The 72,089-nt window shown below is 35.1% G+C and overlaps 1 pseudogene, besides 2 other annotated features; it reads right to left on the bottom strand.

The window, feature by feature from the left end:
- Window positions 13,759–13,921: a silencer, noted in NCBI's record as "fragment chr1:105981156-105981318 (GRCh37/hg19 assembly coordinates)". NCBI's record gives its function as "represses an EF-1alpha promoter that drives an FKBP-Casp9 reporter gene in an ReSE screen in K562 erythroleukemia cells {active_cell/tissue: K562}" and the evidence as "EXISTENCE:reporter gene assay evidence [ECO:0000049][PMID:32094911]".
- CDK4P1 (cyclin dependent kinase 4 pseudogene 1) lies at window positions 17,634–18,461 on the bottom strand (annotated as a pseudogene).
- Window positions 60,341–60,541: a silencer, noted in NCBI's record as "peak346 fragment used in MPRA reporter construct". NCBI's record gives its function as "represses an SCP1 promoter by STARR-seq MPRAs in K562 erythroleukemia cells {active_cell/tissue: K562}" and the evidence as "EXISTENCE:reporter gene assay evidence [ECO:0000049][PMID:32103011]".

Raw genomic sequence — 72,089 nt, 5'->3', positions numbered from 1 at the left:
CTGCAACCTAAGCAGAAGCTGAAAGTTTATCAAGGTTAACTTTTTTTTTTCACATTCTGTGAGTAATTTTTCCAAGTATTGCACAAAACACATTTCACCTCTTCCCCATTCATTAGGCATTCTAAATTTACCAAACATCATGTCCTCATATATTCATATATCTCTGAGTCTTCTATTTTAATTTTGTGACATATGTCACATGTGTTCTTAAACAATACCAAAATATTTTTATTACTATAACTTCAGAGAATGCTTTTATACGTAACAGTGAAAATACCTTTCTTTGCTCTTAAATTTGACATAAATTGAAATAAAGATGAGATTTTCAAAATTCTGACCTCTTAATTTCTTGATCTATTTCCTTTCTGCATGCTTCCTGCTAATTCACCCCTATGGTCCTAATTCAGAAATTAGATGGTCTGGCAATGGTAACATTGCCAGTAAATATAACCCCTCAAATAACTTATTTCAAATATCCATCTCTGTGGCCATTACCTCTTACCTTTTCTTCTCACTTCTTCTAGTAACCCAGTTCTAACTACTCCTTGACCCCACTGAGATATATAATTAGCTAATACTACCAAACTGTCATTCTCATTCATTAAATGATTTATTCATCAACAAATATTTAGTATGCATTTACTTTGTGTGAGGTATTTTCTAGTCAGTGAAGATAAAATAGTAAACAAAACAGATACAAATATATACCACTCACAAGTAAGTTGAAATAATTGGATGTTTTATACAGTGAAAAAAATTAAAGTAAAAAATAAATAAAATAAAGAAGGGGAAATAGAAAAGTCAAGAAGATAAGTGAAATTTTATATATAGTGATATAAGAAGGCCTCACTGAAGAAAAAAACTGTTTAACAGCTTTACTGATATATAATTGCCACACAATAATCAACACATATTTAATATACACTATTTTTTGTCATATGAATATACCCATAAAATCACATGGGTATCACACTCTAGATAATAAGGACATTTCACATCCCTAATTATTTATTCATGACTCTTTGTAATTTATCCCTCCCATTTTCTACCCCTCATCCCCAATAACTCACTGAGCTCTTGATCTCCTTTCTTTCTGTATTTGTTTTCTATTTCTAGAATTTGTATAAATTGGTTTATGTGGTATTGATTGATTATCTGACATTTTAAACAGCATAATTATGTTGAAGTTGATTCATGTTATTGAATGTATCATCAGTTCATTTATATTTAAGGGTGAATAATATTCCATGGCATAGAATGGTGTATAGTTTGTTAAACTTTATCTTTTGAAGAGTACTTTTTTCCTCTCAGATTGTGGCTTCTAAAACTAAATCTACTATGAAAATTCATGGACAAGTCATGCACATACACTCTCATTTCCTTTTGGTAATTGCCCAGGAGTGTAATGGCTGGGTCATATGATAGATACGTATTTAACTTTTTGAAAAGTAATATTTTTCCAGAAACGATTATATCATGTGTTTCCAACAGCAGTTGTTTCTTATCAGTTGCAGAACTTGTATGGCCAGTCTCTAAAATTTAACCATTCTATTGGATGAGTAGTGGTATTTCACTGTGATTTCAATTTCATTTCCTCAAATATTAATAATGTTAAATGTATTCCCATGTGCTTATTTTCTATCTCTGTAAATGCCTTTGCAGAATGCCAGTTAAAAATCTTGGCAAATTTGGCTGGGCACAGTGGCTCATGCCTGTAATCCTAGCATTTTGGGAGGTCGAAGAGAGCAGATCTCTTGAGTTCAGGAGTTCGAAACCAGCCTGGGTAAAATAGCAAAACCTCACCTCTACAAAAATTACAAAATTTAGCTGGGCACTGAAGCACATGCTTGTCATCTCAGCTATTCAGGAGGCTGAGATGGGAGGATTGCTGGAACCTGAGAAGTAGAAGTTGCAGTGAGCCGAGATCTTACCACTGCACTCCAGCCTGGGTGACAGTGAAACTCTAAAAAAAAACTTGGCCAATTTTAAAACATTTTGTCTACTTATTAAATTATAGAAGTTATATATTCTAGGTATAAGTACATGTAAAGACATATGTGCTGTATATATTTTATCCCAGTACATAGCTTGAGTTTTATTTTTATACAAATATAAGAAATAAAACTGTCCTTTGAAAATACAAAATTAAAAAAAATTTAACTTATTGATGTTTTATAGATTGCATTTTTTGTGTATATTTAAGAAATCTTTTCTTATACTGAGGTCATTCAGATTTTTGTTTATGCTTTCTTCTTGTATAGGAATAGTCAAACATTTTATTAAAGGACTAGATAGTAAATACGTTAGGCCTGCAGGCCATATGATTTTTGCTCCAACTACTCAAATCTGTTGTGATAGAATAAGAACAATTATAAATAATACACCAATGAATGGAAATGATTATGTTAGAATAAATATGTAGAAAAGTAGGCAGCTAGACTATATATCATAATTTGCTGACCCTTGCTCTGAAAGGAGTTTTGTAATGTTAGCTCTTATACTTATGACTAATTTTGAATTAATTTTGTATTTGTTGTGAAGTAGGTCCAATTTTTTGTTGTGTTTGTGAATGTGTGTATTTTGGAATATTTGTATCCAATTTTTTCATTGCTATATTTGAAAAGATTATTCTTTTCCTGTTAAATTGACATATTTGTCAAAAATCAATTGACTATATATTTGGAACTATTTCTAGATTCTTTATTTTATTTCACTCGTGATATATCTGTCTCCATGTTAATAACACAATACAGAGCATAGATTTATATTGTTGAAATAAGGTGGTTATAAATTCTCTAACTTTTTAAGGAATTTTTTTCACATTGGTTTTGTTGTTCTAGATTGTTCATTTTTCATATGAAATTTAAAATTACCTTTTCTTTAATATGTTGTGAAAATTTTGACTTGTTAAGAATAGACATATTAACAATATTGAGATTTTTCTCACTTTAAGAGAAATGAGAAATATTTAAGAATAGATATACTAACAGTTGAATTTAAAAAGAATAGTTATATTTAAGAATAGATATATTAACAATATTAACTTTTTTCTCATTTCACTTTTGATTTTCTCTTTGATCAATCAATGACCTATTAGCAGTGTGTTGTTTTATTTCCAAATAGTAATTTTATGTATATGGCTGTTTATTTATATATCTTTTTATCTTTTAAAATATAAATTTGACTTTATATTCTTTTAAATAATGGGTGTGCTACTGTAGTTACATATTTAAACATTCACAATCTAGTTATATGTAAAATATAGAAATCTTGCAACCATATAGGTCTTTATAGGTACACACTCCCCATTTTTTGTTGTAGTTATCATATGAACTTTATTTATATACACTGAAACCTTCTTGAGACAATATTTTAATGTTTGCTTTACACCGCCATATGCCTATTGTAAAGAACTTAAGAGAAAAAAATGATTCTGTTAGATTTTCCCCAATATTTGTTATATTCAATGTTCTTCATTCATTACTGAACACCCAATTGTACCTTTGGTATTATTTCCATTTAACCTGAGGAAACCCTTTGTAACATTTATTTTAGTATTGGTCTGCTGGCCACACATTTCTTTTATGTAAAATAAGTTCTGATTTTGTTTTTCTTCTTTAAGATTATTTTTGCTAACTGTAGAAATTGGAGATTCTTATTTTTCCTTGTAATACTTTAAAGATCCTGCTTCACCCTTTTCTGGTCTTCATGTTTTTTATTAGAAATTTTCAGTCATTCAAATAATTGTCTTCATTTTCTCAATATGTTGATTTACTCTGGCTGATTGCAAGCTATTTTATTCATCTTTGGTGTTCAGCAATTTGATAATTTTGTAACAAGGTAAGGTTTCCATTATATTTATCCTGCCTTATTTTTCTGAAATTCTTGAGTGTGTAAATTTATATATTTCACCAAATGTGAAAAACTTTTGATGCATACACAAGTATCAATAGCCGAATCGACCAAACAGAAGAAAGGATATCAGAGTTTGACGACCACCTTGCTGAAATAAGGCGTGTAGTCAAGACTAAAGAAAAAAACAATTAAAAGGAATGAACAAAGCTTCCAAAAAAATACGGGACTTCGTAAAAAAAACCGAACCTACAACTGATTGGAGTACCAGAAGTAGATGGGGAGAATGGAAATGAGCTGGAAAACACGCTTCAGGATATTATCCAGAAGAACTTCCCCAACCTACAAAGACAGGCCAACATGCAAATTCAGGAAATACAGAGAACACCATGAAGATACTCCACAAGAAGATCAACCCCAAGACAAATAAAAATCACTTTCTCCAAGGTTGAAGTGAAGGAAAAACTGTTAAGTACAGCCAGAGACAAAGGCCGGGTCACCTACAAAGGGAAGCCCATCAGGCTAACAGCAGACTTTTCAGCAGAAACTCTACAAGCCAGAAGAGATTGGGGACCAATATTCAACATTCTTAAAGAAAACATTTTTCAACCTAGAATTTCATATACAGCCAAACTAAGCTTCATAAGCAAAAGAGAAATAAAATCTTTTTCAGACAAGCAAATGCTGAGGATTTTATTACCATCAGGCCTGCTCTGCAAGAGCTCCTGAAAGAAGCACTGAATATGGAAAGGAAAAGTGGGTACCACCCATTGCAAAAACACACCAAAATATAAAGACCAATGACACTGTGAAGAAACCGCATAAACTAGTGTGCAAAATAAACAAATAGCAGTATGATGAACATGATGACAGGATTAAATTCACACACAACAATACTAACCTTAAATGTAAATTGGCTAAATGCCCCAGTTAAAAGACACAGACTGGCAAATTGAATAAAGAGTCAAGACTCATTGGTGTGCTATATTTAGGAGACCCATTTCAGGTGCGAAGACACACATAAGCTCAAAATAAAGGGATGAAGAAAAATTTACCAATCAAATGGAAAGCAAAAAAAAGCAGGGGTTGCAATTCTAGTCTCTGACATACAGACTTTAAACCTACAGATATCGAAAAAGACAAAGAAGGGCATTACATAATGGTAAAGGGAACAATTCAACAAGAAGAGCTAGCTATTCTAAATATATATGCACCCAATACAGGAGCACCCAGATTCACAAAACAAGTTCTTAGAGACCTACGAAGAGACTTAGGCTCCAACACAATAATAGTGGGAGATTTTAACACCCCACTGTTAGTATTAGGCAGATCAATGAGACCAAAAATTAACAAGAATATTCAGGACTTGAACTCAGCTCTGGATCAAGTAGACCTAGTAGATGTCTACAAAACTCACTACCCCAAATCAACAGAATGTACATTCTTCTCAGTGCCATATGGCACTTATTCTAAAATCGACCACATAATTGGAAGTAAAACACTCCTCAGCAAATGCAAAAGAACTGAAATCATAACAAATAGTCTATCAGACTATGGTGCAATCAAATTAGAAATCAAGATTAAGAAACTCACTCAAAACCAAACAATTACATGGAAATTGAACAATGCTCCTGAATGACTCATGGATAAATAATGAAACTAAGGCAGGAATCAAGAAAGTTCTATGAAACCAATGAGAACAAAGAGACAATGTACCAGATTCTCTGGGACATAGCTAAAGCAGTGATAAGAGGGAAATTTATAGCAACTAATGGCCACGTCGGAAACTTTGAAAGAGCTCAAATCAACACCCTAACATCACAATTATAGGAACTAGAGAAGCAATAACAAACTAATCTAAAAGCTAGCAGAAGACAAGAAATAACTAAGATCAGAGAAGAACTGAAGAAGATAGAGACACACACACAAAAAATCCCAAAAATGTTAATGAATCCAAGAGCTGTGTTTTTGAAAAAATATCAACCAAATATATAGACTGCTAGCTAGATTAATAAAGAAGAAAAGAGAGAAGAATCAAATAGACACAATAAAACATGATAAAGGAGATATCACCACTGACCCCACAGAAATACAAACTGCCACCAGAAAACACTGTAAACACCTATATGCAAATAAACTAGAAAATCTAGAAGAAATGAATAAATTCCTGGAAATATACACCCTCCCAAACTAAACCAGGAAGAAGTCGAATCTCTGAATAGACCAATAACAAGTTCTGAAATTGAGGGAGTAATTAATAGCAAACCAACCAAAAAAAGCCCAAGACCGGATGGATTCACAGCTAAATTCTACTAGAAATACAAAGGATAGCTGGTACTATTTCTCTGAAACTATTCCAAAGAGTTGAAAAGAAGGGACTCCTGCCTAACTCATGTGATGAAGCCAGCATCGTCTTGACACCAAAACCAGGAAGAGACAGAACAAAGAAAAAAATTTCAGGCCAATATCCCTGATGAACATCGATGTGAAAATCTTCAGTAAAATACTGGCAAACCGAATCCAGAAGCACATCAAAAAACTTATACACCACGATCAAGTCAGCTTCATCCCTGGGATGCAAGTCTGGTTCAACATATGCAAATCAAGAAATGTAATCCATCACATAAACAGAATGAAAGACAAAAACCACATGATTACCTCAGTAGATGCAAAAAAGCCTTTTGACAATATTCAACATTCCTCATGTTAAAAACTCTCAATAAACTAGCAATTGATGGAACATATCTCAAAATAATAAGAGCTATTTATGACAAACTCACAGTCAATATCATATTGAATGAGCAAAAGTTGGAAGCGTTCCTTTTGAAAACCAGTACAAGATGAGGATGTCTTCTCTCACCACTTCAAATCGACACAGTATTGGAAGTTCTGGCCAGGGCAATTAGGCAAAAGAAAGAAATAAAGAGTATTCAGAGAGGAGGAGAGGAAGTCAAATTGTCTCTGTTTGCAGAAGACGTTACTGTATATTTAGGAAACCCCATCGTCTCAGCCCAAAAACTCCTTTAACTGATAAGCAACTTCAGCAAAGTCTCAGGATACAAAATCAATATGCAAAAATCACAAGCATTCCTTCACACCAACAATAGACAATAAGGGAGGCAAATTATAAATGAACTCCCACTCACAATTGCTACAAAGAGAATAAAATACCTAGGAATATGGCTAATGAGACATGACAGAACTCTTCAAGGAGAACTACAAACCACTGCTCAAGGAAATAAGAGAGGACAGACACAAACGGAAGAACATTCCATCCTTATAGATAGGAAGAATCAATATAGCGAAAATGGCCATATGGCCCAAAGTAATGTATAGATTCAGTGCTATTCCATAAAACTACCATTGACATTTTTAACAGAATTAGAAAAAAACTATTTTAAATTTCATTTGTAATCAAAGACGACCCTTTATAGCCAAGACAATTCCAAGTAAAAAGAACAAAGCTGAAGACATCACGCTACCTGACTTCAAATTATACTGCAAGGCTACAGTAACCAAAAACAGCATGGTACTGGTTCTTTGCCTGATGGGATTACCCATTTTATTTCTCAATGGTTAGTTAATTAATAGTCAGTTTTCCTTAATCTGAATCATGAGAATGGTAATACTAAGTGATACCCTAAGGGATCTTCTGTATTCCAACACAGTCTTCTTTACCTTTATTGTTGAATTCCTTACCTTTATTGTGGAATTTCGCCTTAGTAGTCAGTATTAATTACCCCAGCCACTACAGTAACTCCCTTCTTAGCCCATTGATTCAGAGATACGAGGGGTCCAAAGTGACCGGGCAGCAATCTTAACTTTCAGTTCAATGGAATAATTGTGTTGTCTCCTTAAGGAAGTACTTCTCCCTTTGGAAAAAGATCTCTAGGCCAACAAAGCATAAAGTCACAGGAACAGACAGCAAAAATGTTGCTAGCATGTTACTAGAGTTAACAGTGTGTGGTGAGGGTGCCATGCACATAAATCCTAGTCATGGGGGAAACAGCACTCTATATTAGGGGCTGCCTCAGAGCATGTACAGCCTTCTGGAGAACCTTGTTCCAGTCCTGTAAGATATTGACATTAGATGATATTGTAACTGTGTCTTCAAAAGGTCATTTTACCATTGTATTGTCATATGCTTCAGGATGCTATGGAACATTCTAAAAACCAGTGAATTCTATAAACATGAGGCCATTGCTGCACTCTATTTGCTGTAAAATGAGTTCCTTGGTCAGAAGCAATGCAGTGGGGAATAGCACAATGGTGGACATGACATTCTCTAAGTCCATGACTGATAGTGTTGACAGAAACATAGTGTGCAAGGCAGATAAATCTGTGCCAAGGTATATATTCCAGTAAAAAAAAAATACTTTCTATGATGGAAGCAGTCCAGTATGATGGAAGCAACCCACCACTAGGCACCTGGCTGATTACCCCATGTAATTGCATCATATCAGGGCTCAGTGTTGCTCTCTGCTGCTGGCAGATTGAGCACTTAGAAGTAGCTGTGGCAAGCTCAACCTTGGTGAGTAAAAATCCATGTTGCTGAGCCCATATATAACCTTCATACCTGCCAACATTGCCTGTTTGTTCATGAACTCACTGGGAAATTACAAGAGAGCCTAGGGAAAGAGACTGACTGGTATTCATATAACAGGTCATCCTATCTACCTGATTATTAAAGTCTCCCTCTGCTACGGTCACTCTTTCCTGAACATTCATGTGGGAATTCACATGGGTGAGGGATTCCCATGAAATGTGAATTTTTTTTATTATAGCTTTTGCCCATTTATATCTCTTCCCTGAATTTGCTTGTCAACAATTTTTCCATCATGTCCCTTCCAAGTCCAACTATTCAGCCAACTATTGCCAGTCACAGACCATGAATTGGCATATAATTACATTTGGCCGGGCTCTTTACAAACAAAGTCAACAACCAGGTGCCATGCTGAAAGTTCTGCCCACTCAGAGGATTTTAGCTCATCATTATTTTTCAGGAATATCCCAAAAAAGAGCTGCAGTGGTGCAACTGATTATTTTTATGTAGTGCTTGAATATCATGCAGAGCCATCTGTAAACCAGGCCTAAATCTTCTTTTCTTCTGTCATCCAACTGTAAAGCATTCTCCATGAGCCCATAGGTGCAGACTGGGGAGAAAAGTGTAACATAGCAGGAGGGTGTGGCTATGGATGTTTGGATCACTTTTTTATGTAGCTTACATATTTACACCTTCAAGGCCTGCTGAGCCTAATTACATATATACCACTTCTATCTGATGATGAAATGTCAGTGTGCACCCCGAATTTTATGGCTTTATGGGTCATAATACCTAGTTCAAGAAGGGCAGCTCAGGTTGCATAGGAACGTGGTGGCCTATGGATAAGTGTTCAGCCTCTGTTAAGTCCCAGGAGCAGACCCAGAACTCTTTCACAAAAGCAGAATAGTTGCCCACAGAGGACTTCATGGCTTTACTCCAAAATCCTGAGTACCTTCAGTATGATTCACTTATAGGGGCTGCCAAAGTCTTTATACTGTATTTCTCTCTGCAACTGAACACTTCAAGCATGGTTGGATCTGCAGGATCATATGGCCCAAATGGCAGCGCAGTTTGCACAGCCTCCTGACCTGTTACAGAGCCTTCTTTTGTTCTGGGTTCTATTCAAAATTAGCAGCTTTTCGGTCCATTCAATAAATGAGCCAGAGTAACATACTGAAATGAGGAGTTTGTTGACTCCAAAATCCAAATAGGCCCACTAGATGCTGTGTGTATTTTTTGTTTGTTGGAAGGGCCAGATGCAAACTCCATAAAAGAAAATAATATTTTGACATGCTTCCCACATCTGGTCTGGAAATTTCAGTGAGATAGAAGGCCACTAAATTTTCATAGGATTGATTTTCCATCCTCTGCTACAAATGTCTTATCAATAACTCTAGAGTAGTTGCCTATTAGGATCAATCAGCTTAATGCTATCAATGTGTTGGGCCAGTATGATATCTTCTGGAAGGGAAAAGTGAGAATCACCCCTCCTGCATTTTTCAAGTCCTTTTATGGTGACAATAATTTCTAAAATCCCCCTAGGAATGTGTTATTTCTTTTGTGTTACTATTTTCCTAGGTATAAGCTTTCAAGTATATTCCATTTGGCCTTTCTCATCATTATAGAGCCCACATACAGGTTAAGAATTAATGTTTGAATCCTATCAGGTACTGAGAATATCTAATGCAATTGTGCATTCCAGAAAGTGGAAAATAACCACAGAATGGGTTCAGGGACCCACCGGACCTGCTGTAAGACAGATCTGAGCTAAAACTTCGTTGATGACCTGAATTCCTTAAGACCCTACTCTGACTAGTGGGCTACACTGATGTTTTGTGTCTCCTGGAATTAGTATCAGCTTAGAGCTATTGTCCAGTAGTCCCTGAAAGATCTGATGATTTTCTTTTACCCAATGAAGAATTAACCTGATAAAAGGGCATTGGCCCTTTTGGCGAAAGCTGGGAGAAAGACTAACAGTATGAAATTTTTGGTGGTGTACCGGGACCCTTCCTTATGGGTTTCTAGTTCGCAGACTCTCCTTCATTTAGGTGGCTCTATGTCTGAAAACTCACATAAGTCTTAGAATTGGTTTAGAGTCTCTGATTCTCTAATTTTATGCTTCAAGTTAGAATTTGTTCATTTGACATAGAACTTTTCTGCTTATGTAGATCAAGTGAGCGTTCAGGAGGCTTTCTAACTATTTTACTTCTAAAAACACCATGATTAACTAGCCATACATCTACATGAGTCACACTACACTGTTTGCTGCTTTGACTCTGCTGTCCGTTGCAGCAACCATGCCACCTGAGATCCAGTTATTCCCATGGCCCTTAGGTTTCTCAATACAGTTACTACAGTCCTAACTGTTGATCTGACTTAGAAAGAAGAGTGATCATGGAGTTTTTTAAAGAATGCCAGTGCTCTCACAAATGTATTTCTATAGTAGAGGTGAAAGGTATGTCTTCAGGACCCTCCCAGTCTGAGAGAATAGATTGTATACATTAAATGCACTCTCACACACTCGTCTCCCTAACCCTTTGAATTCCTTCCTCAACATTAAAACAAGGCGGGTCCAGATTTTGTAATTCACTCACTGTGGGCCATATTTTGATCTATCATTCAGCGAACCAAACAAAAGAAACTGATAGAGCCCTTTCTTACTTCCTGAGCTGCAACATTAAATGAAGAATCACTGCTTCATGAGCCCATATTAAAAAGCTTATCTAATCCAACTTAATGTTTCTTTCAGTATTCCACATGTTTGGTATCTCTGTTCCTACACAAGTTCCCTGGATTTTTGACTATATATGTTAGAAAACTCAAATGATTATTTTGGAGGGTAGCACACCTCTGCAAAAGTCACACTTTGTACCACACCTTAGGGGGCTGCTAGGACTTGAGTCCAGTTACTGGTCTAGAAGCAAAGAGAGGAAGTAGAAGTGGGTTCTGAGAAGAATCAGCAATGTCTGGTTAAAATCGCCCTCAGAAGCAACCATTATATTTCCCCCAAGCAATGAAGGGTTAATCCCCTCAAATGAGAATGGAGAAGCCACTATCCCTGGGGGTGAAGAGGTCTCTTCTACTGGCAAACAAGACTCATTGAATTAGGGATTCAATGTCTGCAGCTTCACCAGTGTCTTTCCAAACATTTCCTTTCTAACTTGGAGGACACTATTCTTTACCAATCAATGCACTCACTTGTGAATCTGAGAACTCAACTTGTTATGTATTTTAGCCAGTTGCAGAAGGAAAACTTGTGTTTTATTTTCAGCGTCTTAGCCTTCAGCTACAGGCAATAATAGTTTCCTTCACAACACACATAGAAGCTTTCCAGTTATTTATGCATCACTTGAGCTAAAAATTCAAATTCCTGAGCTCATCTTTATCTTTTACCACTTTTTCCAGTGACATTAGGAGAAACCAGCCAACCTCATTATATTCACTAGTTTTCCAAAAATGTTGACAGCAACCCAGCTCCCAGCTTTTTATAAGTGGTTTACTAGGAGTATCCAATAAAATTATTTTGTATATCTCTATTGCCAGATTACACCATGGACTATCAGTGCTCTCTTTTGTACTGGAAATAATTATTAGCATATTTAAGTCTAATCATATTAAGAAGCCAATTCCATGAAACCAAAGCAAATTTGGAAAACTCATACTTAAAATTCTTTTCCTCTGGGAGCTCTCTTGGTACCAAAATCTATATCCGTTTGGATTCTCCAAAGAAACCAAACTAAAAGGAGATATATTGATATAGATAGATATATATAGATATATATATAATTTATTACAAGTAATTGACTCATGTGATAGTCTAAGAATTCCCAAGATCTAATTTGGTAATCTGGGACCAAGAAGAGCCAGTATTTATAGCTCCAGTCTGAGTTTGAAGATCTGGGAACTAGGAGAGTTGACAGTGTAAGTTGTAGTCCAAGTCCATAGGTAGGAGAAGACCAATATTCTAGTTCAAGACCATCTAGCAGAGAAAGTGAATTCTCTCTCAACTTTTTTTTTCTAGTCCTTTATTAAATTAAACAAGGGTCACACACATTGGGTAGGGCAATTTGCTTTACTCATTCTACAAAATCAAATGTTAATCTCAACCAGAAACACCCTCACAAACACACTCAGCATAATGTTTAATATTAATCCTTGACAGTTACCAAGGAATTTTGTGTTTTGAATATGATTAATAAATTACTTAGTATTCTTGCTAGTAAGGAAGATAGTAAATTATTGGAACAATGTTAATTGCAGTGAATAATGTAGATTAGATTGCAACTTTTAATTAGACATTTCAAAATACTCCTATTTTGGAAATCTTTAAGCTAATAATTGCAAGGCAATATGATAAATAAGAGCTGATTCTAGGGAACTGTTTTGGTAAATTATTTGTATTCAATTAAAAGGCTATTTTGTAATGACTTCAGATATGTGGTTCATATGCCAACAATATTGTGAAACATCTTAAATTTTTCTCACTACATATTTCTATGATTAAAAGTACTAAATGTTGAGACAACATTATAAGTAGTGAGAACTTTAAACCTATAAATTATTACTAGTTTGTTTTGATCACAGTTAACTTAAATACTTTTTAATTTACTAAAATGTATTGGTAGATATCAATAGAATTCAGGAAAGCTGCAGATACTATTAAGAAACAGGGGGCTATTTTATACACTGATACATTTGTATACAAGAAGAAATATCTATTTTACATTCTAATTGTAAAAAGTTAATACATTTACAACAGACACAATGTTATTAAACATTTTAGTGACTCATGTAAAACACATAAAATTATTATTTGTTATAAATACAATGTTTATGAACAAATTTCCCTTACTCTCATATTTATAAATTGTTATTCATGCAGTTCAGAACTTCAGATAATTAAACACATATTCTGAAAGTGAAAACATTTCCTCTTATACAAATCATTTAACATAAAGCTAGTTATAGAACGGCCATTGTTTTAAAATATGAAATCAAAACTGAAGTTCTCTTAACATTTGTTAAAATGTTGTAGTGTCAGGAAAATAAATCCTCAAGCTAATATTTTCTCCATAATCTATTCTGTAGTCTGATAGCTATTAAAAGTATTTGCTTCAAGTATACAGAATACAGAGGAATTGCTATCACATTAGGAATCAGAGACTCACATTAAAATCTCTAAATCTTCAGTGATGTTAAATAAATATAAAAAATAATAAAAAAAACACCAAACTGTCATCTCCTATTAATATAATTTTAGAGATAGTAAGAAACTATTACTCATTTTCTTTTTTTTTCTTTTTTTTTTTTTTTGAGATGGAGTCTCACTCTGTAGCCAAGGCTGGAGTGCAGTGGTGCAATCTTGGCTCACTGCAACCTCCGCCTCCTGGATTCAAGCAACTCTCATGCCTCAGCCTCCTGAGAAGCTGGAACTACAGGCACATGCCACCACACCCAGCTAGTTTTTTTTATTTTTCATAGAGATGGTGTTTCACCATGTTGGCCAGGCTGATCTCGAACTCCTGACCTCATGTGATCCACCTGCCTCTGCCTCCCAAAATGCTGGGATTACAGGCATGAGCCATCACCCCAGGTCACTCATTTTCTCTTATTCTTCATCTTTCCTGCCTATTGATAATGGGGAAACACATTACTACTTAAAACATTTGTACCATCTTGGCTCTCTGAATTTTCTTCTGTATCTTTGTTTCTTTTTAATCTCAGTCTCCTTTCTGTTTTCTCAGGTTCCATCTATTTGATAATTCCTAGGATTCCTTGTGTTTTCTTCACAAACAAAGCCTCTCTATATACTCAGTCTTGTGAAACAGTGATTGTCACAGGATCCTTGGTGTGTCACTTTTCCAGCCAGAAACCTCTGTGGCACCTTTTCCTGAGTTTTACTTGGGCCCACTGGGCTCATTTCGCCAACTTGACCTGGCAGGCTGTGCTCTGCACATGCTGCCAGTCTGGATCCAATGCCTGCCAAGGGTAAGCCAGGTGAGCAGCAGTGAGGGGTGTATGAGCAAGTGAGCAAGTGGGGGGTCTGGCCACTGCACACAGTCAGGAACACTGGATGTGGCAGAGCAGGCAGCTCAAGGCACTGGCATGGGCAACTCCAGGTGCCAGTATGGGTGCCAGCTCCCTGTGAGGCTTCAGCTGGACTAGGTGTATTGCTAGTGGTTTCCACAGCTGGCACTAGGGAATGTGGTGGCACCTGGAAACTTGGAGGTACCAGGAACTGCAGAGCCCCAGAGAGGGTGTTACAGCCCTGGCTCAGAGAGTTTCCAGGTCGGGGCTCCCTGAAGGGCCATAGCTCTTCTATCTTTCTCTCTTCTCTCCTTCTTGTTGCCACAATATGGCGAGCAAGGGGCTTGTTTCAGCCCTGTTTGTGTTACAGCTCTTTCAGCCCTGTCATTCAGCAGGCTCCAAGCTCTTGTCCCATGTCCAGGAATAATTAGGTGCTTTATTGAGTGACAGAACAGGGCAGAGGAGACCCACAAGGTGAAGAGGTGCTTTATTCAACAACAGAACCGGGCAGAGGAGAACTGCAGTGAGTAGCTCCTTTCTGCATGCAGGTCATTCTGACAAGTGTCCAGCTCTCAGCAGAGAGGAGACCAGTGACCAAGGAGTGGGTAGCTCCTATCCACAGGCAGGTCATCCCATTTTCTGCCCAAGTCTGGCTGAGTCTGGGCTTTTATGGGCTTCACAGGGGAGGAAGTGCATGCTGATTGGATCATGGACACCCAGAAAAAGCACGATATTTTCTCACTCTGGTCCATGGAGCTGGCAGCCCAGCCCCAAGGCCTCAGGCTGTTCCTGGCCTGAAGGTGGAGTTTCACTGGAGACCTGACCCTTTCTACCCAGGAGCCTGTCTGCCTTCTGACATCATTATCCTGCCATCCACAGTGCCCACTGCACCCAGGCTGTTTCTGCTGAGAGGTGCCTGCAGGCCTGCACAGAGCTGCCCTTAGCGCCCCCTTGGCCTCCCTCCCATGCTTGCCGGTGCCCAAAGTCCAGAGGAGACTGAGGCAGCAGGGGACTGGTGTGTCAGTGCTGCCCCAAGCATGTGCACACCTGGCCAGGTCATGACAGCACTCTGGGTCAGTAACAACTTTGCTCTAAAATTGGAGCTGGCCCTGGGAACAGGGAGAGGCCAGGCAGTGGAAGGAGGCACTTCCAAGCCTGTGGGGGTTAGAGGCGTTCCCAGGCCCTCAAGAGTGCAGAGATGCCAGGGTCTGCAGCTGCGGCTTGGTGGCTGCACTGTGCCCGAGAGGATGTGGCTTCTGGCTTTACAACTTGAAAGACGGCAGGGCTTCTACCTGTTCTTGGCTCCTGCCTTCTCTGTGGAGTGCACAGCCCAAGCCATGCCTCTCCCACTGCAGCCCGCCTCATGGCACTCCAGATAGGCTGCTATTGCCATCATGATAACATCAAAGTTTATATATAAAACCCAGATCATATGTCTGCTGTATTATCTAAACATTAAAAATCATAAATAACTGATTAAAGGGGTATGCCACAAGTACCTGAAAATCAACAGGTTTAAACTCGTCATTTTGGTGTCTTCAAAAATTATCCTCCTTCATTCTCCATTCTGATTCACTTGTTGAGAATCGTCTATAACTTTCTATTTATCCATAATATTTAAACATTCCTAGATGCTACAATTCTAATTTCTTAAAATATTCTTATCAACATACTTCTTTTTTTTCCCACTGCTTAAGTTAGGCCCTATTACTTTTTGCAGGATTTTTGTTAAGTAACTATACTAAACTCACAATTTCAGCTTTGTAACAATTAGCCCAATTGGTATTCTCCAGGTATAATTATCTTTCTGCAAATAAACACCAAATATATTCTCTTTAATACTTACATGAAAACTTTTCATTTGATATGAGATTAATGTTGTAAGTTATAGTGATAATAAATGAATTATTATCATGCCCTATGATATCTAAAGCAATTTACAATAAGTCATCTCACAGTTATTTTGTAATAAAAACATTATTTTAATTTAAAACTTTGAAAATACAATCTCAAATTCTAGAAATAACATTACCTAGGTTATTGCTGCAGCTTTGCCACCATTTAGGCATGAGACTGTGTGAAAGTCAATTAATCTTATAAATGTTAATGACTCCTTCTGAAAAACAATCATTTTAGATGACCTTACATATGTCTTTCAGCTCTAAGCTTTTGTGGTTCTGCTTATGAAGAGATGGGAGTCTAATCACTTGCATTAGAAAAGAAACATCTATTAAATATCCCAGAAAAGTCACACTTAAACTCAATAATCAAATTACATTTATTTAAATGTTCAAGTATTTTTAATTGATTTAATGTGAATGTAGACTAAGAAAGAAATTCACCTTTTTTTCTCATAATTGAACCACTGCAGCTTTTTTATTGGTACTGCTTGGGTAGATGAATCTCATCTTTTCTCTACATCTATCCAGTAGAGCCCTGCTTCAGCATTAGCAAACTAAATAAATTCAGTACTTTACTGTCTTTACTACCTAATATTTTAAATTCAACATGTCTCCAATGGAATTAAACTGGATCACATATAAAATCAATCCTATTTGAACAATTTTACACTGTCATGCTTGAGAGTACAAGAAATAACCGGAAAATGAATGTTATAATTCATTTTTCCCCTAGAAGATAATTTTAACACAATCACTTATGAATATCATTAAAAAAACTTTCATTTAATCCTCAAGTTCTGTGGGTTGACTTCTGCTTTCTATGTGCATATGCAAAGTGCAATACCATAATCATAGGAACTATAAACTGAAAATTTGCAAATTCAAACACCAGGGATTCACAAATTATACCAGAATCAAAATGCAGTTTTTGCAAGGACTACTAGCACTTTAAACCTATTAGCAGGAGAAATAAAAATGGTTAAATTGATTTTTTCTTTGTTTTGTTTGATTTTTCCCTTATAAGAAAAGACCCTAATATCAAGGTACAGAAGGGGACAAGAGGGGACATATCCTCTAGTCTAAGGTAACAGGGTGGCAGGAGAAGGAGAAGCCTCAAATGGAAGGGTAGAAGGATAACACTATTAAGGCAGCAAAATATTCTCTGTAAAAAGTTTCAGGAGGTGTCTCCAGAGCCTCAGATATGATGGCAGTGATTGCCTTTTCAGTGGGGTTCTCACCACTCAGGTGTGCAGAATAAGGGAAATGGCAGCTTCTATTCCTTCTGTGGCAGCCACTCCATTGCGCACTCTGAGTCTTATCTAAATAAAAGTGCTGCAGAGCTGGGAAGGCATAGATTTGCTTATGTAGGACAAAATAACATTTCCAGCAGTAGTTGTGCTCCCTCTCAGGCACCACCGACTGCACTGGGTGAGGCCCTCTGTGGAGAAATGTTACATGGGGTAGAGACACATCTTAGGGCCAGTCATCCTATAGAGGCAGCCCAATCAGGTTAAAGATTTTGCCCAACTAGTTGGCTTTAGAGCTTCCACAGAAGAGAGGCTTTTGAGGAAACATCTCTGCAAAGACACACTTCACATGTCCACAGATGTTGCCTGTGTAGATTGCAGAAGAACCTCGTGAGCACAGTACAAGAGTGTAACAACCACAGGTGTCAACGCCATCTGGTAGCTATAGATGCTGGCCAGACCAATTCAGCCAGCTTGACTGTCCCACCACTTGTCACTAGAATGTTCTCTGGCCTCAGATATCAGTGAACAATGCAATGGGCATGAAGAAAATCTAGGCCTCTTCGAAACTTGTGCATCAGATCCTTGATGGCCTCAGCTGATGATATGATTTGGCTCTGTGTCCCCACCCAAATCTCATGTCAAATTTTAATCCCCATGTGTTGAAGGAGGGACCTGGTGGGAGGTGATTGTATTATGGGAGTGATTTCTAATGGGAACTCTAATGAGAGCAGAGGTGATCGTATTATGGGAGTGGAACTCTTTTGAGAGTTTCCATTAGGAACTTGAGGGCCACAAAGTGACCACTGTGGGGATCACAGTCCTTGTACACCGACCCATGGGCACTCACACCAATTTCAGCCACTGGCTCATATTGAGAGATGGCCATTCTCAGTTCAGGGTAGATCCTGTCACCAGGCTGGGAGCTGTGAGGGCAGCCAGCATAAGGGCCCTGGAGCCAGTTCTTGCAGCACCATATGCCCAAGCTTAAATTATTTTTAATGGAAAAAGACAAAATGTAAGTGGAGATAGAGTAAGAGAAAGAGAAAAATTAATTAGAATAGAAGAAAAAGGAAAGAAAAATTCCTGGTTTGAAATAAAATATGAAAGCCCCATATGCCCTGCAAATAAAATAGCTTAACAGCAATCTGGAAGATTAAATTCATTATAATGAGAATCAAAATGGCATTGGGTGGTGGAAATACTTCTTCATAGTGGTTCAATGAACCACAATAACTCTAGATGAGAAAGATGACCTGAAGTGCCAAGATGTAAAGAAAAAAAGAAAAGTAAACCCAACAGAAAATCAGTTAAGGGCAGTTCATAGCTAAGAATGCTTGTTGTAAACTGGCATGCATAGAACTGAGTTAGCCTCGGTTGACTATTTCTTAACCTGTTTGCTAAGTGATTATCGCTAGTTCTATGGTCTTGGTGTATCTGTATTAATGCATCTGTGCCTAATGAATAATGAAGCTTTTATGTGATGTTCTACTACATATATACCAGAGATTGACACACAATTATTTCATTCAACTTGTTTTATATGATTGAAGAATTATATTAGTTTAAGCATTATAGCTTGGTTTCTTAATTGAGATTATGCCCTATGGTCATATATTTAGAAATAGAGAGGCTATTTTCATTTCTAATTCCTGTCTGTGTTAATTTATCTATACAGTCCATAGATTTAAGTAAATAGTGGCAAATCTCATAAAAAAGTAGAGTGATATTAACTAAGGCATGCTACTCCTAAACCTTTCCTAATGATATCTATTTCTAGAATCATGAAGAAAATTTCAATGAAAAAGTCAACAGAAGTAACTTCTCTGTGGTTGATTTAAAAAGTCACTCACAAAGTCCTCATATTCAAAATTTCACTCGATTAGTCTTCAGTAAAATTTTCCAAAAGTGAATTTTCTATTATTTATTGTGTAAAATGAAGAATGACTATGGATTTTTACATTATGAGAAATAGTGGAAACCTATTACATTTTATTCAGACTTTTTTCCTTTGTATGCCCAACTAAAAACAATCCCCAAATGTATCTTATTAAAAATATACTGTTTATTATATAGATGTTCAGGATATATATTTCCTAGCATTGAATTTTATTCTGCAATAGATCACTGCTGAACAAAAGTGTTAGCCCCATTTTCCTAATTTTTTTGCTGAAGGAATGTGGATATGTTTGGTCAACACCAGGCTCATAATAGTGATCACATCATGATTGACCTATGCCAATTAAGATTCTGATGTTTTTTTCTTTTTGTTACTTGCTGCTAAAAGTAACTATAAAATCTGCAATCATTTTTAACCAATGACATGTAAAAGGAAGTCTTCTAGAAAGACGAGGGTTATCTTGGAAAACTTTTGCTGTACCAGTCAAATAAATTGATATAGTGGCAAAACTAAATACATTTCACTCCCAACTTAAATTTTACGAGGCTCGAAATTTTAACAAACATTTTACAAACACGAGTAATACAAACTGAAGTCATTTGCAGAGATATCGTTGATTTACTAAAACACTGTAAGCAGTCACCTACATATAGACTTCTTGATATTAAAAAATAAGCTTTAATTAAGCATTGTCAATTAAGTTTATTGTTTTAGTTGTCCAAAGAACTGCTTTCTAATTTAATCACCAAAACTTGGCAGAAGTATTAATACTACAACACTGGCATTCAAATTTTTATATATAAAAATATGTCACATATCTAATACATACAAACCAAATACCTGGCTCCAAATTGTGATTTAGGCTGTAGCTTCTGTGAATCTCTCAGGGAGATCTCTACTGTTCTCAGGCTCTATTAATCTCGTATGCTCAATAAATTTACCATCTAAACAATTAATTTTCTATTTTTTTTAGTTAGCTGACATGCAACTAAACTAAAGAATTCATTTTTCAGATGTGTTTTCTGTACTAAGAAATGTCGTATTTATTTTTATAGGTAAATGAAGAGAGAATGCCAAATGAATTGATAAGCCAGACGTGCTCAATTCCACATATCCCGACTCCTTTTACAATTGTTTATTTTATGTAGTTTGAAGATGCCACCTGCTCTGAGGAAAGTGGTAGATAATGAACACTAGAATTACCAGTGAATCAAATTGGCCAACCATCCTGCATTGTCTATGATGCTTGGAGAATATCCCCAGTTTACAATAAATACACTGAATTAAACTGCTACTTTAAACATCAAAACAAATTTATGAACAAGCAGTTTGGGTTCACAGAAGCTTAGGCTATAAAGTTGGGAAAAAGCTGTATGAATCAGTGTTCATAAGTGGCATTTGATGTGTACGTGTTGTGTGCTCCTGTGTACAAATATGTGTACATGCTCCTAGTTGTGTGTTATCCAGTTAGTAAATATTTTGCTTATTGTCCATTTGTTACTATTATTTCTGACATGACTATATTCTAGCTTAATTGAAAAAATTCAATATCTGGTTTAAATACTATGTTTCACTTGATTCAATTTTCTTTTAAAGATTGCCATTATTTGAATTAAACTGTCAATTGAATAGTCAGTTATACCAATTTTAATCTGAATATCTTTAATTTTTCAACTCCACAAGAGAATGCTTTTTGTAGGTAAATATGTAAAATATATGTATTTAATATTTGACAATTTCACATGATTTTATACACGTTATATTGTTGAGAAGAAATAATGTAAAAATGTTAATAGATCACATCAATATTCTGAATCTCATGACATTTTAATCTGAATTAAAATAATAAATATAAATTAAACACTAGATCAGATGAGATTGGGTGAGTTCAGGGTGATATGGCAGTAGATTGGAAGAATTTAGCATTTTAAATATTTAATTTTGACAAGTACTCTCAAACACAAAAAGGCTTTGGATAACCAGAGACAAATTTAGTTAAAATACTTCAAATTTTATTAAGTATATGTATTAATACTATAACATTTTATTCAATAAGCTTATATTTCTCATGGGAAATGAAAAACACATTTATGTTACCTGAATAAACCTTGATTTCCAGTGGGCAGATTATCAAAAATAAGTTTTAGGAAACCTTTTGTCATTGCACTTAGTCAAGACCTAGTGGCTTCTGTTTGCTCCACTAACTTTAGAGTAATTATAAAATAATAAGCTTGTATTGGTAATCTATATCTATCAAGAAGCTTGTTGATTTTAACTGAACAATAATGACAAAAAAACAATATTTATTTCACTGGACTAAGCATTTATAATTAAATCACAGGACTGAAAAAAAGATTAAACACTAATTAGGTGTAAATTATGGATCATAGAATCTCCATTTTACTGAGTTAACATCAAATTCTAGCAGTATTTAGAAAGAATATTTGATAAAGATATTTATTAATGAGTGGTCATATGCAGTGCACATCTTTTGCTGATTGCTTTACTTCAGGAAGACTTAGAGCCTCATTAGTATTTGAATACGAATTCTGAAATTCTTTTCAAAGAACATATAAAAACGTATTTCCATGCTCTTATCCCATGTAGAAAAATATCTTGCAAATGTTAAGATCCTGTGATAGTTGTTGTGGTTTCCTAAGGACAAACCTAGAATATATTTTATTCTTAAATCCTCTTATTAACATATATAATCATTGGGTCTATCCTCTATATTTTCTAAACGTCAGTGCAACAGAGGAACTACTCATCTTCATCACTGTGTTCTTAACTTTACCAAGTTCTCAACATTATGCTCATAAAATTAAGCAAGAGCCCCACAAATGGTTTTGCTTCCAGGATTTTCCTCTTCTAAAATGTCACTCTTACGAATCCCTTATTGCTGCTTCTAAATTACAAATATAATAATGTTAGACTCATGTTTAGATTATGTCAGCAGAACCTTATCCTAAATAAAATTCTTGTATGCTAGGTCTTCAGTGATTTGGACCCTGCTTCTACCTCCATCCTTATCACCTAGTGTGATATGTGATGCTTTTCAGTTGGAGAACTCATTCATGTTTCTTGGATTTATGACATTGTTCAGGAAAAGGCGTTCTGAGAAGTGACATAAGCATGAGTTAATTCATAGGAAATATATATAAGCTGGTGGACATTCATCAATTTTACCAAGATACACGTTAATAACTTGCACTTTCTTACACTTCAAAACATGCCATTCCCATGCCTTGCATTGCTCTTTATCTACCTCTTTAACTATCAGGCTTTTTGGTTTTTTGTAGTTCATGAGCCAGTTTTTCAAAAAACGAGTTTGTAATGTTCCCAGTGTGGTTTGGCTGTCCCTAGATCATTAAACTATATTAACTTTATACTGTTATCTGTGTGTGTGTGATCCTTCAAATGTTTTAATCCACATATTTCTTTTCTACATTATATAGCTAGGGCCAAAATGAATTATTCTATTAATTATTATTGATGGTATTTAATCTATGCCCCAATGTATCTCAAGTATCAAAGTTAATCAGTGTGTATTTTTCATTTTTTAAACATTGACAAATCTTGAATTTGAATTCCAGTATATTGTCACAAGTATTTGTGTAAGTTTATTTATGCCATCTTTTTAGTATTCTTTACAGATTTTTAACTCTGTTTCAATGTTCCTTTTCCATTATCTAATGTAGACAGCTTGCTTTTTCCCTTTTTTTTCTAATTATTGCTAGGGTGGTCCACTAATTTCTTCACAAAGCTGAATCTGTTGGGTTTTTTTTTTTGTATTTTAGGATGTTTTTCTCATTCTATTGACTTTGCTCTCATATTTAATATTTTTTTCTATTTTACATTTCTTGTTTGTTTCTTACAGTTATTTTTAAACTTAATAAGATTGAAATTAAATAACATATTTTTACCTTTTTTAGTATATGAATTCAAGACTGCACTGATTTGGCCACATTAACCAAATTTTGCTGTGCTGTTCAGTCATTAGTTTTCAGTTTCAAACACCTCTATAATTTTGGTTTCTTCCTTCATCAGTGAATTATATGGAAGTACTCTAGTTGATTTAGGAATAAGGCTTTTTAAGTTACTTTTTCCTGTATTATTTCCATTGTGGTCAAAGAACATATTCCAAATGAATTAAGAATTTTGAAATTTTCTGAGGCTCTCGTTTATTCAACACATTTCCGTACTTACATTACACTTTAACATGTAAGTTTTCATCGTTTGGTGCAATGTACTGTTTATGCCAATTAGATTATGTTTATTAACTTTGTTGTCCATGTTATCAATCTCAGTAGACATTTTTCCTGTACCTTTTATATTAAAATCTTTTATTAAAACCCCCAAAATGATAGTAACTTTTTATATTTCTTCTCTTTGTGATGTTAATTTTTGTTTATATATTTTGAAGCCATGCTAGGTACAATTAGGATTGTAATATCTACATATCAAATTGACCCACTTTTAACTATAAAATACTCCTATTTACCTCTGGAAATGCTTCTTGCTTTAAAGTACAATTTGTCTGATATTAAAACACTCCTTAGGTAGAATTTTTGATAATATTTTAAAATCATGTTTTTTAAAATCATTTTAGAGTAAATTCTTCTGTGTTGTATATTTAAAGTGTCTCATAAGAAATATTTGAGGGTTTTTAAAAGTAGTTTTGACAATCTTAGATTTTTAATTGTATTATTCAGTGTATTGATATTTAAATTAGTTACTGGCATATTTGTGTTTGTATTTATTCTTTCAATATTTATTTTATGACTGTCCAATATATTTTTACATATCTGCCTTCATTTTTACTTACTTTTCAATTAAGAAAAAAATTTGGTATTCTAATTTTTATTCCATTAACATATTAGTTGTAAAATATTTTACAATTTTTAATGGTTACACGGCAGATTAGAAAAAAAGCACATCTGTCACTTAACAACAGGATAATTAAAAATAGTATTATTTGTGACATAGCAGACTGACAGGACTCATTTTCTGGTCACAACCCTGCTGACCAAAACAAGGTCTCGATCTGGTCCAGACAGGATGAATTATCACTCTTTTCTTAGAATGTTCTAAACAACCCATCCCTCAATTTTCACTGACCCAGCCCTGATTTTGCATGTAATTGAAAGTAGGTATAAGGGAGTATAAATACAACTGGCAAGAGCCTATGCATTGTCAGTTTTGGGCATATTGCCTATGAGTTAGGGCTGCTCCAAAAGAGGAAGTACTGTCCAATAAAAGACTGCTCTCTAAAACCACTGACTCACCCTTGAATTCTTTCCCGGGTAAAGCCAAGAACCCTTCTGGGCTAAGCCTCAATTTGGTAGTTCAATTGTCCTGCATCATTTATACCGGATGGTTGGAGACTTTTAATTTTAAGAACTCTGTGCCTGTCTTTCCTGCCATTTATATTTTACTGCAATGCTTTTAATTACATATATGCTTTAAAATGCACAAATTTGTGTGCATGTATTTATAAATGCACACATACTGTTTTCAGCGCTTGTTATTCCCTTATACATCTTCATATTTTTGTTTAGAATATTTTTTCAGCCTAAAAAACTTACTTTTATTTTTTAATGTCACTCTACGAGACACACTTTTTTTTTTTCAATTTCTATATCCCTAAATTCATTTCTATGTTTATTTCTGCAGAGTATTTTCACTGGGTACAGAATTCTACACTGGTATGTTTTGTTATTAATTTCAACACATTAAACATGCCAGAAAAATATCAAATTGATAATATTTATTTGGTTTAGAGAGCTGCTGTTGTATAGTTAATCTTTAAAGATAATTATTAATTTTTCTTTCTGTATGATTTTAAGATATTTTTATTTTATTTTTTACAATTTAATTTCTATCTGTTTTAGTGTAGATTTCTTAATGTTTATCTTAGTTTTCTGAGCTTTTTGTAAACAAAAGATACCTTTTATCAGTTTTGGAGTGGTCTTGGTCATCATATTATCATATGGATATGTATCATATGTTTGAATATTTCTTATTCTTTATATTGTGACTTTTAGATTTTGATGTGTTTATGCGTGGTGGTGTGTATGTATACCCAAACCTGAATAAAGTGAGGCAATAAGCCACACAGATATCTTAGGACAACATGTCCATCACAAGAAATAGCAAGCATAAAGCTCTGAATAGGAGCATGTGTTACATACGGAAATTCTGTCCTTAAAACTTCTAGAATGTTTCCTCTGTTCTCCATTTTAATTAATGCAGAATCTACTCAGTCTGGATTTGTATTTTTCATCTTAGATCAAGATATGCTAGGCGAGGATCGGTGGCTAAAGCCTGTAATCCCAGCACTTTGGGAGTCCGATGGCCGCAGATCACGAGGTCAGGAGATCGAGACCAGCCTGGCCAATATGGTGAAACCCCGTCTCTACTAAAATACAAAAAATTAGCCAGGCGCGGTGGTGCACGACTGTAGTCCCAGCTACTTGGGAGGCTGAGGCAGTGGAATCGCTTGAACCCAGAAGGCGGACGTTGCAGTGAGCCGAGATCACACCACTGCACTCCACCCTGGCAACAGAGCAAGACTCTGTCTGAAAAAAAAAAAAAAAAAAAAAGATATGCTATACTTTTTTATTTTTAATTTGTATCATATTCTTATAATTCCTTATTCTCTGACATTAGTATAATTCTTATTATTAATACTTAATGAAAGTTAAGTAAAATAATATAACTAATGTTTATTCAATAGTTATTACATGTTTCCAGAAAGAAAAGTGGTTATTTTGCATATGAAGTTTAATTTTTTAAAAAACAAGTCATTTTGTGAAAGAAAATAAAGTTAGGCTCATATTTTACCTAAAGAAGAGCCTCAGAAAAGATTAGAAATCGTCCCAATTTTGTACAAATAGAAAATGGAGAAAATATAATTTATATGTGTTCCGGATTGTGCTAACGTTGGCCGATTTAAATATGAATAAGGGTTTTGCCCTGATCTTGAGAGATTCATGATCCATTAAGACAGACACATAAACAGACAAGTAAAATATGGTGTAATATATGCAGGACACAAATTGAGCATAGAGATGACAGTAGTTTGATAGACAAGCCTCTTAGGCTTTTCATGTAGCTCTTCTGGTTAAGAGAAAGGCAATGAAGTTTTGGTCCAAATCAGAGAACAAGAATAGACAGGAGATGTAGCCAAAACACAAAACAATCATGAAAGGACTGCAGAATATCAAGAGAATGAAGATATTCTTACCACTCTGGAGCAGAGAATTGTAGGATGACAATGATGAGCTATCCAGAGACTGTGAGCAAAGCAGTGATATTCTTTGGATTTTTGTTTTGGAAAGACAAGTCCATTGTTTTTCTAGAGAATAGATTAGAAAAGGAACACGGTGATCTAAAAATAGCTATTGAAGTATATTTTACACCAATATAGGTGAGAAGCAGGTCACAGCAAGGTATGCCTCTTATGTATGAACATTTATTAAGTGTATTAATTTTTATGTGTATAGTTTTTGTCTTATTTTTATTTTTAATGAATGTTCCCTCATTGGGAACATTTTCTATGTTTTTTTTTTTACATTAAAATGACATAAAATATTCGTGTTAGCTTATGGCTGAGTTTTTAATTAAAATGTAATTTATGACGTTGATTATTTTTATGAAGATTAATTTCTTTGGTTGGCAATGTTTTGCCTGAAGAATTTTTTTTCCACTAAGCAATGAGTATAGTCATAGAAATATAATGAAGAATTAATGAACGTATGCCATGTATTAGACTTATCAACAACATTGAGGAATAAATAAATTTTTAAGATGGCTTTTTCCTATGTTATCAGCTAGTTTCTAGCAGATTCAATTAGCGCGCAAAAGATGAGTCATGCTATGATTCTATTTAATTTACAAATATAATATTAAATACATCCCTATGCTAATCAAATAAATTTATCATATTAATATATTTAATGAGGGAAATTTTTGAAATGTCCTTTTGATCAAATCATGCAATTATTTAATTTAAACTTTAGCTTGAACTACTAATTGGAATAGAGCATCACAATGTTTGTTTGACTGAAAGTATAATTTTCAGCATATTTATTCACAAAAGAACAAATGTTAGCCCTAATTGGATAGATATTTTAGACTCTGCAAAGCATATAATTGTTTAAGATAAATTTTACTATACTAACATTACTTGATTTCATGGCATAACTGTGATTACTATAAATAATTGTAACATATTTGAAAATTATTATCCTATAGGCTTGTCTCTATTTAATTTCAACCCTTTCTGTTGAGATGATCTTAAGATAATAGAGATAACTTTTGAAGAATAGCAATAATGAATTTGATCTATATAACAAAATTTCCCCTCATCAAGATTAGTATAGTTAAAAAAGCAGAATCAGGTTTTTATGGAAATGTTTTACTAATTAGCTATTTGTTCCTGAATCACATCTCATTTTAGCATTTTATGTGATCTGTGTGCAATGAAAAAATATATTAAAATGTTCTATAATTAATTATTTTAATTAAATTTTTTTACTGTATTTAATGACCAACCACAGAATAAATCCCTATCTTTTTAGGTTAAAAATTAAGAAACATATACTTGTATAATTATTTATTATAAAATATGAATTGAATATTTGTTACATGTTATATAGTATGTAAGCATTGGAGTGTAACAATAGAAAAGATCCAATCTCTGCTTTTTTTGAGTTCACATTCAGAGGAATAATTAAGAGACTATTTCAGTATAGTTAAAGCTATTTAAGATGTAAATATTAGAGTAAAATCCTCTGTAACAGACCTGCATGTTCTGCACATGTATCTCAGAACTTAAAAAGTATAATTTTAAAACAATTTAAAAATTACATTTGATTTGAGCACAAACTAATCAAAATACAGTCTACATTCTACAGATATCACATTACTTAATGTCTGAATGTCAGCCATTATACAAGTGTACTCCTCCCCCAAATAATAATAGCTAGTATTTTTCAAGCATTTACACTTGATACACTTTTACAAAAGACTTACACATTTTAAACATTTATTGCTTACAATATTCTAATAAGACAAGTGCTACTGTTATGCCTATTTTGCAAGGAAGGACATTGAGGCCCAGAGATGTCAGATGTCATCTTTCAAATAAGGAAGCTAGTGGCGGTAGTGACCCCTTTCACCAGTTCTGGTCAAGATTATATGTGCACAATTGTTCAATTCTGCTGCAAAAGACAAAAAATGTATTACATTTGCGGACTGAATGTTTTGGGTTAAAAGGCATTGAAGGCTTGATTTAATAAAGCCAACTGTTTGACATATATGATTTTACTTAATAACCTATCCTAAAAGACAACAAAGAGTGCTTTCTCTTTTTATCAAGAAGATACTTTAGATCACAAATAACTTAATGAAAAAATTAAGATTTAAAAATTGAATAACAAAGTTTTCAGTATTTTTTAATTTTTTAATATTAAGAAAACTGTCTATGGCCTTCTTTTTAAAAAATAAAAAAGCAAAATCTAAAAAGTCTTTAAATAGTCTCTGTGTGCATATCATTTTTTATAATTTATTCAACTCACAATTCAACACCTATTGATAATTTGTTCATTGTAAAAAAGAGAAGAAAGTGTTTGGGAATTATTCTGATCCCTATGGAACTGAAAATCAAAAAAGCATAACTTTCTTCAGAAAGGTGTAAAAGAAAAAGCTCTAGGTAAATATAGCAGGAGCTAATTAATTCAGCCTGCTGCAATAATGTTACATTCACATTATAAGGCTTCTTTCTGAAAATTAGATGTTAGTTTTGAAGTCTTAATATATTAAAATGAATGTAAATTATCCCAAATAGTCACTAACTAGTGTGGATTCTCATTTAGTTATAACAGTTATAGATTTTGGAGAATCAGATACACAAAAGCTGGGTGATCTAAGGAAAAATTTTTTAGCCATAATTAATTGCCAAATTCTTTTATCTTTAAGAATCTAGCTGGAACTAGTTTCATTAAAATTATTTGTGCTCATTTAAATTTGTGCATTGGTATAACTGAAAATTAAACTGTGCTAAAGCATAGCAATGTTTAATGAGATTGAAGTGTTTGCTACAGTTACTCAAGATAAAGTAATCACCTCTAAAGTATGCTACTAATTAAAAAATGGAACATACCTTAAGAGGATTCATCACAGTGTAATGTCAAATTATTCACATCATTTAGCCTATACATTAAATACTTAGAAAGCAATGAAAATGGCAAAAATTTTTACTATCACTATTTTATAACTTGGTGTCAATAAAATGTGAAAGATAAAACTCTGCTTTTAGACACAGGCAAAATTGACTTTTTAAAAATTATATATAAAAGATGTATAACATGATGTTTTAATATGCATGTATATAGTGAAATGACTGCTAGAGTCAAATAAATAATCCCATCCATCTCCTCACATAATTAATTGCCTTTTTTGTCTGTGTGATGGGAGCACTTGAAACCTATTCTCAGTAGATTTCCAATAAAACATATAATATTATTAACGAAAATCATCATGCAGTGCTTTCCACCTCTACATTTATTTATTCTACATAATTGCAACTTTGTAAACTATTACCTACATTTCCTCATTTTCACCTCCACCCTCAGTGTCCTCACCCCCTGCCCCTGGTAAACACCATTCTAATCTCAGTTTCTATGTTTCCAGCTTTTTTAGATTGCATGTTATAAGTGAAATCACAGCTATTCTATTTTCTGTGTCTGGCTTATTTCACTTAGTATAATGTCTTCTAGGTTTATTCAGCTTGTCACACGTGGCAGGAGTTCCTTTTATTTGAAGGCTGAAAAATATTCCATTGCATGTAACATATATACACATATTTTTTTATATATTATATATACATATATTTTGTATATTTATTATATATATATATATATATATATATATATATATATTTCAACACAATTTCTTATTCCAGTCATTCATCTATAGATACTTAGGTTGTTTTTATTTCTTGGCTGTTGTGAATAATGCTGCAATGAATATGAGAATGCAGTATCTTTACCAGTGGTGATTTCATTTCCTTTAGGTACTTACCCAGAGGATGGATGGTTGGATCATACAGTAGTTCTATTTTTAATTTTTGAGGAAACAATACTATTTTCCCTAATGATTCTAACATTTTACATTCCCATCAACATCATAGAAGGGTTCCATTTTCTTCACACTCTCACCAACACTTATTACCTTTCATCTTTTTGATAGTGGCCCTTATAGCAGTGTGAGATAATATTTCATTGTGATTTTGATTTACATTCCTGTGATGATTAGTGATGTTGAGCACCTTTTCACTTACTTGTTGGCCAGTTTTACATCTTCTTTGAAATAAGGTCTGTTTAGAACCTTTCCTCATTTTTAATTGGGTTGTCTATTTATTTATTTGCTTAGTATTGAGATTTGTGACTTCCTTACATATTTTGAATATTAATCCCTTATCAGATATATGCTTTGCAAATATTTTTTCTTAACATGTAGCTTGCCTTTATGTTTTGTTGATTGTTGCTTTTGCTGTACAGAAGCAATTCAGTATGATACAGTCCCAATTGCTTATTTGTTGTTGTTGTTGCTTGAGGCTTTAGTGTGAGATATATATATATATATATATAAAAATCATTGTCGAGGTCAATTCCAAAAAGTTTTCCTTCTAAGAGATTTATAATTTTGCATCTTGTGTTTAGATCTTTAATCTATTTGGTTGTTTTACAATACTGTAAGATAAGGGCCCAATTTCATTCTTTTGCATATAGATATTCATTTTATCAATTCCCTTTATTGGAAAAAAAACATTTTTTCCCAATTATGTATTCTTGGTTCCCCTGTTAAAACTTAATTGACTTCGTATGCTTGGGTTTATTTTCTCTGATATCTCTGTTGTGTTCCATTGGTCTTTGTGTCTGGTTTTGTGCCTGTACTACACTTTTGTGATTGTGAGAGCATTGTAATATAGATTAAACTCAGGAAGTGTGATGTCTCCAACTTTGTCTTTCTTTCTTATGATTTATTGGCAATTAAAGACATTTTGTTGTTACATATACATTTTAGGTTTTTTCTATTTCTGTGAAAAATACCATTGGGATTTTGATAGAAATTGTATTAAATCAGTATATCACATTGGGTAGTATGGACATGTTAACACTATTATAATAATGTGCCTTGGTGTGGATCTTTTTGGATTTCTAATATGAGAAATTAAAGAACACCAAATATGTGGTATCCTTTAGGCTTACTGTATAGGTATTTCTATGTACTTCCCCGTGTTTGAAAATTTTCCAGCCATTATTTCTTTTAATACACTTTCTGTCCCTTTCTCTTTCTCTTTCTTTTCTTGAACTCCCATAAAATGCATAAATTAGACAGCTTGATGGCATCCCATATGTCCCTTAAGCTATCCTCACTGCTTTTCCTTGTTTGTTTGTTTGTTTGTTCCTCTGACTAGATGAATTTCAATAATGTCTTCAAGTTTACTAATCCTTTCTTTTCCTTGATCTAGTCTCTTATCGAACCACTCTATTGAATTTTTCAATTCAGTTATTGTGTTCTTCAGCTTTATAATTTTCAGTTTTCACTTTAAAAATATTTTCTATCTCATAGTTAAAATCCTTTGTTCACACTTTGCTGTACTCTCATCAATATCTTCATGATTGTTATTTTATAGTCTCTCTCAGGTAAATATTTGTCTCCATTTCATTAAAATTGATTTCTGGAGATTAATCTCGTTATTTCATTTGGAATGTGTTCCTTTGTTTCTTAACTTTTCTGGACTCCCTGTGTTGATTTCCATACCTTAGGTAAGATAGTTTCCTCTTCTCTCCGAGTGTTAACAGACTGGCCTTATGTAAAAAATAAACCGGCCAGGCACGGTGGCTCACACCTGTAATCCTAGCACTTGGGGAGGCCGAAGCTGGCGGATCACCTGAGGTCAGGAGTTTGAGACCAGCCTGGCCAATATAATGAAACCCTGTCTATTCTAGAAATGCAAAAATTAGCCAGGCGTGGTGGTGCATGCCTGTAATCCCAGCTACCTGGGAGGCTGAGGCAGGAGAATTGCTTGAACCTGGGAGGCGAAGGTTGCAGTGACCTGAGATTGTGCCACTGCACTGCAGCCTGGGTGGCAGAGCAAGAGTCCATTTCAAAAATAAATAAATAAACAAAATAAACCTTGCCAGAAATTCTAGGTGCCTTTTAATTACTTGTGCTTACCAAATGTACTATCTTTGTTCTTAGTGGCCTCCAGGAAACTAGGCTGTGCTCAGACCCATCTGTGCCTGAGACAGGAGAAATAGAAGTCATTCCCTCAAGTTGTAGATGGAAAAGCTGGGTGTTAGATGTGTGTTCCAATTACTTCTATCCTCAGGGAAAAGGTGGAATCTGGAGTTTACCTCCCACTTGCTCTAAATCAGGGAGAGGATCTGTGAAAAATGTCTTCATTCCAATTCAGACTGCAGACTCAACTCATTACTTTGTTCTTTGTCACCCCCAAGGGCATAGTAAATGCTAGCTCCTAACTGCTTTTATTAGAGACAGGCAGGTTAGCTGTAGGATAAGGTCTATCTCTGGTGTAAACCTGAGGGAAGAGTGATAGGAAATACACACAAACCTGTTCAGCATCCTTGCCAACTACCAATTGCCTCCTCTGTCAGCTCCTATAAGTGGGCCAATTCATGGCCTAAACCATAAGCAGCATCTGGGAAAATTAGAACATTAGACAAAAACACTCAGCTTTCAGTTTCTCTCTGAAAGAGTAGTCTGTTTGTTCTGTGCCAAACTGGGGGAAGCAGCTGTTGGAGCTACTCTTATCCCCATTTAAAACCATTTTTTTTGTTCTCTGTTGTCTGAGGGGACTCGTGAATGCTGAACTCAATCTGCTCCCAGAAATAGGTGATTTAAAAGTCAAATTTTTCACATCTCAGGGAGAACTTGGAAGTTTTGGATTCTCTCCTGATTGCAAGGCACTTTGCCCCATGTTGGGGTTATTGTGGTCTGTTCTGTCTCAGCTATATTCTCAGTGGTTTAGCGAGTAAGAGTCTCTCAATTCATAGCTGGATTTCTCCCAGAGGGAATTGATCCCTATGTTGATGTTTATTTGGTGCATCAGTGGGAGGAGAAAAAAGCAAAAACCTCCTATTCTTCTACCTTGTTGATGTCTTCTCTACAAAACTGACTTTAATTCTTGATTCTTACTCAATGTACAGAAAGAAAAGTAACAGTCATTATGACTATCATATTGATTTCTTAGTATGTTTTAGATATTGTCCTAAGTGCTTTGAATATAATTTACATACATAAGAAAAAATATTTTAATCACCCTCAAACAAAATTTGGGAAAATAAACACCACTTAAAGGTAAAAAATCTGTATAGCAAGGACTTATAAAAAAAGAGCCTTATTTTAATGGAAATGACCTAGAACACTAAATAAAAGTACTTATAAGTAACATGAAAATCATTAACTAAAACAGGGAATCACCTGAAGTCATGATTGCTTCTATATGTCAGAGAGATCCATCTTGTATAATGTACATTTACAAGGGATTATTCCAGAACAATTGAGAGAAATTTGCTACCTATACCATTTCTTAAATGGTAGGAATTATCTGAAATGTGTATTGCTTAAAAGTCAGCTATTGGTATAAACATGTGACCTAATTGTTATAGGGAGACACAAGAAATTTGACAAACAGTTCAGAGAATATAGTTTGGGAATGAAGTTATCACTTTGAATGTAGAGGTGGCAAAAAAAAAAAAAAAAAAAAAGAGAGAGAGAGAAAGGGTAAAAGACACTGGATTACTAGCATGGTCTGAGATAGCCAATAAGAATCAAGCTGCTTGGAGGTTGTTCATATCATTGAACAATTTGACACAGTCAACCCTGGAGGATATTTCTGCGCACTTACAAACATGGTATGGTGGAATATTAAGTTACGTGGAATATTAAGTTATACAATGAGAAAATAAATTGACTTCTTCATAACATTCTTAAAGAGTAAGCTATAAGTCCTGGGTAATGAAAAACTGTCTACATGTAAATGGGAGAATGATAAAAGGTGTTGGGGGACAGTGAAATGAAGATATGCCTTCCACCATAAACAACGGCAATAATGACAATAACAGAACAATAAATAAACCAACCTTAGGTTTGTAACAAGACATATCACCTATATAATTAATAATCTAAAAGCCCTCAACATATTGCCATAAAAACAAAGAGTTGAATTGTATTAGTCTGCTTTCACTCTGCTGATAAAGACATACCCAAGACTGGGCAATTTACAAAAGAAAGATTTAGAGCATTTCTTGTGGACTTACAGTTCCACATAGCTGGTGAGGCTTCACAATCATGGTGGAAGACAAGGAGAACCAAGTCACTTCTTACATGAAAAGACCAGGAAAATAACCTGCCCCCATGATTCAATTACCTCCCACTAGGTTCCTCCCACAACACTTGGGAATTGTGGGAGTTACAATTCAAGATGAGACTTGGGTGGGGACATAGCCAAATAATACCATTTTGCGCTTCCCCCACCCCTCCCAAATCTCATGTACTAACATTTCAAAATCAATCTTGCCTTTCTAACAGTTCCGTAACAAATTAACTCATGTCATCATTAACTCAAAAGTCCACTGTTCAAAGCCTCATCTAATACAAGGCAAGTGCCTTTCACTTATGAGCCTGTAAAATCAAAAGCAAGGTAGTTACATCCTAGATACAATGGAGGTACAGGCATTGGTTTAATACAGCCATTCCAAATGTGAGAAATTGGCCAAAACAAAGGGGCTGTAGGCCCCATGCAAGTCCAAATCCAGAAGAGCAGTCAAATCTTAAAGCTCCAAAATTATCTCCTTTGACTCCATTTCTCACATCCAGGTCCCACTGATACAAGAGGTGGGCTCCCATGGCCTTGAGCAGCTCCACCCCTGTGGCTTTGCAGGGTATAGCCCTCCTCTTGGCTGCTCTCATGTGCTAGTGTTGAGTGTCTGTGGCTTTTCCAGGCACATGATGCAAGTCGTCAGTTAATCTACCATTCTGGGGTCTGGAGGATGGTAGCCCTCTTCTCACAGCTTCACTAAGTGGTGTCCCAGTAGGGACTCTATGTGGGGGCTCTGACCCCACATTTCTCTTCTTCACTGCCCTAGCAGAAGTTCTCCATGAGGGCCCCACCCCTACAGCAAACTTCTGCCTAGGTATCCAGGTGTTTCCATACATCTTCTGAAATCTAGGCAGAGGTTCCCAAACGTCAATTCTTGACTTCTGTGCACCTGCAGGCTCAACACCATGTGGAAGCTGCCAAGGCTTGGGGCTTTTACCCTCTGAAGCAACAGACTGAGCTGTACCTTGGCCCCATTTAGTCACGGCAGGAGTGGCTGGCATGCAGGGCACCAAGTTCCTAGGCTACACAGAGCAGGGCAGCCCTAGTCTTTGTCGATAAAACCATTTTTCTTTCTAAACCTCTGGGCCTGTGATGGGAGTGGCTGCCACAAAGGTCTCTGACATGCTCTGGAGAAATTTCCCCATTGTCTTGGTGATGCACTTTCAGGTCCTCCTTACTTATGCAAATTTCTACAGTCAGCTTGAATTTCCCCTCAGAAAATGGGATTGATTTTCTTTACTATCACGTTGTCAGGCTGCAAATTTTCAAAACTTTTATGCTCTGTTTCTCTTTTAAAACTGAATGTCTTTAACCACATTCAGGTCACCTTTTGAATATTTTGCTACTTAGTAATTTTTTTTTTCTGCCAGATACCCTAAATCATCTCTCTCAATTACAAAGTTCCACAAATCTCTAGGGCAGAGGAAAAATGCTGTTCAGTCTCCTTGCTAAAACATAGGAAGAGTCACTTTTGTTCCAGTTCCCAAGTTCCTAATCTCCATCAGAGACCACCTGCCTAGATTTCGTTGTCCATATCATTATCAACATTTTGGTCAAAGCCATTCAACAATCTCTAGAAAGTTCCAAACTTTCCCAAATTTTTCTGTCTTCTTCTAAGCCCTCCAAACTCTTCCAACCTCTGCCTATTACCCAATTCCAATGTCACTTCTACATTTTTGGGTATTTTTTCAGCAACACCCCACTCTACTGGTATCAATTTACTGTGTTAGTCTGTCTTCATGCAGCTGATAAAGACTTACTTGAGACTGGGCAATTTACAAAAGAAAGAAGTTTAATCACTTACAATCCCACATGGCTGGGGAGGTCTCACAATCACTGTGGAAAGCAAGGAGGAGCAAGTCACGTCTTACATGGATGGCAGTGGGCAGAGAGAGAGCTTGTGCAGATAAACTCCTATTTTTAAAACCATCAGATCTCATGAGACTTATTCACTGTCATAAGAACAGCATGGGAAAGACCTGCCCCCATGATTCATTACATTCTACTAGTTTCCTCCCATAACATGTGGGAATTGTGGGAGTCACAATTCAAGATGAGATTTGGGTGGCGATGCAGCCAACCATATAATAAAGCATTCAAATTGCACAAAATGCATGGAAAAAATAAGGAATATATTTGTGGATACAATTGCTCACATTCTCACTGACTAGACTAGAAATAATGAATAAAACAAGGAGACTTGTTATGAGGTAAAAACAAATGTTTACTTCATATGTAGATCATTACATCAGTTATTATTGCTGTATTTTATTACATTTTGAAAATAATTCATGACCAATACTTTAGGATTTGTGCAAATATATTATTTTCTATATTAACAGTAAAAAATGTAATATTCCATGGTTTGAGAATTTTGTGACTTGTGATTACTAAGTAAAAAGTGAACACCTCTTATTAGTAAATTGAAGAGTTTCTTGTGACTGGTAACTCTAATTTATTGAAGATAACTTATTTTAATGATCTTTTGATTACATAGTTATCATAAAAAGAGACTTCGTAAGTATACACAGCATGATTTACTCAATGAAGATGTTTTTTGCATTATAATTAAAATTATCTAAGTTTTATGGCAAAATTTTTGCAATTCTATTAGTTTTATAAAAATAAGACTTAAAATATACCAATGAGAATAGTTGTGAGAGAATTTAAAAATTAATTATAAAATAAAACTGATTGTAAAATAAGTTACAATTTAAGTGTTCTGTTACTGTTTGTTTTCTACAGGTCTAAAAAATACTGTAGAAATCATATGTATCTATATAAATATTTCTTTCAGACTATCAAGATATTCTCTCATAATTATTGATATTCATATATTGGTAATTTTTACATTCACTATGAAATTCATTAAAACTTTAAACCAAAATAATCCTGAGAATGTGAATATAATTATTTCTCTATGAGCTTAGGTAATGAATCAGATGGTGAAATTAGACGCACATGAATCTGAGATCTTAACCAGAATCAAGCTTTATGAATTATTTCAAGTATATAGTCAATCAAGTGGCTCAGAAAAATCAGGAACATGTCTGAAACATCAGGGACACTGTCATTCTTCCTGCTTAAGCTCAGATATGGACTCTGATAAAGAATAGAGAAGATTTTAATGAGAAACACTGGTTATTATAAAACACAGAAGAGTGATTTAGTCTAGAAAATATTTAATAGGTGATTTTCCAGGTATTCATGATAAATGCACAGATTCTGGGATTATTTACCATATTGGCAGTTTCAGCTTCACATAGACTATACAATTCTGAGCTTTTCATTCCTCAAACTGTTCATGTTCATCAATTTACTCACAGCTCCTCAACAATTCACTCACATGATTTGATCCTGTAGTTTCTAATTAAAAATAACTGTAGTACATCTACAACTTTGAATTCAATTTTAAACATCAACTCTTAATGATTACCCTCTCCCAACTTTATTTTTTCCAAAAGGTATACCTGACTGCTTTCTCAAGATTTTTTTTACCTTAATAGAATCCTCTAATAAATGTATCTCACCGTTTTTTGACTGTTTAACACCCTTACTATGACCTCACTACCTACTTTATTCTCAGATGTTCATTGTTATCTTCACCTCCTTATCTTTATCCTCAATTTCCTGTGTATTTACTTTATTTACTTAGGAAACAACCTCCAAATCTAGCTAAACTTACTTAAAAAAAAATGAAACTCTCTCGAATAAATTCTTTTGAAATGAAAGCAAACCATAGTAATCGGTTTTATTTTCATTTATGACAACAAAACTCAAGAAGCCCTAAAGCTGAAATCTCTCTTCTGTTTTCTTAATAAACTTAATCTTTCAACCTCTGACATGATTATTTTACAGATTGTTCACTACACTCAAATCTCCATTTGCCCTTCCTACATAAACAGTTTCATAATATCATCACTGAATTATTTATTGACAACGATAAAAACAGTTGTAAAATAACTACCTAATCTTACAATCTTTGAAGTACAAATCTATTAGTATAATTATTTATATGTAATAATCCCTTTGGTCCTATTAAATATATAAACTGTCTTGTCTCCTTTTTAAGGTCAAATTTTGCATTTGTTTACTTAACGTCAATATCTCCTATCACAGGCTTTGTTCTAGAAGCTATCACATCTCATATATTATGCAATTTTACTTCTCTGCTGCTTTTTGATATCAGCATAGAAACATTTTCTAATATGTTGCTGTTACATCAGGAAATAAAATGAAACCTTTAAAAATATCACCCATTTCAGATACCATTCTATTCCTCTTTCTTTTATAACCAACTTATAAGAAATTATTGTCAATACTACTGCATTTCTTAATACCCAGTTCTCTTTTAATCTCTTCAAACAAGACTCATAATGATGTCCTGTTTAAGTTTCTAATGACTGACTTCTTCTTAAATAAACTGATCAATTATTTCTCATTTTTCTCTATTTCTCAGCAGCATGCAATCCTGTGACTCTTCCTGCATCGCATTTTCTTCATATATCTCATTATTATGTTTAGTTGCTATACTTCCAAGTCTTACCATCAATGCTAATATATATTTAATCCAAGACAACTTTATCTATTATCAGAAATATTTCAATAGCTTCCAAACCACCCTCCATGATTTCTCTCCCATGGAGGAGTGCCTCCACTCAGTATTCAGTATCACCTGGAAACATATCAGTCTGGAAACATATCAGTCAGAAAACATCACACCTATGTATAAAATCATCTAATGGGTCTCTTTAACATTCACAATAAAAGACAAAGGTCTTAGAAATAATTATAAACTCTGTGTAATATGGATTTCATTTACATCTATTCTAAAAGGAAAGACGTTAGGCAGATATAAAATATAAATAAATGATATTATAAAATAATGACAGGTAGTGGGAAATGTCATATACATATAGAATTGTATTACTCTTTTTTTATGTTGCAGATAAAAACATACCAGAGACTAGGGAAAACAGATGTTTAATAGACTTACAGTTCTACATGGCTGTGGAGGCCTCACAATCATGGCAGAAAGCAAGGAGGAGCAAGTCACACCTTACATGGATGGCAGCAGGCAAAAAGAGAGCTTGTGAAGGGAAATTCCCATTTTTAAAACCACCAGATCTCATAAGAGTCATTCACTATCATGGGAGCAGCACAGAAAAGACACACCCCCGTAATAAAATCACCTCCTAGCAGGTCCCTCCCACGACATGTAGAAATTGTGGGATTATAATTTAAGATGAGATTTGGGTGGGGACACAGCCAAATAATATCGTTCTGCTCCTGGCCTCTCCCAAATCTTATGTCCTCACATTTCAAAATCAGTGATGTCTTCCCAACATTCTCCTAAAGTCTTAATGCATTTCAGCATTAACTCAATAGTCCATAGTCCAAAGTCTCATCTGAGACAAGGCAATTCCCTTCCACTTATGAGCCTGTAAAATCAAAAGCAAGTTAGTTACTTCCTACACACAATGGGGGGCACAGGCATTGGGGAAATACCATTGTTCCTAATGGGAGAAATTGGCTGAAACAAAGGGGCTAAAGGCCCCATGCAAATCCAAAATCCAGCGGGGCACTCAAATCTTAAAGCTCCAAAATAATCTCTTTTGACTGCATTTCTCATATCCAGGTAATGCTGATGCAAAAGATGTGCTCCCATGGCCTTGAACAACTCTGCCCCTGTGGCTTGGTGGGACATAGCCCTCCTCCTGGCTGCTTTCCCAGGCTGGTGTTGAGTGTCTGCAGGTTTTCCAGGCATACGGTGAAAGCTGTCAATGAATCTACCATTCCGGGGTCTTCAGGTTGGTGACCCTCTTCTCACAGCTTTACTAGGTGGTGCTACAGTAAGGACTCTTTGTGGGTACTTTGACCCCGCCTTTCCCTTCTGCACTGCCCTAGGAGAGGCTTGCCATGAGGGCCCTGCCCCTTCAGCAAACTTCTGCCTTGGCATCTAGGGGTTTCCATAAATTCTCTGAAATCTAGGCAGAGATTTGCTAACCCCAGTTCTTGACTTCTGTGCACTCGCAGGCTCAACACCACGTGAAAGCTGCCAAGGCTTGGGGCTTGCACCTTATGAAGCCACGGCCCAAACTCTACATTGCCCCCTTTCAGTCACAGCTGGAGTTGCTGGGACTCATGGCACCAAATTCATAGGCTGCACATAGCACAGGGACTCTGGCCCTGGACCGTGAAACCATTTTTTTCTAGGTCTCCTGACCTGTGATGGAATGATAAGAGAGCTGCCACAAAGATCTCTGAGATGCCCTGGACATTTTTCCCATTGTCCTGATGGTTAACATTCAGCTCTTCATTGCTTATGCAAATTTCTGCAGCTGGCTTAAATTTCTCCTCAGAAAATGGGATTTTCTTTTCTATCACATTGTCAGGCTACAGATTTTCCAAACTTTTATGCTCTGCTTCCCTTTTAAAACTGAATGCCTTTAACAGCACCTAAGTCACTCCTTGAACACTTTGTCACTTAGAAATTTCTTCTGCCTGATACCCTAAATTATCTCTGTCAAGTTTAAACAAATCTCTAGGGCAGGGGCAAAATGCCACCAGACTCTTTGCTCAAATATAACAAGACTCACCTTTGTTCTAGTTCCCAATGAGTTCCTCATTTCCATCTGAGACCACCTCAGCATGGACTTTATTGTCCATATCACTATCAGCAATTTGGGCAAGCCCATTCAACAAGTCTGTAGGAAGTTCCACACTTTCCCACATTTTTCTTTCTTCTTCTGAGTCATCCGAACTGTTCCAACCTCTGCCTGTTACCCAGTTCCAGAGTCACTTCCACATTTTCAGGTATCTTTTCAGCAGCATCCCACTCTACTGCTACCTGTTTACTGTATTAGTCTGTTTTCATGCTGCTGATAAAGACACACCAAAGACTGGGAAGAAAAACATGTTTAACAAACTTACAATAATACATAGCTGAGGAGGCCTCACAATCATGGCAGAAGGCAAAAAGTAGGAAATCACGTGCTACATGGATGGCAGCAGGCAAAAGGAGAGAATATGCACTGAAACTCCCATTTTTAAAAACATCAGGTTTTGTGAGACTCACTCACTATCACAAAAACAGCACAGGAAAGACCTGCTCCCATAATTCAGTCACCTCCCACATGGTTCCTCCCATGACTCATGGGAATTATGGGAGTTACAATTAAAGATGAGATTTGGGTTGGGACGCAGTCAAACCATATCAAGAATACAAGAAAATAGGCCCTATGTGTTGAGATAAACAGTTATTTTTTTCAGTGTACTAAGAAGTGGTTGCTAAAGACTTGATGATTGACCAAATAGGCAAGTGATACAAAAAATAAAAAAAGAAATTAGCAAATGCTAAAGCCTAAGGTCATAATAGTATTTGAAGAACAGCGAGATATCAAGGAAGTTGCAAGAGATTACGTGAGATGAGATGAGATGAGACTAAATCATTTATTGGTTTGTTAAATTCAACTTTCTATCTTCATCATGTCAACAATCTTTCGACTTCAGTTATCTGGGGAATAAAACAACATACTAACACTGACTGCTTCACTTCGAAGTCATTATCACTAACTGAGAATGCACTCCAAATGATACCTGTCGATCTTACTATATTGTCCTAGGCCATTCATTCTGTCATTTCTTAGACAATATTTTCATAGTCTTTTATCTCCTCAAATTCCCAACACCTCTTTCTCTCTCTCTTTCTCTCTCTCTCTCTTTTTGAGACAGGATCTCCCTCTGTCACCCAGGCTGGAGTGTAGTGGCATGATCTGGGCTCGCTGTGGCCTCGACATCCTGGACTCAATCGATCCTCCCACCTCAGCCCCTTGAGTGGCTGGGGCTACAGGCACACACAACCACATCTGGCTAATTTTGTATTTTCTGTAAAGACCAGGTCTCATCATTTTGCCCAGGCTGGTCTCGAACTTTTGGGCTCAAGTGATCCACCTGCCTATGCCTCTCAAAGGGTTGGAATTACAGGCATGAGCCACTGCATTGGGCCCTTCCTCCTGGCCATGATTTTTATTTCAGTGAGAAAATTGAAACTCTCCAAAGAGAACTTTAATATGCTCCTACAGCATTGTTTACCTAACCACTTGCATCTATGCTCATATTCTTTGTAGGTACTCTTGTTACTATAGATGGGTAATACTTTTTTGCAACAGAAGCCAACTTCCCCAGTACTACACTAGCTCCAATCACCTCCTCACTCCACTTCCACCTCACCATCTAATCATAGAAAACTGTATAAAAATTATCTTGCCTTACTCTGAATTAGCCAGTGTTTTTCTCTTGACTGGATCTTTCACATCCTCCTACAAACACATTTAATAAAATTACTTATCCACTCTTCTCTTCTAACTACAACCACATTTCTTTCAATTAATTCTATTCCACAACAGTCATTGCTACTACTCTGGAAAAAAACACCATACGATCTTCCTTAAAATACTTTAGTTTTCTAAATATTTACCCTGCTTTTAATTGTGTCTTTTTCCAGAGAATTCTCACTGTAATATATAGAGTAAAGCAATTAAAACATAGTTTAATCATATCACCCTTTTTTCAAAATCCAGTGGCTTTCCCTCTTGTTCATGATAAAGCCAAAATCTAAGCATTAAGGTGGAAAGGCCTGAATAGTTTGTTTCCCCTGAAACCACCCCCAACGCACACACTGAATGCATGGAATTTATTGGCCTCTAACCTCTTTCTCTAATCACTCTGCTCCAGCCACATAGGAGTTACCCTTTAGCCTCAGAAACTAAACTTGCATTTTCCTCTGCCTGGAATCTCTTCCACTGATTTTCATATGGAATCTCTTCAAGAGACAATCTTTGTCTCTTTTGGGTCTATACTGAGAGATCACCTTTTATGTGAGGTTTTCTTGGCTGTATTTATTTCCCAGGGCTACTATTTAAAAAGTGCCACAAACTTTTGGTACTTCTGGGTGGCTTAAAATAACAGAAATTTATTTTCTCACAGTTGTAGAGGCAAGAAGTCTGAATTCTAGGAACTAGTCAGGGTGAGTTCCTTTAGAGAGCACGGAGGGAGTATCTCTTCCATGTTTCTCTTTTAGCTTATGATGACAACCAGCAACCCTTACTTTTCCTTTGCTTGTGGATATATCACCCCATCCTCTACCTCTGTTTTCATATGGCATTCTCCCTGTGTCTCTGTGTCTTTTACATAGCTGTATTCCCTCTGTGTCTCTCTTATCTTCTTATAAGGACACCTGTCCAATTGGATGAAGGCCTCACCCTACTCATATATCACCTAATTTTAACTAATTCCATCTAACATCTACAACAACCTAACAACCTTATTTCCAAATAAGGTTACATTCTGAGGTTGTAGGGATTAGACAATTTCATATCTTTTTTTTTTTTTGGATGGAGTCTCACTCTGTCACCCAGGCTGGAGTGCAATTGTGCGATCTTGGCTCACTGCAACCTCTGCCTCCTGGGTTGGAGCAATTCTCCTGCCTCAGCCTCTTGAGAAGCTAGATTACAGGTGTGCACCACCACAACCAGCTAATTTTTGTATTTTTAGTAGAGCTGGGGTTTCGCCATGTTGGCCAGGCTGGTCTTGAACTCCTGACCTCAGGTGACCCACGCACCTAGGCCTCCCAAAGTGCTGAAATTACAGGTGTGAGCTACCGCGCCCAGCCAAATTTCGTATTTTTTTTATGGACACAATTCAACCCCTAATACTGACAATCCAATCTAAAATTGTAGCTGACATCTCTATTCCTTTATCTAATTCATTTTCCTCCATGGTATGTATCACTGTTTTACATTCTATTTTAGTAATTAATTTTTTTGTTAATTTAATAAAATGAGGAAAGACATTTCAGTTTATTTTTGCTCCACGTTCTATTCTCAGTGCAAAAAAAGAAACACAATGTAGTTGTTGTGCATTCATGATAAATACATGTTTAATGAATCAATATGAATGACATCTAAAAGGATCAATGAAGGAATGTATGCCTAGACTATATCAAGCTTTTAAAATATAGTATCATACAAGTCATATGCAGTTTTTGCATTTTTTCTAACACTGAAATTTATGAAATATATATACATAAATTCTTCTTAAGCACCAGTTGATATATCAATGTTTTTTCACCAACAACATGATTAATCACATAAAATCCAGAAATTTCCCCCATGATGTGATATTTTTTATTTGCAATTGAGAAGACACTTTCCTGAAGAAAGCTCCTGCTTAAGAAATAAGTGTTTATTAAGTATTAAACCACAATCTATATTCATTTCTGTGATATGTTTTATGGCAACGTGAATTGATCAATCCCAATGAAGACTCACTTGGCATTAATGTTCTCTCCACAATCTTCCAAATCCCATGCCAGTAACAGAAGCACTGAAATTAAAGTAACATCTAATATAATTTTATTTTTACTTTATTGTCCATTTTTTGCTAGTTTTTTCTTGTACAGACATTCATGATGTTAATGTATTTTTTATTGCTATATACTTTGTAGGCATGTTGAATTCTGAACAGTACTTGTAACAATATATTGTTTACTCAAAAGCAAAAACCATGTTTGAGTTAATGATGAATTTCATCATTTATCAAAGTCATCTGAAAATTATTCATAAATACTCAATTTTTATTCCCTACCATTTTTATAGCTACCACACAGTAAGAGATATTAAACTTTGAGGATTTTTTAAAGGTAGAAACTGAAACTATGTGAAATACAATGAAAGAAAATAGAAAAGAGAAAAAAACATAAATAATTTAAAATTTATTAGACATCCTCTTCTGAATATGTACTTTCCCACTTTTTAAATGATAACAATGTGACAGACTTAGATGAAGAAATGACTTTGGAATATTTTGGTTTCATTCTTGATTATCTTACTGGACACAGATAGGTACATTAGGATGTGTGTCTTAATGTAAATAAGCCAGGTAAAAAGTAGCACAATGAAGGTAATGCTTTCAGTAGGAGCTTTGATGTGAAAGATTTTTATTCCTTCTACATCCCTGTGTATTTGAACATATCACTTAAACTTTCCAGAAGTTAGTTCCCTCATCAATTAAAATGGCAGAATTAACATTAGTTTAACTCTTATCATATGCCCTTTAGATTTTACTTTAGAAATTTTACAGACATATATAATTTCATTTGCATAGCACTCCTAAGTAGTGTATAGTATTATCCCATTCTACAGACAAATCAAACCTCTCAATGGTAAAACTAATGATAGATAAGTGGGTGTGATGCTATGAAGTTAATTATTACTGAGTTATAAATAAGTGCTACATTCTGAAGTCCATATAATCCGCTTAATTTTCATTTTTACCAGAGTAATAAATGTATGTACCTTAAAAAGCCAGACTCCTAAAATGCATTTAAAGAAAATGTCATGGGATGTTGTTGTACTCCTTACCATTGCTTACCATTCCCAATTCCTGTCTCCAGAAATGCTCACTTTTTTTTTAATTGTTTCTTTTGGTATCTATCTCCACATCTCTAGGTAGCGTACTTATATCTCAATTTCTTAAGTTTTCAATTTGATGTACCTATTGGTTTTTTTGGAGGAATCAATAGTTTATCTGCTTTATACTTTCCCAGTCTCCCTACATTCCCACCCACAACACAAGTACTCATGTCTTTTTTCATAACCTACCTAAATTCGTTTCATTGTTGAGTTTTAAGATAATTATATTTATACAATAAAGTCTGTGTAATATTACTCACTGCTAAACCACATAATGCTTAATAAACATATGTGTTACTTTGTATCATTTTTGTTTGTCACTGACTTAGTGATTGACTCAATTAAACAGAATGTATTCTGTTTAATTTTCTATATATGCATTATGTATTCATTCATAACTATCGTTTAGAATTTTAAATCTCTTATTAATACATTCATACACATCAGAGATCTCTCTTTTATTTGCAGGAGGGACTTTTTTGGGAGACTTCCATTCTTCTCCTCAAATATAGACTAATTCCTGTACTATCTTCACCATAACACTTCTCAAATATAGCATTTTTAAAAAGTTTATGCCTCCTGTTTATTTTTTTACTTTGTTTATTTCTTCTGCAAAGCATCTTTTATTAGCATTCTGTGAAAAGAACTATGGGAGTATTGCCTATATAAATGCGTTATAGTCTGAAATTATATCTGATTCTCATTTTGCATATTGAAAGTTTCCAGTGTTGTTTCAAAGAAAACAGGAGTCATTCTTGTTATCAATCAATTTTGTATGAGCTTTACATTTCTTTACAGATATTCTTTTTTTTCTTTTTTCTTTTTCTTTTTTCAGATCTTTCTATCAGAAAGTGTCTAAAAGCATATCATTTTAATTTGGAAATATACACCCTTTCGTTAAGTAGAATTTCAGTGTTTTTATCTTCTAAAATTCTCTCATTTTATTTCTTTCTTGAGCCTTCCTAGTACTTATATTATTTGCACATTTTTATTTTGATCTATTAATTTTATTTGGTTTATTTTACACACTTTCTGGAAAGTATTCTCAACTTTGTTTTCAAATTTTGTGTTTTTTTTTTCCTACTGTGTTAGCTTTCAATATTTTTTCCTAACCTTTAAATTTCTATATTTATCTATTTATCTATCTAAATTAATGTTTCATATATTTATATTTTTGTTTATAGATAGGTGCATATCTGCAATAGAAATCAAAAGACTAGTTGTCAAAGGCCTATTATTGGTTCCATCCTAGAGCAACCTTCCAGCAAAGCATGGGCTACATAAGCCATGCACACAAGCTCTGTGATACAATATTCTGTAGTGCTCACTTGGAATATGACCACATAGTTTAATAGGAAGAGAATAATTTTCAATAAGGAAAGTGTGGATGGCACAGCACAGAGAATATTTTAAAGTCAATTTCTTATAAATAATATAAACAGTCTTAAAACAAGTATTTTATTTCACTTTCAGAATACTCACACTTGGAAATCTGGCTCAGTAAGATTTTATTATTGTAACGTACAAATCACCACTGAGTTTTCCCGTTTTTTATTTTCATTTTCTAAATGAAAGTTTTTTGATTACTCTCTTCCCTTTCACTACTCTGTATTGATTAGGAGTGTATGTGGGGCTTGCATTGATGTCTATTTATTAATATTCATAAGTTGTTTTAATAATGAACCATGTCCACAGCTATTGGAAAATATTGTGCAGACCCCAGAGTTCCCAAACATTGAGCTAGACATTAAGCTGGATGCATGCATTGTATGGGACTTTTGAAAGGTCTTCCTTGATGAGGATGGAGTGTGTTTCATGTACAAAAGGAGCAGGCACATGAATACTTGAGTGGCCAGAGAGAGACTATTGCCAAATTAGTGACTGGTTTTCCTAGCCTTCCTTTAAGATTCATATGGACATGTGAGTAAATGGGTGTTAACAAGATCTGAACGGAAAGATGAGTGTAACTTCAGGATCATTTTATTGGAAACAATACACTTGTCCTATACTTTTGTTTTACTTTTTCCCTCCATAGAAATATGGATATAAAATTGAGCCCTAACACAATGTAAATGAAGACAAAAACCCTTGGAGTTTGGAGAGAGAAAAGGTAAAGAAACCTGGCCTCGAATAAAGTCAGAAGTAGAACTATTCTTTTCGCTCAGCACTGTCCAACTCTGTAATGTTTTGTGGAAAAAAAATCCAAACCACTATACTTTTTGACTTTTTGTAATGGCAGTTTGGTTGATATGCCAATTAACAGAGAGTACAATTCTAAAAATCCTTTGGAAAACAGTTTGCATTTTTCTCCTAAAAATGAACCTGAATATAACCTATTAGAAAATCAGCACAAGGAGGCACATACCATAATATTTTTGGCAGTTTATTCATTTTTGTAAAACACAAACCAACATATCCATTAGCAATAAAGTTGTATAATGAAATAATGAATTACATAAAAATGCATCAACATTTTGCAGGATTTCATTTCTACAAATTCAGAAAGGAAGCATAAACTTAATATTAGGTTGGAATATATACAGATATGATATAATAGTTATATTTAAGAGGTATAACGTGCTGATCACAAAAATCAAAGTAAATTAGTGATTGGCACTAGAGTAGAGAGAGATGCACACGATGGAGAAGAGAACATGAAGAAGGATTCTAAAGAACAGTGATCTATTGATTAATGAGGTTGAGATAAAATAAGTGCTTTCTTTTTAACTACATTGTAAACTGTTTTAAACACATATTAAACACGTATTTTCATTCTCTTTTGTATATCATTAAATAATTTTCTATAAAAAATTTAACTTTTGTCATGTGTTATACAGCACACACACTACACTAATCTATTGTAGGATTCATATGAATATGACATATTTATGTGTATATGGCACAGATTTTACTGTGCCAGTTAGAAATGATAAATGATTCCATGAAGGAACAGACATTAAGTGGAAAAGTTCTGAAAAGGCAGTTTCATTACTTAAAAAATTCAATAGTCTAAAGCTTCAATTAACTTTGTATAAAATTAGTTTGAATCTTACAAAGAGGGCTCCTACTGCGAGTCACGGTGGTCTCTCCTGTAACACAGGTAGGGAAGTACCCAAGGGAATAAAAAAGGCACTGTGATTAGAGATTTCTTTTAACCTGGGGAAAAATGCAATTATAAAAAACCGTATTGAAAAGCTTTCCAAAACTCTGTGAAAGCTACAGCATTCTCTGAAAGCATGGAGAGATATTTTGCTTGCTTTTACTTAAAGTGCATGACAGTCAGAGTCTGATTCTGGGAGAGACCTGATTTTTGTTTGGCTCAGCAGGCAATTCAATTAAAGCACACTGTTTAATTTAAAAGGGACTGTTTATATACAGCGGTGGCCTTCTCTCATTTATGTGTATTAAACTGTAGTACTTATTTTTTACCTGTCTATTCAAAAAATACATCGTTTTTTAAGGAGCTACATTTTATTGTGTTTTATAAGATTTCCTTTTCTAAAAATGGCAACTTACTACAATTTACAAGACCGCATCAAAAATGTTGCTTCTTTTGTTCATAAGATTATCTCATTGGTCAGATTGTTTTATGATTTTCTATTATTATTCCAGCTCAAAATATTTCTACATGGAAGGTATAAGACAGTTTACAAAAGAAAAGACTGAAAAGAAGCAAATCAGTATTTACCTTATATCACTAATATCTCATTCAAAATAGCTGTTTAATTCTTACCCAATCCAGAGGAGAGTGATCACTGGTTACATTATGCTAATTCTTTTCTGGGAAAACATAAATTAATTAATTTGCCTGGATAACACCTGGAATCTAGATTAGACTAAAGTAATAGAAAAGCAAACATGAAATCTTGATAAAGTCCCACATTGATATTGTAAACAAGTGGGTAAAGTTAGATTATTTTTATTATTTCCAGGTTAAATAATTTTTTAGGTAGCATGTGAAAACTTGAGTTAAACAAGTTATTGAATGTGTTCTGTATCTTTCTGAAAAGGTAAAGTAATACATTTTTATAGATTTACACATAATATTGTACATTGAGTACAAAGACCATACAATTTCACCTCTATCTACTCATTCTCTGCTTGCCCTGTATATCCTAGGAAATGAATAAAGTTATTACAAATCAAATGACAGAAACCTCCAACATCACTAAAAATTAGGGAAGGTTATTATTCAACAGCCAGAAACATTGACTGAATTCATTATATATAATGCAGATGGGACAAGTTTGATGGAAGACACGAGTAATAGATTTGTAATTATCCCCTCTTAGAAGCAGTAATATCATTATATGGGAAAAAAGAAAATGCCATTAGAAATGAAATAATATCCATAACTTAGAAAGGGCTGGAAATGAGGTTATTTGAGGCCCTTTGAAATAACACAAGTAAACATAAAATCCACTGGAATACTATTTTACTACTAGGAATCAGCCACAATTGAAATACTGGAATTGGGAACATTTGGGGATTAAAGAATCCACAGAGTTGACTCCACCTACTTCTTTCAGGCCACTCTATCAAAGATACATTAATATAAATTTAGAGCAATTAGCAGAGCATTACACATTTTAGAGAAGAATTTCTAGAATTATCAAACTAAAAAATAATGAAAATTTTTAAAATGTCTACTCATCCCATTGATCTGTTTAGCATCAGGTCATCATTGTGTTTTATTTTTATAATTAAAGGAATTGTATACAAATAGCAAAGTAATAGAGCCAACAAGCTGAGACTGATGAGAAGTAACCAACAACAAAAACAAATAAAAAGAAAGGTAAGAATGTACAATTTCCTTCAAAATAACGTTTCCTTGGAAACCCAGAGTGAGATAAAAGAAGGTAAAATATTTTGCCTAGAAGAATTATTGGCATTACCTTGATCACATAAAGCCTCTATACATAGGTAATACTCAATTTTTTCCTCCATATGAAGAGAAATTATTTCATATGAATTTATTAACTTTGGTAGCAGAATTCTACTTTTTTCAATTCACCTACTCATCATGAGGGCTTACAAATGTGATAGGAGGAGAATTTCTATGTCCTCATTTGTCAAAGACCATGTCTTCATCAACCATGACTTATAAATAGAACATAATATCATCAGTTTCAGAAAAAAATAAAATAAAAAATAGCATATACTAATGATAATAATAACTCTTCACAAGGCCAAGCATGGTGGCTCATTTCTGTAATCCCATAACTTTGGGAGGCCAAGGCAGGAGGACAGCTTGAACCCCAGAGTTTAAGACCATCCCAGGTAACATAGGAGGACCCTATCTATACAAAATAAAAGACAATAATAATAATAACCCTAGCCGGGCGTGGTGGCATGAGTCTGTGGTCCTAGCTATTTGGGAGGTTGAGGTAGGAGGATTGTTTGGGCTCAGGAGGTCAAGGCTGCAGTGAGCTGTGATAGCACCACTGCAATCCAGCTTGGGTGACAGAGCAAGACCTTGTCTCAGAAAGAAATAAATAAAAATAAAAACAAAACAAACAAAAAAAACTCTTCACAAAACAGAACTCTGTGTGTATTTGATTGTCTTAAAATTTATCTACTGGAAACCTAAAGTAAACATCAAACTTAATATTGAAACGTAAGACTCAGAGGACCTGGGGCTTTCCCTAAGGATCAGCATCATATTGGATAGTGGAGGAATGAATAAACTAAGTAAGATATGTTCAATAACCATATACAATTCTGAAAGTTCTCTGCCCTAATTTTCACCCCATTACTGAATGTTCTCATAAAGTAGCACAAAGCAAGGTTTAGTAACTCTTTCCTCAGATATGAGTTACTAAGTAATTATGTAATATGTAAACCAACATGATAATCTTGCAAGAAGAAAACAGATATCTGAGGACCACAGCACCATAAAAAAGTAACAAACTAAACAATTAAATTTATATACAGGCAAAACTACAATTTTTAGAAAACATAATAAGTCTGCCCAGAAAAATAAGAGATGAGATTACAAACTTGCGTCAGGAACAGGCATTATGAGACATGGCCAATTTAAGTACTGTGTAAAAAATTTTAATCCCTCAAGTAAAGATCTCAGTAAATACCTTACAAAGAAATATGAATATGATCAACACATGAAGTTAATAAACTAGATGATAACATAAGGAAGCTATCAAAATGGTAGCATAAATTTGATGAGTCATCAAATAGAACATATAAAAAAGATCAAAATATTTTATGATATAATAAATAGAATGTTCAGGAATCAATCATAAAAATGACAAGCAAGGCAAATAAAGGCAAAACAAATGCACACATATTATAAATATTGGTTTTAAACTGAAGAATCTCAAAGAAAACATGACCATTTCATATCCACTAGATAAGAAAAAGTTCACTGATGAGAGAGGAATAATACTAACTTCAAATTTCTCCCTAGGTGACATTCAAAAGCAGGTAAATATATTAATAGTTTTTTAAATTGTTGAACATAATATTTCATATATAAGTAGAATTATAATTTGAGTATCTTGGCCAATTCAATAGGCTCTCCGAAACAAGTTTTAGGAAAGTTTATTATCCAATGATATTTTTTCAAAACATTCACAGAAATGCTTCAGCAAGAATATAAATAACTATAAGCAGAAAACTATAATATAGAAAATGATGGTGAGTAAATAACTCAGTAAATTTCTTATTTAAATAAGCAGTATCAAAAATAATGGTGATAGGCTTTAAGTGAACATTGGCTGTTGCCTGGCAAAACCATGTGAACTGGTGCTGGTGATGACCACAGGGAGAGGCTTCTCAGCCTTTGAAAAGGAGATAGAAGAGCAGGGAGGACTTTGTATTGTGGTTTGAGTGACAACTTAACTGCAGTAGAACAGAACATCAGACAAATTGCTAAGGTCTTTGACTCCAATTTCTGGCTCTCAGATAGTATCTCTGGACATGCCCAAGGCCTAGGGGGACACCTTGTCCTGAAGAGAAGGGCCTTGTGCAAGGCCCAGAGCAGTGCTGCCTTCAGGTCTGACACAGCACAGTCCTAGTGGTGGTGGCCATAGGGATACATGCATCACCACACCCTCAGTTCCAGGTGTCTCAGCACAGAGAGACTCTGTTTCAGAGAAAGAAATACAGAATGGCTAAACTTCACTTTAAACCTGGAGCAAAGGCCCTAAGTGAAAATAGCTAACCCTGTTTTTCTGCCCAAATGTTGCTTTTTTGGGGCTGCCATGTCCCTGTCCTGTGCCCATAAAAAGACTTCAGCTGGCAGAACAACACAAGCAGCTGACCAGCAGTGATACAAGTGTCTGAGCATCAAGAGACTATACATAGATGTGTCTAGCTTCAGATGGTGAGCCTTCAGGAAAGGATCACCTTCTTCCTGCACCATCCCCTTTCCAATTCCCCACCCTGCTGAGAGCCACCTTTATCACCCAGTGGAATTCTCCACATGCACTACTCTTCAATCCTTTGTTCCTGTGACCTTTTACTTCCTAGACACTGAACAAGAACCCAGGTGCCCAGAGGCCAGGGGCTTGGATGCTGCTGCAGGGCCCTCACAAAACCTGCTCCTGCCAGAGAGAAGCAACCAGCTGGTTTCCGTGTTCATTCCTTCTGGTTCCAGTGCTTGCTTGCATGCTCTGTTTCATGAGGAGTGGCCAGTGGCAGGCTGAGTGAAAGGAGCTACTCCAATTCCATCCCACAAAGGCGGTCAAGGGAACAATCCTGTCTCATCTGAGGGCTCATCCAGGATACAAAAAATTGTGAGTTAAAATGAGGAACTGTTGGATCTGTCTTTTTTCCAAGACCCTGCCACCTCTCTCTTTCCTTTAGGTAATAGGAATATGTTGGCTCTGTTTCCCTTCACAGGCGTCTAGCCAGTTTGAACTAGGGAAAGGATACAGTGATTAAAGGGAACCCATTCCTACAGAGCAAATGGCTATTTCCTCAGCTCCCCAAACCCCCACGTTATGCACTTTAAGTTGTTTTTCTTCTTTTCTAAGTGACAGAGTTCTCTTTGTACCTCAGCATTCTGCTTATGGTAGGGAAGCAACAGAGGGGCAACCCTTGCTGACTGATAACAGTAAATTTGGCAAAGCCTATCTGGGACTTAATCTAAATAAATCTATGCAGACCCTGAAACATCTTTTTTTCTTGTCTCAAACTCTATTCCAAGCTTCAGGTTGAGGCCCTAGAAAGGAAAACCATATCTGAGGGATCCAAAGCCAGGCAACAGGCATAGTGTAAATGGGCAAGCAAGTTCCTGCCAATTAAATCCCCATTTCACGAAAGGAGGCCACATTCTGTAGCATAAATGAGGCCCAGGTAGGGTGTACTTCAGCAAGAGTAGATATTCCCATCCCTAGACCCCCTGTTAACATGGGTGAAAGCCACTTTGGTTCCCATGGGTGGCACCTGCCAAGGTTGCTGGGACTTAGGAATAAGGATGAAAATAAAGGGAAGACACCTACTTTCTTTCTCCCTCACACTCCAACTTTTCACTGAAAAAAAAAAAAAAAAAAAAGAATGACGGATTCTGAATTCCTTATCTTTCAGAATAGGCAACCAACAAATTCTACTGCCTTCAGTTTATACTCAGAACCAGACCCTGGAACCAGATAGTACTTTAGAGGATCTCCTGAAGTTTGCAAGCCCACAAACCTGAGATTTCCTTAGGGTCACCTGTTGATTGCTACAGATATGGTAAGAACAGTTATATCTCTCATAAAGTTTAACCACTCCCATATAAGATTTAATTCTTTCACCAGGGTGAGACAGTTTGGGGTACAATGTTGTTAGTATATTTTACTTCTTATTTCTGTAATCACTGGCATGAGATTCTTTCCTTGTATAATACACGTGTTTGATCCATGCATATTTAACCTTTTAAAGCTTGTTGTTTGTCTCACCGAGAGGCCATCAAGGCTCCAAACGGGCAGGTAGCTGGAACCTGGGACAATGGCTCCCTTTTGCCAGGGACATTTGTGTAGACCTCAGGAGGAATCTGACTTCTATTTTCCCAAACAGTACTCCCTTTCAGCAGGAAGTTGCTGAGGTCAGTCACCATCCATATTCTAATGGCAGTTAAATGTGCTTCTTCAGAGGGGGAATATGATACAGAATCGGTGGGTTCCCAGCTAAACTCCACCCTTAAGCCTGGAGTGGCCTAAGTGAAAGTAGCTGACCCCATTTTTCTGTGGCTTTTTGACCTGAAACACCCCTATTCTTTGCCCATGAAAAGACTTCAGCTGGCAGAGCAACACAAATAGCTAACTGGCAGGAATACAAGCTGCTGAACATTGGAGATACAAACAGCTGAGTGTCAGACTATGGATAGACACAGCTAATTTCAGATAGTGTGGCTTCATGGAAGGATCACCTCCTTCCTGCACCATCCCCTTTCCAATTCCCCATTCTGCAGAGAGCCACTTTTATCACCCACGGGAATCTTTCCCATGCACTACTCTTGAATCCATTCATGTGACCTGATGCTTCCTGGATGCTGGACAAGAACATGGGTGCTGAGAGGGCAGGGGCTTGAATGCTGCTGTGGGGCTCACACAGAGCCTACTTCTGCCAGAGAGGAGTGACCAGCCAGTTCCAGCAGGCCTTTCCCTCCAGTTCCCATGCTTGCTTGCTTGCCCACATTGTTTCAGGAGCAGTGGCCAGCGACAGGCTGAGTGAAAAGAGCCACTTCAGCTCCTGCCCACAAAGGGTGTCAAGGGAAAAATCTTGTTTGAAAAGTAAGGCGGAAAACAACAGTCTCTTCCTGGTAATCCAGATAATTCTTCTGAATCTTATTCAAGACCATTAAAACTATACCTCTATCAGTCTGCAAAAAACATAGCCTTATTGGACTTGGACCCAAAGTCCTTTGTTTACCAGGGAAGTCTTCTCAAGAACGAAAGCACAAACAAGCTCAGACTGTGAAAACAATAGTAAATTCCTAAGTCTACAATACCAAACATTGAAGAACATCTGCAAGCATTAACACCATCCAGGGAAACATGATCCACCAAATGAACTAAACAAGGCATCAGGAACCAATCCCACAACAGAGATATTATGACCTTTCAGAATGAGAATTCAAAATACCTGTATTGAGGAAACTCAAAAGATAACACAGAGAGGGAATTCAGCATTCTATCAGAGATAAATCTAACAAGGAGATTGAAATAATTAAAAAGAACCAAGGAGAAATTCTAGAGCTGAAAAATTCAATTGACCTGCTGAAGAATGCCATCAGAGTTCTTTAATAGCAGAAGGGTTCATGCAGAAGAAATAATTAGTGAGCTTGAAGATAGGCTATTGGAACAATACACAGTCAGAGGAGACAAAAGAAAGAATTAAAAACAATGAAGCACACATACAAGACCTAGAAAGTAGCCTCAAAAGGGCAAATCTGAGTTATCAGCCTTAAAGAGGAGGTACAGAAAGATATAGGGGTAGAAAGTTAATTTAAAGGGATAATATCCAAGAACATTTCAAACGTAGAGACTGATACCAACATTCAATTACAATAAGGTTATAGAATATCAAGCAGATTTATCCCAAGGAATATTACATCAAGTCATTTAAAAATAAAACTCCCAAGGTCAAGGACAAGAGAAATGAAACAAATGACATACAATGGAGCTCCAATATGTCTGGCAACAGACTTTTTAGTGGAAAACTCACAGGGCAGGAGAGCATGGTACAGCATATTTAAAGGCTGAAGAAAAAAACACTCTTACCGTAGAATAGTATATCCAGCAAAAATATCTTTCAAACATGAAAGAGAGGTAAAGACCTTCCCAGACCAAAAAAAAAAAAAAAAAAAAAAAAAAGTGATTTCACCAATGCCAGATCTGTTTTACGAGAAAAGGATGTTAAGAAATAAGACAAAAATTATCTGAAGATAAAACACTCACTGGCAATAAGAAGCACACAGAGAAACAAAATAGTACAACACTATAATTATGGTGTGTAAACTATTCTTGACTTATGTAGGAACACTAAACAATAAAAAGTAATTACTACAACAACTTTTCAAGACATAGTAGAATGAGACATAAAGAGAAACCTCATGAAGTAAAACTGTGGGGGGATGAAGTTAACATATAAAGTTTCTATTGGTTTGTGTGTGTGTGTTTGTTAATGAGATGAGTGTTAAGTTGTCATTAGTTTAAAATATTGGTTTATAAGATAGAATTTAGAAGGCTCATGGTAACCTCAAATTGTATGAAAAACATGCAACAGACACACAAAAAAAATAAAAACAAGAGATTAAAGCATACCACCAGAGAAAGTCAATCACTTTCACTAAAAGGAAGACAGGAAGGAAGAAAAGAAGAAAGAGGACAATGCAAAACAGCCAGAAAACAAATAACAAAATGACAGAAGTCAATCCCTATCTATCCATAATAACATTGAACGTGAATGAACTAAATTTCCCAATCAAACAACACAGAGTGCCTGAATGGATGAAAAAACAAGACCTAATGATTTGTTGCCTACAAGAAATATACCTCACCTATAAACATACACATAGACTTAAAATGAAGGGATAAAAAAAATTTAGTTCATGCCAATGGAAACCAAATAAGAGCAGGAGTAACTATATTTATATCACACAAAATTGATTTCAAGACAAAACCTGTAAGAATAGACAAAGAAGGTCATTACATAATAATAAAGGGGTCAATTCAGCAAGACAATATAACAATTGTAAATCTATATGCACCCAACACTGGAACACCAGATATATAAAGAAATATTAATGATACTAAAGAGTGAGATAGACTTCAATACAAAAAAAAATAGCCAGAGAACAACCAACTTCCAGTATTGAAAGGAACTCCCAGGAGGAAAATAAACAATGAACCACTGGACTTAATCTGCATTATAGAATAAATATACCTAACAGATATTCGCAGAATATTTTATTCAATGGCTGCAGAATACATATTTTTCTCCTCCACACATAGATCATTCTTAAGGAAAGACATGTTAGGCTGCTAAACAAGTCTTAAAACCTTCAAGAAATTGAGATAATATCAGCATGTTCTCTGACCACAATGGAATAAAATTAGAAATCAATAAAAAGAGGAATTTTGGAAATTATACAAACACATGGGAATTAAACAATAAGTCCCTGCATGACCAGTGGCTCAACGAAAAAGTTAAGAAGAAAATTTTAAAGTTCTAGAAACAAATGATAATGAAAACATAATATATCAAAACCTGTGGGATACAGTGAAAGCAATACTAAGAAGGAAGTTTATAGCTATAAGTGCTTGCATAAAAAATAATAAAAACTTTACATAAATAACCTAATGGTGCATGTTATAGAACTAAAAGAACAACAACAAAGCAATCCCCAAATTAGTAGAAGAATAGAAATAATAAAGATAAGAGCATACATAAATCAATTTAAAATAAAAAAAAGATAAATGAAACAAACCTTGGTCTTTTAAAAAGTTAAAAAAAAATGGACAAATCCTTAGCCAGACTAAGAAATACCAAGAGAAGACCTAATTAAAAAATCAGAGATGAAAAATGAGACACTACAACTGATATCCCAGAAATTCAAAGGATCATTAGTGGCTACTATGATTAACTGTATGCCAATTAACTGGAAAATCTAGAAGAAATTGATAAATTCTGAGACACATACAATCTAACAAGATTGAACCATGAAGAAATCCAAAACCTGAACAGAACCATAACGAGTAACAAGATCTAAGCTGTAACAAAAATCTTCCAGTAAGGAAAAGCCTAGGACCCAATCATCACTACTGAAATCTACCAGAATAACAAATGCCAATTCTACCCAAACTGTTCCAAAAACTAGAGGAGAAAGGAATACTACTAAACTAATTATATGAGACCAGTATTATCCTGGTACCCAAACCAGAAACAGACACATCAAAAAAGAAAATTACAGGCCAATGTCTCTGCTGAATATTGATGCAAAAGTCCTCAAGAAAAATATTAACCAATTGAATTAAACAAGACATTAAAAAGATCATTCATCATGACCCAGTGGGATTTATCTCTGGGATAGAAGGATGGTTCAACATATGCAAATTGATTTATGTAATACATAATATCAACAAAATAAAGGAAAAAAGGTGCTAATTTTAATTGATGCTGAAAAAGCCTTTGATAAATTTCAACATCCCTTTATGATAAAAACCCTCTAAAAACTGGATATAGAAGGGACATACTTCAACATAACAAAAGCCATATAAAACAGACCCACAGCTACTATCCTACTGAATGGGGGAAAAGTTGTCCACTTTCACTACTGTTATTCAACATAATATTAGAAGTATTAGGTAGAGCAGTTACACAAAACAAAGAAATAAAAGGCGTTCAAATTGGAACAAACACAGTCTAATTACCTTTGTTTGCAGAAGATATGATCTTACATTTGAAAAAACATAAAGACTCCACCAAAAAACTATTAGAACTGATAAACAAATTCAGGAAAGCTTCAGGATACAAAATCAACATACAAAAATCAACTGCATTTCCATATGCCAAAAATGAACAATCTGAAAAAGAAATAAAAGAAGTAATCCTATGTACAATAGCCACACATAAAATAGAGAACACCAAAACAAAAAAAGGAAAGATATTCCATTTTCATGTGTTGGAATAACCTATATTGTTAAAATGTCCATACTACCCAAATCAATCTAAAGATTCAATGCAGTTCCTAGCAAAATACCAATGACATTATTTGCAGAAATAGAAAAAAAAAATTCTAAAATTTATATAAAATAACAAAAGGCTTAGAATAGCCAAAGATATCATGAGCAAAAATAACAAAACTGGAGGAATCACATTACCTGATGTCATATTATACTGTTGTGGGATTGTTAAGAATCAGAGAGACCGATGGGGTTCAGGAGGATATTTATTATTTAGGTGCACTGGCCCAGTGGGATTAACATCCAAAGGACTGAGCCCTGAACAAAGAGTTAAGTTACCTTTTAAGCATTTTGTGGGGCGGGGGGAGATCTATGCAGGGGGAAGCATATTACATAAGTGAGAAACAAAGACAGTTATTTAATTGAGACATGCATTACATCATTTCTTACTTTTCAAGGAAAAACATGTTTTACGACTTGAAACATGTTTAGGTATCTGTCTAGTGACCTTGAAGCTGCACAGCTAGAGAAACAGGGTCTTCACAATGCCTGGGAAAGGAGGAGAGATAAGGCTCACTAGCCACAGAAAAACAGGCAGTTAATTTGAAAAGGACCCCAGCTCTTTCTCTTTCTCAGGGGGAGTTGGGTTTTCTTACATACAACTGAGTTTCTGCTTACACATTCTTTAATTTCTTTTAATTCCTGTTCCAATACTACAGGGCTATAGTAACCAAAACAGTATGGTACTGCCGTAAAAACAGACACAGAGACCAATGGAACAGAATAGAGACCGTAGAATCACATTCATACACCTACAGTAAATTTATTTCCCACAGAGGTGTCAAGAACATACATTGGGGAAAAGACAGTGTCATCAACAAATGATGCGAGGAAAACTAGATATCCATATGGTAAAAGAATGAAACTATTCCTATCTCTCACCTAATACACAAATAAAATCAAAATTGACTAAATAGTTAAGTCTTAAGACCTCAAACTATGAAACCACTACAAGAAAACATTGGGAAAATTTTCCAGGACATTGATCTGAGCAAAAAATTTCTTGACAAATACCCTGCAAGTATAGGCAACCAAAACAAAAATGGACAAATGAGATCACATCAGGTTAGAAAGCTTCTGCAGAGCAAAGAATACAATCAACAAAGTGAAGAGACAACCTACAGGATGGGAAAAAAAAAAAAATTTGCAAACTACCCATCTGATGAGGGATTAATAACTGGAATATATAAGAAGCTCAAACAATTATAGAAAAAAATCTAATAATCCAACTAAAAAAATGGCTAAAATCCTTAACAAACATTTCTCAAAAGAAGACATATGAATGGCAAACAGGCATATAAAAACTTGCTGAATGTCATGGATAATCAAAGAAATACAAATTAAAACCACAATGAGATATCATCTGACTTCAGATAAAATGGCTTTTATCCAAATGTCAGGCAATAACAAATGCTGACAAGGATGAAGAGAAAAGGAACCCTCATACTATTGCTGGAAATATAAATTAATATAACTGCCTTGGAGAACAGTTTGGAGGTTCTTCAGAAAAACTAAAAATAGACTTACCCTATGTTCCATCAATCCCTCTGTGGGTATCAGCCTATCTAAGAGGTATCTGCACTCTCATGCTTATTGCAGCCGTGTTCCCAATAGCTAAGATTTGGAAGCAACCTAAGTGTCCATCAACAGATGAATGGATAAAGAAAATGTGGTACTTACACACAATGGAGTACTACTCAGCCATAAAAAAAATGAGATTCTTTCATTTGCAATAACATGGAAAAAACTGGAGGTCATTATGTTAAGTGAAATAAGCCAGGCACAGAAAGGCAAACATCACACATTCTCACATATTTGTGTGATCTAAAAATTTAAAAAAAAAAAATGAGCTCTTGGAGGTAGAGAATAGAAGGATTGTTAACAGGGGTTGGGAACAGTGATGGAAGGAGTAATGGGAGGGTGGGGATAGTTAATGGATACAAAAAAATTAGAAAGAATAAATAAACCTATTACTTGATACCAAAACAGGGGGACTATAGTCAATAAAAATTTAATTACACATTTTTAAATAACTTAAAAAATATAATTGGATTGTTTGTAATATAAAGGATAAATGCTTGAGGGCATGGAAACCCAATTTTCCATAATGTGATTATTATGTATTGCATATCGGTATCAAAATATCTCATGTAGCCCATAAATATATGCATTTATTATATACCCCCAAAATTTAAAATAATATTAATAATGGCGATATTAAGAGGGTAGCTGTCAAAATCATTGGTGCATATTAAGTACATCACCTTTTTTGGGATAAGGACTTAGTTATTTATAAGTTTTAGAAATCTACCATAAAATAAAAATATAAATAATAGTAATAAAATAGTGACAACCAACAGGAGAACAAAAGTAAATGTATGAATAGTAGAGAAAATGTAAGACATCCGAAAATAGTGAAGAAAGAAAAAATAAAGTCAAAGAGAACATATAAGTATAAAACAAAATAATAAGTTGATAGAGAATACTTCTAAAAACTAATCATAATATACACAAATAATTTATTATTAAAATACAAATACCAAATTGCATTCAATATAAACCATGATTAAGCAATTTTTTGCCTTTTAACCATGATTAAGCAATATAAACCATGATAAAGCAACCTTTATTTCTGCAAAGATACAGAAAAGTTAAATATGTAAGTATGAATGGAAACAATAGCAGAATAAGTGGAAGTTAAATGTAATTTCAAAGCTGTAAATATAGAAAAAGTTACGAAGAGTTGTGTTATACCTTGTTAAAAGGCAGACTTGATGGAGAAGAAATAATAATTACTTTAGAGCCAATTACCCAAATATTTCTCTGCATCTCCTTTTAATATTTACCTCTTGTGCAGGATATTTTAGTTATATTATGCCTAGGGTTTTTTACTACACCCATTGAAAAGTTCAGAGAAACACAGGGGAACAAGATAAATCAACATCACTATTGGATTAAAGGGAAGGACATTCTCAGTGGAAGAGATCTTGGAGGATACTCTTGCTGGGGTAAAGTTGACCCTCCTTGTGGTAACAAGGAGAGGTCCATTAGGAATAAATTTTTTAAATAAACTCAAGGAAAACAGCCAGAACAGTTGTGATTAGGAATACTCAGAAATGACAATTCTCTGTCTTCTAAATCTTATAAAAACTGAAAAATGTCAATTGGCTTACAAACAAAATATATTCTATGAATACAATGTATTACAAATCTAAGCCACTAACCATGAAGATGAAAGAACTTTACAAAGTCATTACAGGGACATTCTGAAAAACAATCAGCAGGTTACATAATTTGCTCATAGCAAGTGTCATAATCACGGAAAGAAAAGTCTCTCTCTGTTTCTCTCTCTCTCTCTCTCTCTCTCTCTCTGTGTGTGTGTGTGTGTGTGTGTGTGTGTCTTGGAGTGGTCTAATACAGGGTTTTTAGAAAAGCCAAAGAAAAGATGGGTATGTCTTTATAAATCTAGTTTAAAAGCACAGATTAGGAAGTGGTTCTAAAGGGGAAGTCATATAAACAAGGTAGGGACAAATTAGATAATGTACATTCTCAAGGATTCTCACATGTGCTATCTCTGTGGTGTGTGGGTGAGGAAAATGCTTATACTGAATTTCAGTCAATAATAGAGACTTTTTAGTAAAACAATTGATGATGAATTCCTTTTATTATAAAATAAGAATTATGATTAAAGATGAGAATATAAATATTAATCTTGAATATATACAAATAGTATAAGAAAAAAACCTGGAGAAGTATGCTGAGAGAGTTAAGGTGAAGAGCCATATACAGATGCTAAGTTTGTTACCTTTATTAGTGGACAATAGAGCTTTAAATGACTTCAACCTTATAAGCTAGAAATGTCAACTTTAAAGAAATGATTTTAGAACAAACATCTATAGTAATGAAACTTATTGAAAGGCTAGCAACTTTCTAATTTTTATTTCAAATTGACTTTTCTTCAAGAAAATTCAACTAAAGTATTTCATTTAAAATATTTGTATATATATAGCTGTTAAAAGTTATTCAACAAATATTTATTGAACACCTTTATGAGCCCATGACTTTTATTGGTACTGGGGACATGGGATTGAATAGAACAAATAAAAATTCTTCCCTTCACTCAGGTACGTTTAAAGTGACAAGAGAAAAGCTATGTACCAGAATAATGTAATGCATTTAGCAGTATATTAGAAGGTGGAGAGTATTATGGGGATAAAGGGGAGGTGTGGGCCAGGAAAAATTTAAAAGTTAAGTTTAATCATTAGGATAGGCCAGATTGAGCAGTTGTCACCTGTGTAAAGAAGACAGTTAAAAGAAGAAACCACAGTGAAGATATTTCTGGGCAGGGCAAAAAGGTGGAATCTGGAAGCTGCCATTGGGACTGGAACAAATAAAAGACAGACAGGGATAAGAAATGACATCTGTGAGGGGTCGAGAGTTGTGGACTGTAGATTATTTAAGGATTGTTAGGATTCAGAGCATTGCAGTTTCATATTCTGAGTGAAAAGGGGATCTACTGGGGAATTTCGAACACATAACTCACATATCTCTACTTATAACAATCCATCTATCTGTCTTTATATGTATCTAACTATGCCTGTATCTATCTATGCATGTATCCTGTATTGAGCAACCTTACCGGACGCACATGACTATGGTGTCCTAATATTTTGGCTGGGATTATTTCATTAATATGCTTATCCGTGTTCGTGGACTATAGTTTTATTGTATCACTAACTTTTATTGGACACATCCAGTAAGTTTGAGGGAGGTAAGTATTGCTATCAGTAGAAAAAAAAAATGCCCCTCAGAGGGGCTGTAAAGTTAACTGAACAGTCAAAAGCAGCTTCTATCCATAGAGAAAAAGTGGAAACAACAGTGGGAGACAGGTAAAAGGGACAAATGTTAGGCTCTCTTAACCTACCCTGAGTCTCTAACATGGATCTCTGACCATCAGGAGCAGCAGCATAATCTGGAAATGCGGTAGAAATGTAAATTCTCAAGCCTCATTTCAAACCCAAAAAATCAGTGAGTGTAGGGCATAGCAATCTGTTTTAGGAAGCTCTCCAGGTGATTCTGACACTCACTAATGCTTGACAACTAATAGCCTATGCAAATAGAATTTCTGATGCTAATCTCTAGCCTAACTTAGTTCACCAAGAATGATATTTTGTAAGTATTTGTGTTAAAAGTATTCGTATTAAGAAAGTATGATTTCAATGGCTTATACTCAGTGCCTCTATATTCCAGTAGTAGAGAGAAAGGCTGTAGAGAAAGGAAGTGGTTTTTTTTTAAAAGATTTTGCATTCAGATTTCTGGTCTTCTCCTCTAGAGAGACTCTTAAAACCGAACACCAGTCTAACACTTACACATACATGGACACTATGCAATGGGGTGGAATGTCTAGAATTTAAATATAACATACTAACCGGATAATGGTGAGAATGAAAGATACAGAGAACCTAAATTATTGCTTGAAGCAAAAATGACAACAAATAAATATTTTTAAAAAGTAATGATTAAGAAATAATAGATATTGGATGTTCATTGCCCACACAGAGCTGAAAAATAAGTTAAAAAAACCTGGTTATAACTATTTCTGACACTCTATATGGAGGAGGTAAGATCCAAGCTGAGCCACTTCAACTTCATAGATTGTTTCCATGAGCACAGCTGGGAGCTTTTCTCCTCCTTACATAACATGCCAAAGGCTGGCAACTACCGCTGCCTAATTATAGAACTCCACTAAGGGTATAAAGAAAACTGTTAGTCATAAACAGGCTAATGTGTATCCAAGTACTGGAGAGCTGCTGGTATATGCCATAGAAAAAATACCAGAGGGATATATATGTTATTTGGGTGATGAAATTTCTATCTTATTTTCTTTATATTTTTATATATTCCATATTTTCTAAAGAAATAATATATATTTTGTCACTTTAAGAAATAGATTTTATTGAAGTAAAATGTGCATTTTGAGAAGTGTGCACAGAAGTATACATAATAGCTCAATAAGTGTGCAGAAAGTGAACATTCTGGGTAACCGTAATATAGATTTGGCCATAAAATCTCACCCTACTAAAATAGCTTCATTGTGTTCTATCTCAGTAACTGGCCTTGCAAAGAAAACCATTATGTTGATTTTATCATCATAGATTAGTTTTTGCCTATTTTTAAATTTCATTGGATAGATTCATGTGATCTATGCTCTTTTCTGTATGGTTTATTTTGCTAAGTATACTTTAGTATATAATTGTAGTTTGTTCTTATTCATCACTATATAGATAATCATTATATGAATAATCCACAATGATGCACATTTGTGCATTTGAGTGATTTCCTATAACTAATCGCACTGCTATGAATGTGTGTATACATATATTTTGGTACCCATATGCTTGCACTCATGTGGACCTGTAGTGTCATAGGGTATAATAGACACCATCAAAGCATTTTAGATAGTGACTGTGTCCATTTACACTCCTACCAGAAGATTATTTATAAAAGTTTTAGCAGTTCTGCATCTTATCCAAGATGTAATTTAAATTTTCGTGACCAAAAGATGTTGAACAGACTTTTATAATTTGCTTATATGTTAAACTCCTTTTTGTCCCACCTCACATAACATGAGCCCATTTTTTATTCCCGTCATTGTTGTGGAAAACAGAAGTTTGCTGAATTAATCTGATAGCACATTACCTCAATTTTATCCTCCATCTTTTGTTTTTTACAATGGGACCTGGAGTACTGGGGCAGATGCCTACCAGAAGCTTATCAGTCATTCTGATAGATATGCAAAAGAGTAAATAATACATGGGCTAAGAATTGGTCATAGGGGATAAAAGTTGGTGGATAAATATTTCTCTCCTCTTTTACTTGGACAGACAATGTCACGGTGTAATTTACATGGCTTCTCAGAAAGTCCCCTGAGAATTGTCCCCAAATTGGCCATTACCAATCACAGACACAGTCATATATTTACTTTTTTTCTTTCCTGTTTCACACTGTTCAGGACACAGGTAGTCATATTATTTTTAATTCCTACCTAAATTACTTGCATATCTGTTATTTTTGATGGGATAACCCAGGCAAAGTGAATTGGTCTTTTGAATGTATATGTTCAAGAATATGTTAGTATTTATTGTTTTATTTTTCTTGTTGACTCACAGATGTTTGTAATAGGCTGAATATGGTCCTCTAAAAGATATCCAAGTCAAATTCTTGAAATATTTGAATGTTACTGAAAGGATCTTTATAGATGGGATAAATTAAGGATTTTTATATGAGGAAGTAATTCTAAGATAATTCAGGTGTGTCCTAAATCCAATGACAAGGGTTCTTGTAAAAGAAACGCAGAAGGAGAATTGAAACAGACAGAAGAGGAGAAGACACAGAAGAGAAGACAAGGTGAAGACGGAGGCAGAGATGGGAGTGATGTGGCCACACGCCAAGAAATCCCAAGAATGCCATGAACCGTCAGATGCTGGAAGAGGTGAGGAATAATTCTCTGATTAAGCATTGAAGTGGGCATAGGGTCTTGAAGAGATTTTAATTTTTGAGTTATTTTCTGTTTTTAGACACAATTTTGTTTCACTCATTGATTCATATGCCACTGATCAGTACCACAGTATATGAAAATCTGTAACTTTAATTAATCTGATTTAATCATTACATAATGTATAAATGTGTCATAACATCACATTTTACTCCACGAATATATACAATTATTACTTGTCAATTAAAAATAAAATAAAGCTCTTAAGGGCTATCTTAGTTAGGCACACCCTCAACTTGTATTGCCTGTTCACAGATCAACCAGATATAGGTTTAGTGAATTTTAAATTAAATACAATTCTTCCTTAGAGAAAATTACTGTTATCATTCTCTGTGAAAATCATTCAATTTTTTGTTGTTTTATTTTTTAATTTTTTACAAAACCTTCAATTAGAGGCATCTAGTGTGCCTTAGACACTTGAAAATAGCAAGATAGTACATGAAGATCAACTTCGGGAGCCTTAATTTAAGAAGGAAAACCGGAATTCACTGAAAACATGAAGGACACCCCAGATCAGGGGAAGAGAATGCCAGCAAACAGCCCTGTGATGGTGTCTGGCTGATAAAAATGAGTGAAGCACCAGTACGTGAGAGAGATAGAGCCTCCCTCTGTGACTCACCTTTCCACTGGGGGATCAAAGCAACCCAGGCTGAGAGAGAACTAAGGCTTCTCCCAAGCCTTAGAGGTAACTTGGGGAGAGGTTTGGAGGCAAAGTTAGGAAAAGGCACTGGGAAAAGCTGCAGACATGTTCCCGGACTCAGAACTGAGAGAGAGCATGGCATCATTTTTAATCCAGGTGCATACAAAGTCAGCTATTTTTAGGTGAGCTGACAGTGTGGCCACACAGGCATTTTATCCTTGGGCCACGGATTGGAGCACCTGATCTGGAGCTGGATAGGGGCCTCCACAGCCAGAACTGTGGAAGGCACTAAAACAGTAGGGACTAGAATTGTGCTTTTCCCCTTTGCAAGTCTGGAGTGAAAGCTATAGCTAAAGTTTCTCCTGACTGGTGAAACTTGCACCAGGAGCCACCTTGGCTGGGCAACCTGGAACTAATCTGCATGTGCCATTGCTGGGTTCCCCAGACTGTTCCCCTGAGATCATGGTGAAACAAGGCTCTCTCTACTCCATCACAACAAAGATATCCAGGCAGTTGGAGCACTCGCTTATCTGGACCAGCAGCCTGAGCCACCCTCACCCTTCATGAATCATAGAGCGTAGTGCAGCAGAACCCTCTCCACTCCACGTCCGGGCAGATTACCAGACATTCAGAGCAACCACTCATCTGGTTCAGCAGCCTGAGCCACCCTACCTTTCCTGGACATAGATCATGGTGCAGCAACATCTGCATGCCATGCCCAGATGGATATCCAGAAATTCAGAACACCTGCTTGCCTGGTTGAGCAGCCATAGTTGCCCCACTCCTTCTATGCATAGATCCTGGTCCATGGGGGCCCTCTCTACTCCATGCCCAGGCAGATCTCCAGGCAACTGGATCACCCACTCTTTTGGATTAAGAGTTTAGGTTGACGCCCACCACTGGGTAGAGAAATTGGGGCTGAGGAGGTTTCCAGGCTCCATGCCTAGGCACACCTTTGTGTGCTTGGTGGTTGCACCCTGGATTCTCCCTTGGTACTGGTGCTTGTGTCTGCCATCTGGGGACCTATAGGTGGACATGTCTGCACTGGCTCTACCTATTGTGGCCCCTTCCCCACTGAGGCTGAGTAGGAAGATAGGACCATTGTGCATTCCACAAATTAGCGCATTGCCTGAGGCAACAGAGAGCTTCTTCCAGTAAACAAGAATCAAATACGTACCCAACTGTGTTGGCCACAGCTTACTCTTACCTATGATCGCTGTCTATTGGCTTGTAGGTTGAACTGCACACCTCAATAAAAAACCTGCTTACATATGTACATAGGGGTATAGAAGCAATGCCAAAAGACCATACCCAGCACTCATTAGAGTTGCACTTCATATGGAGAGGGAGAAAGAAAAAGGGAAAGAAAAAAAATATTAACAGCAATATAGGGAGAGACAGGAAAAGAAAAAAAATCCTTCCTGCACAAAAATAATTACAAAAATTAGAAGTGCCAGTGTCTCTAGATGAGAAGAAACTAGTGCAAGTATTCTGGCAACATGAAAAATCTAAATGTAGTGATACCACCAAAAGAGTGCATTAGCTCTCCAACAATGGTCCATAACTGAAAAGGAAACTAAGAAATGAAACATAAAGAATTCAAAGCATGGATTACAAGGAAGCCCAGTGTGATTCAAAACAAGGTTAAAAACCTACACAAAGAAACATTAAAGGAATCTGGGAAATAAATGAAGAGATAAACATCTTAAAAATAAATTAAATACATCTTCTGTAATTTAAAAATTTACTTAAGGAAAATTTAAAATATAATTGAAAGCTTTATCCTTAGCCTGGACCAAGCAGAAGAAAGAATTTCAGAATTTGGAGACCAGACTTTTAAACTAACCCAGTCAGAAAAAAAATAAAGTAAAAATAAATTTTAAAAATGAACAAAGTTTCTGAGAAATATAGGATTATGTAAAATGACCATATTGGCACTCCTGAGAGAGAATGAAAAAAAATAAACAACCTGGAACATGTGTTTGAGAGAATAATTTAAGAAAACTTGTCTAATTTTTCTGGAGTAATAGACATCCAGATACAAAAATCCAGAACATCTGTGAGATGTTATACAAGATGAACATCACCGAGGCATATAGTCACCAGACTGGCCAAAGTCAATGCTAAAATTATTTTACAGAGACCTAGAGAAAAAGTTCCTATCACATACAAAAGAAACCCCATCAGGGTAACAGTGGACTTCTCAGCAGAAAGCTTACAAGCCAGGAACCTATTTTCAATATTCTTAAAGAATAGAATTCCAACCAAGAATTTTATATTCCACCAAACTAAGTTTTATTAGCAAAGGAGAAATGAAAACTTTTCCAGAAAATCAAGCTCTAATGGAATTATTTACCACTAGGCAAGTCTTAGAAGAGATTCTTAAGAGAGTTCTAAACGTGGAAAAGAAAGAATGATACCTGCTGCTGAAAAAACACACTTAAGTAAATAACCTGCAAACTCTATAAAGCAGCCACACATAGAAACTACAAAGCAACGAGCTAACAGCTTCACTGTAGGATCAAAACCTCACATATCAATTTTAACATTGAATGTAAAGGGTCTAAATGCCTCAATTAAAAGGCACTGAGTGGCAAGTTGCATCGAAAAGCAAGATCCATCCATCTGTTGTCTTCAAGCAACCCATGCCCCATACAACACTCACAGGCTCAAAGTAAATGGTTGGAGGAAGATCTACCACACATATGGAAACCAAAAGAAGCAGGGGTCACTAATTTTATATCAGATGAAACAGTCTTTAAACCAACAACAGTAAAAAAAGACCAAGAAGGGCACTGCGTAATGATTTAGGAACAAGTCTTTTAGGAACAAGTTGTTTGTATGGAGAGGGAGAAAGAAAGGGAAAGAAAAAATAATAACAGCATTATAAGGAAAGACAGAAAAAGAAAAAAAAAAATCCTTCCTGCACAAATTCAATTCATTTCACTTCAATAAGAAGACTTAACTACCTTAAATATATGTGTATCCAACATCAGAGCACCCAGATTCATAAAAAATGTATCCCTAGACCTACAAAAAGACTTAGACAGCCACACAGTAATAGTGGGGGACTTCAACTATACCAATGACAGCATTAAGCAAATCATTGAGGCAGAAAATTAACAAAGAAATTCTGGATTTAAATTCAACACTTGATCAATTGGACACAATAGAAATCTACCGAATTCTCCGCCCATCAATCACAGAATATACTTTCTTTTCATCTTCACAGAAAACATACTCCAAGGCTGACTACATGCTTAGCCCTAAAGCAAGTCTTAATAATTCAAAATTCAAAAGTAATAATTCAAAAGAAATAAAATTATACCAACCAAACTCTCAGACCACAGTGGAATAAAAATAGAAGTCAATATCGGTGAAGATCTCTTAAAACCACACAAGAACATGGAAATTAAACAACTTGTTCTTACATGACTTTTGGGTAAACAACAAAATTAAAGTAGAAATCTAAAAAAATTCTTTGAAATAAATGAAAACAGAGACACAACATACCAAAATCTCTGACTGCAGCAAATGTAGTATTGGGAGGAATGTTTATAGTGCTAAATGCCTACCTCAAATATCTACTAGAAATATCTCAAAATAACAATCTAATATTATTCCAATAGAAATTAGAAAAACAAGAACTTCCTAACCCCAAAGCTAGCAGAAGAAAAGAAATTAATATTAGAGAGGAACTGACCAAAATTAGAACACCAAAATCCATACCAAAAATCATGGAAACCAAAAGTTTGTTCTTTGAAAGGGTAAACCATGTCAGTAGACCACTAGCTAGATTAACAAAGAGAAAAAAAGAGATCCAAACAAGCACAATCGGAAATGACAA

Source organism: Homo sapiens, chromosome 1 (genome assembly GCF_000001405.40).
Source record: "Homo sapiens chromosome 1, GRCh38.p14 Primary Assembly".
Lineage (NCBI taxonomy): Eukaryota > Metazoa > Chordata > Mammalia > Primates > Hominidae > Homo > Homo sapiens.
This window is presented reverse-complemented; position numbering and strand designations above follow the sequence as displayed.